Here is a 68,249-nt window from a genome sequence, read left to right as displayed (position 1 = left end):
TAATCCCAGCATTTTGGGAGGCCGAGGCAGGCAGATCTCGAAGTCAGGAGTTTGAGACCAGCCTGGCCAACATGGTGAAACCCTGTCTCTACTAAAAATAAAAAAACTAGCTGGGTGTGGTGGTGTGCACCTGTAGTCCTAGCTGCTCGGAAGGCTGAGGCAGGAGAATCGCTTGAATGTGGGAGGTGGAGGTTGCAGTGAGCTGAGATCATGCCGCTGCACTCCAGCCTGGTGATAGAGCTTAGCCGGGCCTGGTAGCATACACCTGTAATCCCAGCTGCTTGGGAGGCTGAGGCAGGAGAATCTTTTGAACTTGAGAGGCGGAGATTGCCATCAGTTGAAATTGCACCACCATACTCCAGCCTGGGCAACAGAGTGAGACTCTGTCTCAAAAAAAATTAATTTTAAAGAATTAATAAAAATAATAGTTGATATAATAAGAACTAACACTGAAGCAACACCATGTGCCAGGCACTGTTATAAATGCTTTGTGTGGATTCGTTTATGTCGTCCTCATAACAACCCTATGGATTAGGTCCTGTTATTATCCCAGTTTACAGGAAAAGAAAACACACATAGAGTAGTGAAGTGACTTGCCCAAAGTCTCACAGCTAATTATTTCAGAGCCAGCATTCAACTCTAGGCAGTCTGGGCCCCGGATCTCAATAAAGGTTTATATTCCTTCTCCGTCCTTCCACCCTTAACTTTCAAGCCCAGAGGAATCCCACCTTTGCTACTGAATCTTTCCTTACCTGCCCAGCCAGCCCAGTAGGAGCAGAAATCCCTCCCTGGGGGCATGGCTTCAGCGGGTAGGGTGTCTGTGCATGCTTTCAACATCATCTTCTGCGAAGTCTAGGTTTCCGGGAGGTGCCTGGTGGGTGGAGGGGAGAGGCCAAGGGTCCTTCCTGCCCCACCCCTACCTCAGAGTAAGCAGCCTCACTTTTATCTGCTTTGTATATTGAAGATTTGTGCCAGATTTTGTGTCTGTGTGTTGGTGGAGGGGATGGTGGAGGGGAGGGCCCTCTGGAGTGAAAAGGGTTTGGAAACTTCTGTTTCTATTCCTTTGTGCTCTAGAATATTATCAGCATTGTAGTTTTATGTATATGCTTTGTCTCCACCACTATATTATGAGCTGTTTTGGAGGGCCTGGCCTTCCCTGGCTTGGTGCTCTGGGAACAGTAAGGGCTTCATTTTTGATGAGTGAAATACACTCATCAAAAGATACACAGGGACTCTTGTCTAGAGAGGAAAATCTAAGACCCAGAGAAATGCAGCAGCTGACCGTGAGTCTGGCAAGTAAGCATTGCAACTCATTCTCATGGCTCTCTCTGTCATGGCTCCTGTTGCTAGAGGCTGTGGCAGCCTTGCCTGCTGCCCCTAGGGCTGGCCAACTGTGAAACTTCCAAAGAGCTCTCTGGCTTCTTTCTAAAACCACCTTCCTGTCACGAGGGCCTGCCCATCCTCTCTCTGCTTTCCAGATTCCACTCCCCAAAAAAGTACTTTTTTCCTTTTTGCCTCCCACAGACTTTCTTGGGGTCAGGTGGACAGGAGGCATAGATAGCCCTAGATTGGGTTGCTATATGTCTCCAGATCTTGCTTTTTATTCCTAGAATTCTGGACAGAGGGACCCACTGCCTGAAAGTCCTGTTTGTTTTCCCCTGTTGGCCAATGCTTTGGGCTCTTTGATCGCTTTACAACTTTGTAATTATGGGCTGTAATGGGCTGGAGTGTTTGAATGTCACGGTAATTGCCTTCCACTGTTCCTACCCCAATTCTTCAAAGAGAGAGGGGTGGGGAAGTAACAAAATCTCCAAAGAAGAAAGTCTTTGCCCTTACTCGTGCTCTTCCAGGCCAGGGTGGGTCCAAGGTCTTGTTCTAGGGATGTGAAAACTAAGGCCTGGGAATCTCAATTCTGTGACTACTGGGGTGACCTCTCCTGTCCCTTGGCCAAATCCTGGAATAGGAGATCACCAGTAGGGTTCCCCTACCAGGGATTCTATTTCCCCTGGTACTTCTCTCATACCCTGGCTAGGAGGGTTCTGAAGATTGGAGAGTCTCTGCCTGCCTGGAGAAGCTTAGATTGGGTGGACTTCCTGGGAGGAAGTGAGTAGGGAAGATGGAAGCCACAAACCTCTCAACTTCTTCAGCAGTTCCATTCTGGAATTGACTGGTCCTGTGAATTTCCAGTCAATTAGCTTGGTAAGGCTGGGCCCTAGGAAAATTACCTTCCTGATCAAAATGAAACCCCACCTGAGTGTTTCCTCTGCCGCTGTCTGGGGAGTGGAGAGCAGGAACCTGGAGCAAGGAGCTGCTCCCAGCCTGCCTGGCAGGAGACCTGCCCTGACAGGCTCTCCCTGGGAAGACAGGCAGAGATCAAAGTGCTGAGCCTGTGAGTTAAGTCCCAGCTGGCTCTTCTTGCTGCCACCACTACTAGCAGGAGGGTTAACTCCTTCACTGCCTGTGGGAAGACCCCAGAGACTTGGGGTAGGGTGGGGCTACCCAGGGATGTGAAATCACAGCCTGATGCCATTAGAAGATGAACCTTTGCCCTAGGAAAGAAGGCTGAGGGGTGGCTGTGCTGGGCCAGGAGGCCCCAGGCCAAGGCCAGGAGCAGCTCCTCACGGTGCCTGTTAGTTGTTTGCCGGTGTGCCTCCCCCCTCCCCCGACCTTTAGCTCTTATCTCCCTTTCTTACTCCCCTCTCCCCCACCACCCACCCTGGATTCCTGCTTTTTGTTCTCCTTCTCAGGCTGCTATCCATTTTGCCTGGTTGGCTAGATTGTGCTTTCTCAAGCTACTCTTGGAGCCCTTGGTGAACAGGCACATGTGCACATTCACCATGTGGGTTACTAGAGACCCTCCCCACTTTTGTCTCTAATGCCACCGTAAGGGAGAGGACGAAAGGATAAAACACTGGACAGAGACTCCTCTAAGTCCTTGAACTGGAGCCAGAGAAAGACTTGGCAAAGTAGAGTGTGGCAGGGAGAGGGAGCCCATGAGATGGGCTGAGACTGAGGCTTTGTGATGGTGGCCTTGGGTGAGAGCGCTGTCCCAGGCTCTTACACCTTTGCCTGAGCTGGGGAGATGCCCTGCAGGCAGGGCTGGGTCCTGAAAAGCCCAGCTCCATCCGAAGGAGAGCTCCCCAAAGCCCAGCTCTGTCTGAAGGAGAATTCTGCTTCTCTGCTTTCCCCTTCTTCCTCTTTCCTCCTCCTACAGGGTGCAGGTCACTCCTGCGCTTTGTGCTCACACCTCTTAGTGAAGGCAGGCTGATTGTACCCTAAGGGCAAGGGCTGTGTCTTACTTGTCTTTAGCCCTAGAGCCAGGGCCACCACCTCGGACCCAGTAAACCCTTCTTAAGGGTTTGTTCCATTACAAAAGGAAATGCTAGATATTATCCTCTGAAGGCAGTGGGGACCTGAGTGAGCTCAGGAGGCAGAATAGGAGATCCTAGACCCTCTGACCCCCTGCATACATAGATGTGAGCGTGCAGAGGTGCAGTGTGGGCAAAATCCTAGGAAGGGACAGATGTGTGAGGGTGAGGCTAGCCTGTGGGTGGGCTCTGTCCTTCCCCGAGCCTAGCCCAACCTCTGCTGTGTGCCTCTGCAGGCCCGGATGGCAGGTGAGCGAGGAGCCAGTGCTGTCCTCTTTGACATCACTGAGGATCGAGCTGCTGCTGAGCAGGTACTCAGGGACATTTGTGTGTTCAAGGAGGGGGCCGGATGGAGGAAGATAAAGCTCTCAGAGGGGAGAGAAGGGCAGGGAGAAGTCACAGCAGCCCTGTGGGCACCTTCCCCCTGTAGCTGCAGCAGCCACTGGGGCTGACCTGGCCAGTAGTGTTGATCTGGGGTAATGATGCTGAGAAGCTGATGGAGTTTGTGTACAAGAACCGAAAGGCCCATGTGAGGATCGAGCTGAAGGAGCCTCCGGCCTGGGTAAGTACACAAGACCTCCAGACCTTGCCCTGCATTCACCCCCACTTTGTCCTGTGGCAACTCCCACCAAAAGCCCTTAGACTCCTGGACCTGAGAGAGATCCTAGAAACCCTCTAGTTCAACTTCATCCATCAGCTGTGTGCCACTGGGCAAGTTTCTCCCCATCTTTGGGCCTCACCTGCAGAATGAACAGATCAAGACAGATGAGTTCTAAAGTTCTTTACAGCTCTGTGGCTTCATGGCATGGAATAGCAGAGACAGAATGAAACCCTGGTCTCCTGATCCCTAACGCACGACCCCTGGTTGGGGCTTCTCTACTGGCCAAGAACCTCAACCATCTGCTCACTGGCAAGGGACTCCCACCTTGCAGAGGGGTCCCTTTCTCTTTTTTCCCCAAGCACATGGGTTTTGAGATAGTACTTTTCCCAGCTGGCATCTGGACAACCCTCTCTGAGTGCCCTTGAGCAGCGAAGGCCCGCCTAATCCCACTTGCAGGTTCCTCCCCATCCCCTCAGATGGAGGACTTGAGGTAACCCCCAGTTAGCCATGTACCTCCTGAACCTCCTGTGTGTCCTCTAGAATTGACCCAGCTCCTCCCTGAAGTATGACCTTTCCCTCTCTGCTCACTCCCCAGCCAGACTATGATGTGTGGATCCTTCTGACAGTGGTGGGCACCATCTTTGTGGTCATCCTGGCTTCGGTGTTGCGCATCCGGTGTCGCCCCCGCCACAGCAGGCCGGTGAGCAGTGTGGGCTCTTTGCGGTGGTGAACGTGTGCACATGTGTGGGTGGGTGGGGAGCAGGAGGGAGAATGTGAAGAAGGAAGGCACCTGTATACCCATGAAACTGTTTACATCCAAATAGCCCAGCATCTGTCTTTGTTGATTTCCAGCAGCCTCTCCTCATATTATTCATTCAACAAATACACCAAGTTCTATTACATGTCGGGCACTGTTCTAGGTGCTGAGGGTAGTACAGTGAACAAAATGACAAAAACCGTCTATCCTCAAAGAGCTTTCATCCTAGAGGGAGAAAACAGACAATAAACAAGCTAAATAAATAAAATCTATAATGTTTTAGATGGTGGTATGTACTATGGAGAAAAAATAATAATGCTGATAGCCAAGTGGGGAGGGAATACAAGGGAACAGGGTTAATTTTTAAAAGCAAGTCCAAGAAAGGCCACATTGAGAAGATGGCTTTGCAGCAAAGACCCTAAATGGGTGAGGGAGTGATGTGTGCAGGTGTCTGAGGAGAAAGAAATCCAGGCAGAAAGAACAGTAAGTGCAAAGGCCTTGAGGCAGTGTCTGAGGAACAGCATGAAGGCTGGAATAGAGAGAGTGAGATGGCAGAGTAGCCGGTGGGGGCCCAGTTACGGGTCATTTGTTTTTTCCCGTGGGTGAAACAGGAGCCATTGGAGTGTTGTGAGAGAAGGGGCGTCACAATCTGACTTATGTTTTAACATGATCATTCTTGCTGTTGCAATGAGAATAGACTACAAGGAGGCAAGGCTGGAAACAGAAGCCAGCTAAAAGGCGATTGCAGGAATCCAGGTGACAGTAATGGTAGCTTGGATTAGGAAGGTGGCAGTTAAAACGGTGAGGAATAGTTAGGTTCTGGGTATATTTTGAAGACAAAGCCAACAGATTTAGTAATGGATTGTTTGTGGGGTGTGAGAGAGAGGACTCAAGGATGGCACCAAGATTTTTGGCCTGAGCAATTAAGAGAACGGAGTTACCATTTGCTGTAATGGGGAAGACTGGGGCAAGCCAGGCATGTGGTTAGAGATTAGCTTATGGTTAATAGGATGGGGCATATAAGTTTGAAATGCCTATTAGATATCCAAGTTGAAATGTCAAACAGCAGTGGGATAAAAAGTTTCCCTCATGGGTCATCCAAGGAAGAAAAGCTAATGGTATAAGCAAGTGGGTGGACTGGGAGGGCTTGGCGTGCTTGGCAGAGACACATATGAGCTCCAAGGAGATGAACTTCTGAGGATGTTCAATTGGCCATGTGATCTACCTGAGTGACTGCTAACTGAGTCCAAGCTGGGGTCCAGAGAGGAAGGGAAGGGGAGCCCATGCCCCACTCTGAACCCCATTCCTCTTCCCAGGATCCACTTCAGCAGAGAACAGCCTGGGCCATCAGCCAGCTGGCCACCAGGAGGTACAAGGCCAGCTGCAGGCGGGCTCGAGGTAAGAGGCCAGACTCGGGGAGCAGCTGCAGCTCAGCCCCTGTGTGTGCCATCTGCCTGGAGGAGTTCTCTGAGGGGGAGGTAAGGCAGATCTTATGGTTTACCTCCCTGACCAGTCTGGGGAGATTGAAGCTGGAGCAGGGGTGGACAGGCTTAGGGCTGGGATGAGTACCTTGGCTACATCTGTTTCCCATGTATCCTGCATGAGGCAGAGATCAGGGACCAGCCTGAGGTTTGGTCACTTTCTGGCCTTCCAGTGAAAGAGCACTATCGTTTGTTGAGAATGTACCACGTGCCAGGCTGCAGTGGTACTTTGGATGCATTATCTCATTTTAGACCCATGGCAGTGAAGGGTGGGGTTAGATATATTTTTTATCTTCATTTTACAGCAGAAAATTGTCTGTTAAGAAACTTGCCCAAAGTCATGCAGCTAAGTGCAAAATCCAGGTCTACGTGATACAAAAGCTCATACCGTTCCTATTCTACTGTGAGGTCTTTTGCAAGTAGATAATAGCAAGAAGGAGAGGCCTAAGGGAGTTGGGGGATATCCTGATTCCTGGCAGTTCCTATGGCTCCAGAAACCTTTGGTTTGGACTCCCCCTTTCTTTCCAGGAACTACGGGTCATTTCTTGCCTCCATGAGTTCCATCGTAACTGCGTGGACCCCTGGTTACATCAGCATCGGACTTGCCCCCTCTGCATGTTCAACATCATAGGTAGGAGGTGGGCCGAGGACTCCCCTGTGTGCAGGCGGATGGGTCTAGAATGTGACTCCCTTTGGGAAAGGGTTGAGCCTTGAAGCCGGGGAGAAAGCAGAACTGCCACCATAGTTGTATAGGCTGTGCACTGTACCAGAGTGCCTCACTTGAGGGGAAGGGTCATTCACAATGTAGATATTTTTATTATGGTAAAAATTATTTGTATTTCATGACAAGTTTGTTGATTCTAAATCTGGGTGATTTGTATGTTTATTATTCCAATTTTCTGGCAATAAAGCATCCTATTCTAACAAAATCAGTATGTTAAGATAATTTTCTAAAAGATGAAAGTGAAATGAATATCTTGAGGAAAGAGAACCTTTTTCCCAGGTACCCACAGGTGCCCTATGGGCTAGCAGTGGTCCTGGGTGAAAGAGCTCCAAATGGCTGATGGGAGAAGCAGGGATTGACACACATAGTGGGCCTCCCCGGGCAGACATCCTGACTGGAGGAAATGAGAAAGTCCCAGAGCACAGTCAGGTTAGGCACGTCCTTGGTCCCCCAAACTCTGAGCTCACAGGCTATGCAGGGTCAAATAGATTAGCTACAGCCATATCTTTCTGAATGCATTCTCTATAGGTTTGTAGCTTTAAACATCTGTGCTCTTGGTTCTTTTTTTCAGAGGGAGATTCATTTTCCCAGTCCCTATCACCCTCTCGATCTTACCAAGAACCAGGTCGAAGACTCCACCTCATTCGCCAGCATCCTGGCCATGCCCACTACCACCTCCCTGCTGCCTACCTGTTGGGCCCTTCCCAGAGTGCAGTGGCTCGGCCCCCACGACCGGGTCCCTTCCTGCCATCCCAGGAGCCAGGCATGGGCCCTCGGCATCACCGCCTCCCCAGAGCTGCACATCCCTGGGCTCCAGGAGAGCAGCAGCACCTGGCAGGGGCCCCACACTCCTATGCACAGGGCTGGGGACTGAGCCACCTCCAGTGCACCTCACAGCACCCTGCTGCTTGCCCAGTGCCCCTGCGCCGGGCCAGACCCCCCGACAGCAGTGGATCTGGAGAAAGCTATTGCACAGAACGCAGTGGGTACCTGGCAGATGGGCCAGCCAGTGACTCCAGCTCAGGGCCCTGTCATGGCTCTTCCAGTGACTCTGTGGTCAACTGCACGGACATCAGCCTACAGGGCATCCATGGCAGCAGCTCTACTTTCTGCAGCTCCCTGAGCAGTGACTTTGACCCCTTGGTGTACTGCAGCCCTGAAGGGGATCCCCAGCGGGTGGACATGCAGCCCAGCGTGACCTCTCGGCCTCGTTCCTTAGACTCAGTGGTGCCCACAGGGGAAACCCAGGTTTCCAGCCATGTCCACTACCACCGCCACCGGCACCACCACTACAAAAAGCGGTTCCAGTGGCATGGCAGGAAGCCTGGCCCAGAAACTGGGGTCCCCCAGTCCAGGCCTCCTATTCCTCAGACACAGCCCCAGCTGGAGCCACCTTCTGCTGATCAGCAAGTCACCAGATCCAACTCAGCAGCCCCTTCAGGGCAGCTCTCTAACCCACAGAGGCCCAGGGCCCTCCCTGAGCCAGCCCCTGGCCCAGTTGAAGCCTCCAGCATCTGCCCCAGTACCAGCAGTCTTTTCAACTTGCAAAAATCCAGCCTCTCTGCCCGACACCCACAGAGGAAACGGCGGGGGGGTCCCTCTGAGCCCACCCCTGCTTCTCGGCCCCAGGATGCAACTGTGCACCCAGCTTGCCAGATTTTTCCCCATTACAGCCCCAACCAGGCATATCCTTGGTCCCCAGAGGCATACCCCTTGATCTTTGGACCTTCAGGACTGGACAGGAGGCTGCTACCAGAAACCCCAGGCCCCTGTTACTCAAATTCACAGCCAGTGTGGTTGTGTCTGGCTCCTCGCCGGCCCCTGGAACCACATCCACCTGGGGAGGGGCCTTCTGAATGGAGTTCTGACACTGCAGAGGGCAGGCCGTGCCCTTATCCACACTGCCAGGTGCTTCTGGCCCAGCCTGGTGAGTTTTCAGGGGGAAGTGGGTGTGGTAGGAAGAGGAGACTAGAGCTGAATATTTCAGGACAGGTGAAGTCAGCCAACAAAGGGTTGATGGAAGCTGAGAAGGATACAGCAGAAGTGATTTGAAAATACTTAACCATTGGGACAGCATAGCATGCTGGCTAGAGTGCTGGAACACCCCAGCTCTAAAAGGTGCTACCCATTTAGTTGGCAGATCACAGGGAGGTCCTAGGGAGGTACCAGTGTGGCTGAGGCATCAGAAAGGCACTTGGAAGGCCGGGTGCGGTGGCTCATGCTTGTAATCCCAGCCACTTGGGAGGCTGAGGCAGGAGAATCACGTGAACCTGGGAGGCGGAGGTTGCAGTGAGCCAAGGTGGCACCACTGCATTCCAGCCTGGGTAACAAAGCGAGACTCCATCTCAAAAAATAAAAAAAGGTACTTGGAGTGGTCTGGGGCAGCAGCTCAAACTTAAATGTTTCTATATTTTAATAACTGGTTTAGTTCTACCAACGCTTACAGCTCAGTATTAGTTCTAAATACAAAGAAGGCCAAGAAGTGTTCCCTGGGGAGAACATGATCTTATAGAAATAATTACAGATAACCATAATACTGGACTATACAAGAAGAGATATGTGAGTAACGAGAAAAAAGGAGAGCGAGAGAGAGAAACCACAGATAGTTCCCAGCAGCACTGTGGGGCCTTAGGTTTTCTCTCTCCCGCTGTGGTAAAAGAACAAAGAGGACTCCCTTTCCATACACCATTATTAATAAGACCAACCTCAATTTCTTGGGGATTCAGTGCATCCCTATATTATAATAAGTGGTGCTCATGTAAGTTCTCAACTTTAACATGGTATTTACTTGCCCACATACTCCTCTTCCCCATCCAGGATCTTCCACCTTCCACTCTCCCATCTTCCCCCATTGTATGGATGACAGGACTCTGTCTACAGCCATCACTAGGAGAACCCTTCTGCCCTAGGAGGTGACCCAAAGGTCCTGAAATATTTCTCAGTGTAGGAATTCTTCATGTAGGACTAGAGCTGCTCTCATCCATTCATTCATTTATTCATTCACTTCCTCTCTCCTTCCCTCCTTTTTTTCCTTCTGACTATATGCTTGCTTTGCTCTAGGTTCCAAGCTAGGCTCTGAGGACATGGAACTTGCCATCCAGGAAATCCTGGTCCATGGGGAGAGAGCCACGTGCTGCAAGCTTTGGCTATGTGTTTGTGATTCCGTTCCAGCCCTATCGTGTGTACTCTCAGTGCTGCCAGTGCCAGACCACTACCTCCCTTTTCTTTCAAACTCACAACTACTTTCAGTGCCTCTCTTTTCCTTGCCTCTCACATCTAATCAGTGCCAGGTTCTGTTAACTGTATCTTGGCTAGCTTTGTCATGCATGTTCTCCTCAGGTCCGGTACTGGCCCTGCCAGTGTCTTTGGTATAGCCTAAAGATCGATGCAGGAGCCTCTTAGCTCTTCCCTTCCCTCTTACAGGGCCTTGAAGGCTGAGTGTTGCTCATCCAGTATGTCCCATAGAGTTGTGTGCCACTGCTCTCCTGCTCACCTACCCTCCCTATTGCTGCCAGCATCATCTGCATTACAAGCTGTCCAGAAATCTTCAGATGTTCTGTTTTGTCCACAGAGAGGAAAAATCCAGTCTGCTTTGGCCTCCAAGTTTCCCACACCAGCCAGCCCCCATCATCCTTCTCAACCTTATTTTCTACTTTCTTCTATCCCTTCTCCAGGCAATGCTTTAGCCAAGCATTCTGTAGCCCAGAATATTCTCCTACCTTCCCTATTCCCATAAATCTAATTCGTACCTATTCCTACAGAATCAGCTCATTTATCTCCACTTCCAGGAAGCCTTTCTGATTGCTGCACTTGGACCTGGTCTGTCTCCTTCCTTAATGGATCTCTCATGACTCCTGTCCTGTCTCACTAGCGTAAGGGCCATTTGCTTTCATACTTTCTCTCCAAAAACGTTACCAGGTCCCTGCTTATTCTTTTTGGTCTTCTATTTGGCATATGGTAGCAGACTAAATTCACAACTAATGCTTAATATTTATTGGGTGAATAATAGCAAGTATTAGTAACACATTGGTTGCTATATATATTTCCTTAGATTTGTTTTTCTCTCCCCTATGTTCCCTTAGCTTTCAATCTAACCACCCTTTCCAGACATAGTTTCTGCTCCTCCCTCCCTGTAGTCCCCTCCCAGCCACACTCTCTTGCAGGTGAGAGAAGCAGAAGCCTGGCCTGACCCTCAGTGACCTCCTTCCTCTCCTCTCTCTCTAACACAGGCTCAGAGGAGGAACTCGAGGAGCTGTGTGAACAGGCTGTGTGAGATGTTCAGGCCAAGCTCCAACTAAGAGTGTGCTCCAGATGAGTCTGGGCCCTGCCTGGCACAGAGTCCTGCTCCAGGGAGAAGAAAGGACCATAGCAAACACCAGTCTTTTTGCCATACTTCCTAGAAGCACTGGAAGAGGATTGGTGGTGGTGGAGGGCAGGAGGGTGCTGTTTCCTGCTCCAGCTCCAGACCTTGTCTGCAGAACACACCTGCAGTGCAGCAAGTCCGTGTCCAGCCAGGCAGCCAGCTCCTGCCTGTGGCGTGTGTGGGCTGGATCCCTTGAAGGCTGAGTTTTTTGAGGGCAGAAAGCTAGCTATGGGTAGCCAGGTGTTACAAAGGTGCTGCTCCTTCCCCGATCCCTACCAGATCTCCGTCACCCCAGGCCTCATGTTCACACCAGCCATTGGGTTCAGCAGAATACATGACGCCTTATCACCTCCCTTCTCAGGTGAGCTCTGCACACCAGCTTTGGCCCCTCCACAGTAAGGCTGCTACATCAGGGGCAACCTAGGCTCTATAATTCCTTTTTTGCCAAAAGGACCAGGAGCATAGGTAAGCCCTGAGCACTAAGAGGAGGGGTCCCTGAAGCTTTCCCATTCTAGTGTGTAGTTCTGTCCCCGAGCGGGGTACTGCAGAAGAACCCTTCTTGCTTCAGCAGCCTTAGCTCCTCTGGGGGTTTAGAGTAAGAATATTGGAGAGGGAAAAACTCCTCTTTGAAGATTTCCTGTCTCAGAATCCCAGAGCAGGTGGAAAGGAGAGAATTTCTGCTGCACTTGATCTGGGCAGAGGGAGGAAGGATGGAATGAAGGTAGAAAAGGCAGAATCACAGCTGAGCAGGGACAACAAAGAGTTCTCTGGGAGAAGTTTTGTCTCAGAGCAGGGATGGAGAATGGGGGAGAACAAAGGAAAAGCAAAGTGTGACCCTTAGGTTTGGAGGGCCCAGAAGCCCAGCTCCCCAGTATAAGCCATGCAGGCCAGGGACCCACAGGAGAGTGGATTAGAGCACAAGTCTGGCCTAGGCCACTTACACAGAGTGGACACGGGCTGAGGGGCCTCTGCAGGGTGACATTCACCCCAGGGCAGCCTGACCACTGTTGGCCCCTCAGGCATTATCCCATTTGGAACGTGAATGTGGGGACAAAGTGGGCACAGGACCCCACCTGGGAACCTTCTTCCCTGTTAGTGGGGAGACTAGCACCTAGGTACCCACATGGGTATTTATATCTGAAACAGACAGAAAGACGCTTGAATCAGGCACTACGTTGAGAAATGTATTTATTTGCTAATATATTTATCCACAAATGTGGTCTGGTCTTGTGGTTTTGTTCTGTCGTGACCGTCACTCGGTAACAACTTCATCTCTTTCTACATCAAAAGAAATAAATTATTTCTGTTATCAGAGGCTAGGCTCCGATTTATCAAAGAATAGGGGAGAGTAGAGGGCTTGGCAATAAGAAATGGTTTGTAAGCCCCTAAAAGTGTGGCTTAGTGAGATTAGGGAAAGAGAAAGCGTGACTGGATTCTCACTGTGATTCAGTCATATAATTACACTGTTCACTTCACACATTATGATGCTTCGGTGACTTGACTTTGTGACTTTGGGCAAATACTCTGTGCCTCGCTTTTTCAGTCCATAAAATGGGCCTACTTCATAGTTGCTGCAGGACTTAGGTGAGATAGCAGAGAGTAGAAAACATGTTCCAAAGTGGAAAGTTTTATTCAGTGATAGAAAACATCCAAACCTGTCACAGAGCCCATCTGAACACAGCATGGGACCGGCAACAAGAAGCAAGCCTACCCGGAAGCAGCTCAGTTTCAATCAGGAGGCTGGCCTGGAAGGACAGAGCAGCGGGGCCTGAAACTATTTATATCCCAAAGCTCCTTTCAGATAAATACAAATGACTGTGTTTTGCCTGCACTCGGGCCATTGCGAGGACGAAGAGAGCTGGTGCTCCGTTGGCCTGAAGTCTCCAGGAGCAGGAGGGGCCTCTGTCGCTTCCTCACACGGCACAAGTGCCCCTTCTGCTTCCCTGAGAAAGGTTTGGTAGGGGTGGTGGTGGTGTGGTGGCATAGAACAAGGCATTTTGCTTCCTATACGTGAAATGAAAGGGGAAAAAAGGACACTAATCTACAAATATTCTTTAGTAAAGGAACCGTTGTCTAAGTACTAAGAACTGCGCAAACTATAAATTATCAGCCGGAACGAGCAAACAGACATATAGTTTTAAAAGATAAATACGCATTTTTTTCCCCTGTAGCTACCCAGCCAGCATTCCTGCGGGAGGCACGTGGAAACCCTACAGCGCTCTCGCAGTTAGGAAGGAGGGGTGGGGCTGTCCCCGGATTTGTCCTGGGTCTCTGCAGAGATAATCCAGAGGGAGACACTGGATTCACTGCCCCAATGCTTCTAAAACGAGAAGACCAAAAAACAAAAACAACACTTCGGGCTACCCTCGGGGAACGCGACGGGAGCCCCATGCCAGCAGCACAGATCAAACGGCCCGCGTCGCGGCGCTGCGGCTCAGGCCGACGCACTCCCGCGCAGGCACGGCCGCCCGCGCCGCCCCCCGGGGACCCGCCGACTACCCTGCACCGCCTCCGCCTCACCCTCCGCGGGCCCAGGTGGCGAGGACGCGCCCCGGCCTAGGTGGCAGCCGGCCGCCCCGCCTCCCCGCTTGCAGGTGGGAGAAACCATCTCATCTGGCCGGGGGTAGGGGCGGAGCCGGCTCCCGCCCACGCCGGAAGAGGAAGTCTAAGCACCAGAAGTGGCCGGCATTCTGGGTAACGAGCTGTTTACTTCCTGCGGGTGTGTAGGCTGTGGCTGTCTTCATCTCTGTTGCTCTTCCCATCGGAGAAGATGGCCCTGGAGACCGTGCCAAAGGACCTGCGGCATCTGCGTGCCTGTTTGCTGTGTTCACTGGTCAAGGTGTCAGTCGGGGGCCTGGTTGTAGGGTCCATGGGGGACCAAGATGGGGGAATGAGGGCGGAACGGGGCTGTGGGACAGTAAAGAGAAAAGTAGGGTCCAGGACTCAGAGGTGGCAGCGGGAGGAGAAGCCGAAGGAGGCCATTGTTTACCTCGTAGGGTCGCGGGCAGGTCTTGCAGCTGGGGCTGCTTTGAATCCTCAGCTCTTAGACGTTCGGTGGACTTACGTTGGAGCCGAAAGACACTGGTGGTCAGAGGCCCGTGGGGATCTGCAGCTGAGTGAGTAGTTGGAAAGGGTGCCTGACCCTGAGGAGACTAGAGAAAGGAATAGATAAAACGGAATTGGGAACAAGAGAGGAAGGAGTGGAAGGGTGGGACCTAGGAATGGAGCTTCGGGAGTAGTAGGTGGGGAACCAGAGGAAACACAGTCAACATAGGGAAACAAGAAATTGAGCAGGTGAAGTATTGAGAAAGCAACTTTTTCTTTTGTCTTGTTTATGCTTATTTCTTCTTTTCCTTTATTTTTCTTCACTCCCAGACTATAGACCAGTTTGAATATGATGGTTGTGACAATTGTGATGCATATCTACAAATGAAGGGTAACCGGGAGATGGTATACGACTGCACCAGCTCTTCCTTTGATGGGTAAGCCGCTTCAGATTCTATCATTTCTTCGGCATTATCCCACCCTACCCAGAGAAGTAAATGCTGGGCAAGTATTAATCCTAGTTGGTCCCAACTGTTCGTTTTTTGTTTTGGAGGGTTATTTTGTGGGTTTTTGTTTTTTTTTTGAGACAGCGTTTCTCTCTATGGGTCAGGCTGGAGTGAAGTGGTATGATCATAGCTTACCACAGCCTTGAGCGATCCTGCCACTTCAGCCTCCCAAAGTGCTGGAATTATAGGTGTAAGCCACTGCGTCCAGCCTCAACAGTTATTTTGAGATACACTAGTGCTATGCATCTAATACAGTAACCACTAGCCACATGTAGCTACTGAGCACTTGAAATGTGTCTAGTCCAAATTAGGACGTGCTTTTAAGTATAAAATGTACCCCAGATTTCAAAGACTTAACATGAGAAGAAAGAATGTAATCTGTTTGTTGAATGCATGAAATTTTTTTTTTGAAAATGAAGGGAAGCGGGAAGGTACAGTAATGGTAGATCATTGCCCAAAAGCTGTTGCCTTTTTTTTTTCTTTTCTTGAGATGGAGTTTCACTATTGTTGCTCAGGCTGGAGGGCAATGGCGCGATCTTGGCTCACTGCGACCTCCACCTCCCAGGTTCAAGCGATTCTCCTACCTCAGGCTCCTGAGTAGCTGGGATTACAGGCGCTCACCACCATGCCCAGCTAATTTTTGTACTTTTTCAGCAGAGACTGGGTTTCACCATGTTGGCCAGCTGGTCTTGAACTCCTGACCTCAGGTGATCCACTCACCTTGGCCTCCCAAAGTGCTGGGATTACAGGCATGAGTCACCATGCCCAGCCAAAAGCTGTTGCTTTTTAGATATCCCTAAGAGGCCCTATAGGAATAGTTTACCTTGGCAAGATTGTACAGTGGGGAGAAGAAGAAAGGAGAGAAACTTAAGTAGTCAGGTCTCACTTCTTCCCTAACGTTGGAGCCAGAAGACTGTAGTCTTTAGGGGTTAAGGAGGTAATATTAAACTTCTTTTGGCCTCTAGGCCAATTAAGGGTTTTACACAAACTGGGCTCAAACCCAGTACTTGATAAAGTTCTTTCAAGATGGGCCAACACCATTCCTTCTATGATTTCCTTAAGGGAGGAATAAAAGACTGGGCAAAAGAGATGTTGGCTTGGAGCCTTTGCTTCTACACATGCATATGCATACTCAGATACTTAGGTCCCTTTGTTCATTTGTTAGCACAGTACCAATCAGCGCTAACAATTGAATGAAGGGACTCTGATCTATGGGTAAAGTAGTTGCTATGAGAGATGTCAAGAGTTACACAATGAGATAATTACTAGTAAGAGAGACACTGAAGTTTTCCATATTGAGGTTGGTTTTTTTTTTAATTGTGCTAAGATAAACATAAAAAGTTTACCATTTTAGCCATTTTATTTATTTATTTACTTTTATTATTTTTTTTTTTTTTTGAGATGGAGTCTCCCTCTGTTGCCCAGGCCGGAGTGCAGTGGCACAATCTCCGCTCATTGCAACCTCCGCCTCCCAGATTCAAGCAATTCTCTGCCTCAGCCTCCTGAGTAGCTGGGATTACAGGTGCCCGCCCCCACGCTGAGCTAATTTTTGTACTTTCTAGTAGAGACGAGTTTTCACCATGCTGGCCAGGCTGGTCTCGGACTCCTGACCGCAGGTGATCTGCCCGCCTCAGCCTCCCAAAGTGCTGGGATTACAGATGTGAGCCTCCATGCCCAGCACCATTTTAAAATATACAATTCAGTGGCATTAGTGCGTACCCATTGTTGTGCAGCCATCACCACTGTCCATCTCCAGAACTTTTTTCATCTGTCCCCATTAAACACTAGCTCCTCATTCTTTCCTCCCGCCTGTTCCTGACAACCACCATGCTTTGTCTCTATGAATTTGACCACTTTAGATACCTTTTCCTTAGGTGCCTGTGGGTTCGTTTAGTGGCATTTTGTGGCTGCTTTCACCTTGCGTAATGTCTTCAAGGTTCATTCATCTTGTAGCATGCAACAGAATTTCCCTCCTTTTTTGAGCTGAATAACATTCCTTTGTATGTGTGTATACCATGTTCTGTTGCCCATTCATCCATCAATGATATCTTGGGTTGCTTCTCCCTTTTGGCTATTTGTGAATAATGCTGCTGTGAACATTGGTATACAAGTATGTGTTCAAGTTCCTGCTTTTCATTATTTTCAGTACAGATGCTCCTCAACTTAGGGTTACAACCTAATAAGCCCATTATAAGTTGAAAATATAAGCCAGAAGTGCATTTACCACACCTAACCTACTGAACATAGCTTAGCCTACTTCAACTGTGCTCAGAACACTTATGTTACTGTGGCTGACCAGAAGCTGCGGCTCACTGCTGCTGTGCAGCATCATAATGGAATATTGTACTGAATTGCTAGCCTGGAAAAGAACAAAATTTAAAATTTGAAAATGATTTCTACTGAATGCATGTCACTCTGCACCATCATAAATTTGAAAAATCTTCAGTTGAATTATGGTAAGTCAGAGATCATCTGTATATCCAGAAGTGAAATTGCTAGATCATATGATAATTCAGTGTTTCGCTTTTTGAGGAACTGTCATGCTGTTTAGCAACTGCACCATTTTCTCCTCCCACCAACAGTGTCCAAAGGTTCTAATTTCTCCCCATCCTCACCAGCACTTGTTATTTACTAGTAATAGCTATCCTAATGGGTGTGACTCTGGTGTCCCATTTCGCCAGTGAATGGTGATGTTGAGCCTCTTCTCATGTGGTTATAGCCATTTGTATAGCTTTGGAGAAATGCCTATTCACAGCCTTTGCTCATTTTTGACTTCAGTTGTTTTTTGTTGTTTTTGTTGAGTTGTAGGAATTATTTGTATATTCTAGTGTATATTAGGCCTTAAAGAGTGGGCAAATTAAAGATCAGAGGAGGGCTATTTGACCTCAGCCAAAATTGGAAGAGGTAGTACTTTCCTCTTAAGAAGTTTGGGATTCTTTAGGAAGTTGAGGTGAGAGCGAGAACATTCCAAATAAAGGGAGTGACAAGAGCAAAGGCATAGGATGGGGAACACCAGCATATGTTTGGAGAACGGTGGGAATTCTGTTTAGGTTAAATCATAAGGTTGGGCTATAGGGACCCTAAGGCTAAAAAAAAAGATTGTGAAGGACAGAGAAGAATATACTTGTGGTCAGGAGGATGGCCTGCATACATGCCTATCTCAGATCAGTCTGCAGGGTTAGGGGCTAGTGTTCTGCTTGTCACCTCTGGAGGTAGGGTCCCTTCCATTTACAGTGCATGCCTGAGAATGTAGGATTTGGATGGGAAGGGAATCTTCTCAAATAAGAATCCAAGATTGTTACTGAGAGAAGAGGGTAGGTATATTGAGGAGGCAGCCATCAAATGTCAGCGCTTAGACAACACAATAGGCAATCAGTAATCATTTGGTTGAATGCATTGAATGACAAAAATGCTTACCCATCTTGCTCAATCAGCATCTTCTAGCCCTTGAAGAGCCCTACCATTCCTCTGGAATCAGCTACCAAGGAAGGACTATTAGGATAATGAGGAGAGCTAATGCTTATTTAGCGCCTACTCTGTGCTTGTCTTTGTGCTGGTGTTTTTCATGTATTATCTCAACCTTTGAGTCTCAGCTTACTGATGAGGTTCTGAGAAAGGTCCCCATATGTATAGATCATTAGAGGAAGAGCTTGGCCAAGTTGAACTCATTTCTGGTAGGAGGATCCATTGTTTCTCACCCTTCTCTTTGCACTAGGCCCTAGACCCCTTGTAGTTGTGTAGTTTTAACCAGTAGTATTAGCCCTCCAGTCCTAAAACTGTCTCATTTTCTAGGGAATCTGTAGGCTAATCGTGAGCCGAGTGAGATAATCTTTTGGGATGGAAACGGACCAGTGGCTGGCAGGCCAAGGACATGAGAACGAAGAACTTTTGTCAGTCCTAGCTTTGAGTCAGCCTCATAGCAGCATCAGAAAGCAGTTTTCCCTGCTTTCCAGTGGAGACTCAATACTTGGCTTTTTTCCTGGATTCCTATCCCAGAACTGAGCTCAGGCTCAGGGGAGGCTCAGGCTGACTCTCCCTTTCTTTTCCCGCCCTAGAATCATTGCGATGATGAGTCCAGAGGACAGCTGGGTCTCCAAGTGGCAGCGAGTCAGTAAGTGTCGCCCTTTGCCTTTGGCTTAGTTGTTGTGTTGTTACTGTTCCTCAGGTCCATTAGGGAGTCTGAAATCAGCGCTGGTGAGTGACCTCAGGGTGGGGAAGGTCAGGTTGTAGGAAAGATAAGGAAGCAGTGTCCTATGCCTTGTCACTTCACACTTGTAGCCAAAAGAAGGGAGAGCGCTTCTCTTGGAGTTGCATCACGTCTTTAATGTTTAGCTTAAGCTTCCATTTGGTCTTCATTTAACTCACTTCCCTATAATCTCGTATCTTTTTTTCTTCTCTCTCAGGTAACTTTAAGCCAGGTGTATATGCAGTGTCAGTCACTGGTCGCCTGCCCCAAGGTAATTATAATAATAATAGTCTATGTTCCTTTACTGTAAAGATCTGTGGAAGTTTTTTATCTGAATGAATGCCAATTCTTACAACTCTGTGAGGCTCAGCATTTTACAGATGAGGGAACCAGGCACAGAGAGGTTAAATCACTTCCCGGAGGTCACCCAGCTGGTAAATGAGGAGGCAGGATTGGAATCCAGGCATTGCGGCTCCAGAATTTTTGCTGTTTCAGGTTTTAAATTTTTTAGAGACAGGGTTTCACTGTGTTGCCCAGGCTGGACTCTTTTAACTCCTGGGCTCATGCGCTCCTCCCACCTCCGCCTCCTGAGTAGCTGGACTACAGGTCCCTGGCCTTTGCTTTTGATGACTACATGTATCCCTCTTTTTCTTCTCATTCTTACCAAACACTTGCCCAGGTCTTCACTGGTAACAAGCCAACTAAGCAGGACTTTTTTTTTTTTTTTTTTTTTGAGACAGGGTCTCACTCTGTTACCCAGGCTGAAGTATAGTGGCGTGATCGTAGCTCACTGCAGCCTTGAACTCATAGACTCAAGGGATCCTTCCACCTCAGCCTCCCAAATAGCTGGAACTACAGGTGCCAGCCACTATGCCTGGCTAATTTTTAAAAAAAGGCCGGGCGCAGTGACTCAAGCCTGTAATCCCAGCACTTTGGGAGGCCGAGGCGGGTGGATCACGAGGTCAAGAGATCGAGACCATCCTGGTCAACAAGGTGAAACCTCGTCTCTACTAAAAATACGAAAATTAGCTGGGTATGGTGGCGCGTGCCTGTAATCCCAGCTACTCGGGAGGCTGAGGCAGGAGAATTGCTTGAACCCAGGAGGCGGAGGTTGCGGTGAGCCGAGATCGCGCCATTGCACTCCAGTCTGGGTAACAAGAGTGAAACTCCGTTTCAAAAAAAAAAAAAAAAAAAAAAAAATTTTGTAGAGATGGTGCCTTGCTCTGTAGCCCAGGCTGGTCTTGAACTCCTGGCCTCAAGTGATCCTCCCACGGTGACCTCCCAAAGTGCTGAGATTACAGGTATGAGCCATCATGCCTGGCCAAGCAGGACTATTGATAAGTAGTCTAGGAACTTCAGTTTGCTTATAGTACCCCCTCAGGATGGCAGCTAAGTGGCCTATCTTATCCTTCTGAATCTTCCCTTACAGAGCTGTTTATTTTCCTGCCACAGGAATCGTGCGGGAGCTGAAAAGTCGAGGAGTGGCCTACAAATCCAGAGACACAGCTATAAAGACCTAGCAAGATGCAGGGCCGCCAGCGTCTTCGCTCTCCACCTCCTGCCTCTCCTTATTTTTTGTTCTGGAACTAAGTGGGCAGAACTTCAAATACTTCCTACCCTCCAATTCAGACTCAGCCGACTGTTGAGAAAGCAGCACATCGTTCTATCATTTTTTCTTCCTTGGACTACAGGTGGGGGTGGGAGGGATTTAGGTTGGTGGATTAACAGATGGAATTGAGGAGAGAGTAGGATGCTGATTTTCCTACCCATGGCCCAGGGCTGCACCTTGCCCATGCTGAGGACTGTAGGTTAAATATCAATAAATATGAACCTCTAGAAAGTTCTTAAGGACATGACAACTGCCTTGCCTCCCTCTTCTGTTCCGTTAGGCACAGTAAGAGCTTATTTGCCCTGTAAGAACCTTCCCAGAGCAGCAGAGGCCTTTCTACTCCCACTTGACTGTCTCAGCCCAGGATTGCAGCCTTTCTAGTGTGCTTCCTTGCCTCCTATCAGAAGGTGCTGTCCAGAGGCTCGGTAACCCCATCAGCTTGGTGGCCCTGGTGTCTCGTGCCTGTATCGTCCTGCCCTTGAGACCTGGCACAGCAGTATTCCTTGAAGAAATCCTGAGGCTTCATGTTTAATAATTCTTTTCCCTCACTGCTCATCTGTTTTATTCTCTTTACTGCTCTTCGTATACCTTAGGCCAGTCTCATGTACTCACATTTTACATTTTCCTAACTGGAGGCCCTTGGGCCTTGGGTGACTGCTGGGTCCTAGTCTGTCTTGTTTGTGCCCCTCTAGGAGGTAGTCCTTTTCTCCTCCAGCCAAGTGAGGGACCTTGGGTAATACCCCATTTTTTGGGCCAGGGGGAGTTACTTGTTTTAGGATAAAAAAAACTTACCACAAATTCTCATTTACTTAAATTTCCACAGAAGTCCTGTCAGTGTCCCTATTTTTATTTCCCTGAGTTCCTTGTTCTCCCTCTGTAAGAAGAGAATGATTACACCCTGCCTGTTTACCTCAGGATTGTTGTGATTGTAGAAACGAAGCTATGTGAAAATTATTCACATAATTTTCACGTAAGTATTAGAAAGGTGAAATCCTTTTGTTCTCCTTTTTGGGCCATTTTTCAATACATGGAATATGTGCACGATCTGCCAAAACAGCAGGGGAAATGCCGAGAACCATAACTGCAGGGTGAGCCGTGAGTGAGCAGAGCTGCCTGTGCTAGGGCTTTGTGTCTCAGCCACCTGGTGTTGCTCTTGAGTTGATTTTGCTTGTTACCTGTGGCCTGGAGTGTGTGGGAAGGAGCAGAGTGCTGACCTGCCCCTTCCTTGTCCTCACATAGGCCTATGGGAGGGAAACTGGGACTGGCTGGGCTCTTCAAACCAAAACCATTTTCTCTGGTGCCTTCAAGCTCTGAGGGAATGGTTGGATAACCCCAACTCCAAACTGAGTTTCTCAAGGATTTCCCCAGCCCAGCAAACTGCGAAAGGTCCCTGGGTGGTGATTTCTGTTCACCTTCAACTTGAAAGCAACCCTGCCAGGCTAGAGCTTACATCCTGCAGGAAAGAAGTGGGTTTCGGCAAGAAAGCCTAGGCTGTGCAGCCAACACCCAACTTTCACTAGCTTCTCAAAAAGTCCCTTGGAAAGTCCCAGCTGCTGTCCTGGGTGTCTGACCCGGACGTGGCTGCTTGGTGAGAATGGAAACAGTTGTGGGGAGGGGAGGCAAGAGCAGCTTGCACAAATAACCACACTCGGGCTGCCTCAGCCCCACACTGAACTGGGTCCTAACTGACAGTCTCACAGGAAGCAAAAGACATAGCATAGGCATTGATGCTTGTGGGGGAAGGGTGGCCTGTTTTCCTTCCTGGATTCTACAGACTGTGCCAAGTGGGCTCTGCCCGGGAGCTGCTGCTGAATTGGCTTTTTTGCTTTCTCTGGTACTTGAACATGCAGGTGGTGCTACTCAGCAACCCAGACAGGCAGAAATGTACTGGAGTCCCATCCCCTACTGGGAGCCCAAAGAAACTAACCCAAGGACTTGGTTCAGAGCTCCCTGGGAGTGGGCGGTACAGGTACCCCTGCCTTGCGTTCCGTTCCGTGGCCATGAGAGTTATGTCCTGCCCATTGGCCCATTGTGTCTGTCAGAGTTTCAGCCCCATTCTGCTGCCGAAGTTCTCTGCACAGCGTCTTAAGCTCTCTCCTTGTCTTGCTCAGTAGTTTGGCTTCTCTCCATCAGAAAAAGCAAGCCTCCTCCCTAGCTCAACAAGGACAGACACGAGTCAGACAGAGACTGGGAATAGTAGCCACACTGCCTTCCCCTTGCCTGCCCGGGCCTCACTCTCTGCTCCCTCCTCACCACATGCTACGGAGTTAGGGTCTCCCGGAACACTGAGGAGCTCAGTGGCAGTGCACTGATAATGCAGCCTCCAGCCCTAGAAAGAACTGGTAGCTGATAGAGCAAGGGTCTGGATGGTCTGATCTTGGAGGGGAGCAGTTTCACCAGGGTTGGGAACTGAGGCTTTGCTCTTGGTGTGGCTCCTGCCTTGTTATTCCTAGCCTGTCTGCAGCCTGCTACTACTTGATCCTCAGGTCTCCTCCCTGACACCTGGTCTCTATCAAAGAAGCAGGTAGTTCTTGTTTAAAAGTAGAGTAATAGCCAGGTGCGGCGGCTCACACCTGTAATCCCAGCACTTTGGGAGGCCAAGGTGGGTGGATCACCTGAGGTCAGAAGTGGAGACTAGCCTGACCAACATGGTGAAACCCCGTCTGTACTAAAAAAAAATACAAAATTAGCTGGGCATGGTGGTGGGTGCCTGTAATCCCAGCTACTTGGAGAATCCCTTGAACCTGGGAGGCGGAGGTTGCGGTGAGCTAAGATCACACCATTGCATTCCAGCCTGGGCAACAAGAGTGAAACTCTGTCTCAAAAACAAAACAAAACAAAACAAAACAGACTGATAACTTTGTCGGGAAGTCTGGTTCATGTTTAGTGTCAGTAAAGTCTTTCATGTAAATAGCATTTTACTCTTGACAAAGGTGATGGGTGCTGTGGCTCACACCTGTAATCCCAGCACTTTGGGACGTTAAAGCGGGCAGATCACTGTCAACTCAGGATGTGAGACCAGCCTGAGCAACATGGCAAAAGCCCATCTCTATAAAAAATTAGCCAGGCATGGTGGCATACACCTATAGTTCCAGCTACTCAGGAGGCTGAGGTGGGAGGATTGCATGAGCCTGGGAGTTTGAGGCTGCAGTGAGCCGTGATTGTGCCACTGTACTCCAGCTTGGGTGACAGAGCAAGACTGTGTCAAAAAACAAACCCAAATACAGTTGACAGAGGGCTTTCAAGTCCACTACCTCATTTGATCCTCACAAAAGCCTTGGTACTAGTTAACATTCTTATTTGGTGATGAGACTGAGGCTCAAAGAGTTAAAAGTATCTTGACCAGCCACAGTGGCTCATGCCTGTAATCCCAACACTTTGTGAGGCCAAGGCAGCTGGTTCACAAGGTCAGGAGTTCAAGACCAGCCTAGCCAACATGCTGAAACCCTGTCTCTACTAAAAATACAAAAACTAGCCGGTGTGGTGGGGTGAACCTGTAATCCCAGCTACATGGGAGGCTGAGGCAGGAGAATTGCTTGAACCTGGGAGGCAGAAGTTGCAGTGAGCCAAGATCACTCCACTGCACTCCAGCCTGGGCAACAGAGCAAGACTGTCTTGGTGTTGGGGGAGGAGTTAAAAGTGTCTCAGCCATAATCAAGTAGTAGAGCCTCAGCTCAAGAAATAAAATGCCCACACCAAGTTTAGGGCTACTGACTGTGACATAGTTATCCACAAACAAAGCAAGTTTTGTTCCCCCTGTGAGTGTCCACAGAGCCAGTGTAAGGCATTGGCTTCTGAGTGAAGTTATTACAACACGTTGTCCCTACACATTGGGCGTACCAACCACTCTAATCCCATCGCTCTAGTCCCTAAATCTAAAATTAGCCAAAGAGACGGTGGCAGTGGGGCGATGGGCCAGGGAGGAGATCCTTGGGATTTACTCCAGGATCCCTGTGCAGAGCGTTGGGAAACCAGTCTAGTACTTCACAAGTTCCCCTGGCTGCATCTTCTGTTCCCCTCCTGCTAACCTGTGCCCCACACCTCCCAACCTCTATTTTTCCTCCTCACTTTCCTCCATCTGCAGATGGATGATGGCGCCATCACACCCCACTGGAACACTGAGACTTCTGTGATGAAAACACATGTATCCAACTAAAGGCAGAGTCCCAGCCCTGCTGCCTCCACCAGCCACCAACCCTGTGACTTTTCTGTCACCTTCTCTAAAATGAAGTTTCTTGCATATGAAGTCCAGGTGACAAAACTATGATGTTAAGTGGCAGGATCGTGGTTAGCTATGATGATAGGGTGGAGGAGATCATAAGAAGCACCTACGGTGATGGTTATATATTTTTTTCTTTTTCTCTTTTTTTGAGACAGGGTCTTACTCTGTCACCCAGGCCGCAATGCAGCCTCAACCTCCTGGGCTCAGTTGATCCTTCCACTTCAGTGCCCCAAGTAGCTGGGTCTACAGGCATGCACCACCACATCCAGCTAATTTTTGTATTTTGGTAGAGATGGGGTTTCATCATGTTGCTCAGGCTGGTCTTGAACTCCTAGGCTCAGCCTCCCAAAGTTCTGGGACTACAGACATGAGCCAGCATGCCGGGCCTTTTATCTTGACCTTCTTGATGCTAGTTATATAGATTAGTTCACTTTCTGAAAACTTGTTATATACTTAGGATTTGTTTACTTTTCTGTTTGTATGTTATACTTCAAATGAAAAGTTTGCTTTGGCTGGGTGTGGTGGCTCACGCCTGTAATCCTAGCACTTTGGGAGGCTGAAGCGGGTGGATTGCTTGAGCTCAGGAGTTTGAGATCAGCCTGGGCAACATGGTGAGACTCTGTCTCTACTAAAACAAATTTAAAAATTAGCTGGGTGCGGTGGCACGCACCTGTAGTCCCAGCTACCTGGGAGACTGAGGCAGGAGGATCCCTTGAGCCCAGGAGGTCAAGGATGCAGTGAGTCCTGATTGTGCCACTGCATTCTAGCCTGGGCAACAGAGCAAGACCCTGTCTCAACGAAAATCAAATACAGTAATTTAGGCAAAAGCAACTTGAGTTACAAACTAAGGAATTGTCATTATCCAAGGCTGTCTATCTCTAGGTAAGTTCTAGGTAGATGTGACAAGAATTTCATCCTTCAAGCATTGTTGGGTAATAGGTGTTCCACCACATCTGTCATACATAAATACATCAAAACTGAATCAAAACAGAAACATTTTCCTTTATGCACCAGGGCCTTTTTTTTTTTTTTTTTTTTTAAGATAGGGTCTTGTTCTGTTGTCCAGGCAGGAGTGCAGTGGCAAGATCATAGTTCATTGCAGCCTCAAACTCCTGGGCTCAATCAATCCTCTCACTTCAGTCCCCAGAGTATCTTAAGAATATAGGTGTGCACCACTCCACCCAGCTAATTTGGGGGTTTTGTATTTTTTGTAGAGACAGGGCTTCAAATTTCTGGCCTCAAGTGTTCCTTTGGCCTCAGACTCCAAAGGTGCTGGGATTATATGCATGAGCCACTGTGCCTGGCCAAGGTTTTCTTTAATTTTTTTTTTTTTTTTTTTTTTTTTTTTTTTTGAGATAGTCTTGCTCTGTCACCCAGGATAGAGTGCAGTGGTGCAATCTTGGCTCACTGCAACCTCCACCTCCTGGGTTTAAGCAATTCTTTCTGCTTCAGCCTCCTGAGTAGCTGGGATTACAGGCTTCCGCCACCGTCTAGGCCAGGCTGGTCTTGAACTCCTGACCTCGTGATCCACCCGCCTCTGCCTCCCAACGTGCTGGGAATTCAGGTGTGAGCCACCGAGCCCAGCCTAATTTTAATCTTTATGTTCTTGTTTTTTAATAAGATAAAGTTTTGTTTTGTTTTTTTTTGGTGGTTCTTTTTTAGACAGGGTCTCACTGTGTGGCCCAGGCTGGCCTTGAATTCCTGGGCTCAAGAGATTCTCCAGCCTCAGCCTCCTAGGTAGCTGGGACTACAGGCATGTGCCACCACACCCAGCTTAAATTTTTAAAAATGTGTTGTACTTCCTTGCTATTTGGATACAAGATTCTCAATGTGATTTAACCTAACTTGGCTCGAAGTCATTGTTGCAAACCCATTTTTGTATTATCGCTCTGGGACTGACTCTTTCTACCTCCTGGATTCATATCAACGTGTCAGCTGTCACTTCTGTTGCTCATGTGTGGCTGTCCCCCTTCCAGTCTTGTTTGAGCTAGGAGAACGGGCAGCCACACTTGGTAAAACTTGCCATAGGGTATGCCAGTAAGGCTGAGACTGGGGAGAAGGGCACATGGCTGCCTGCCTCAGTCTTGGGATTTCGAGGCCTTCACCAGTGGGAAGCAAGATGCAGAGGACTGAGGCTATAGAAGAGGGAAGGCAGACCACAGAACACCAGGACTGGGGGTGTCATGACTTAGGCCAGCCCCTCACTTTACAGGGGAGAGGACTGAGCCCCAGAGACTGGTCAGCTTGCCTTCAGGAGTGGGTCACTGCTACTGTGCATGTTGCCTAGCTCAGTGCTTCTTGTTTAAAGATACTGTTTCTCTGTCATAAGATCTCAGGAAGTGGGAGCTGAGTGCAGAGAACACTCTGCCTTGCTACTGGTACCAGGATACCAGATCCTCTGAGGAATAGGATGGAAAACATTTCCCCTCTATGGCTTGGCACGCCCCACCCCAACCTGTTCCCAACCCTCTGCCTTCCAGGGAGAGGGTAGACATTATGGTGTCCTGGATAGGGAACTTCAAGTCCAAGGAACTTTCCTTGGGGGTCTATCTATGGCTGATAGGGGCCTGGGCCTCTAAGATGTCAGGGAGCTGGCTGGTCCATTTTGAAAGCTCCTATGTGCTGCTTCCGGTCAAGGCACTCTCCTTCCTGCAAACTGAGCTCTTGTGCTGCGGAAAGTGCAGGAGCAGCTTCAGACAGCAGGGTAGGGGGACCTCAGCTTCTCTCCAGAATGGATCCCTCATCCCTTCTCCAAACCCAGCAACTACCACCCTTTCAGCAGCTCCCCCATCCCAGAAAATACCTGGAAGGAAGTGAGTGCTCTGGTGCCACTAGCCAGAAGTGGGAGTTTAACTGTCACCTTATCCCTGGGGGCATGAGTAGCAGAAGGCAGAGGGGGAAATGCAAATCCGTGCTTAGGAGGGAGAAGAAATCCTGAGAGGAAGCAAGTGGCAGCCAGAGCCCAGCCTTCCTCCTGGGCCAGTGGTCCCAGCAGGGGCTGAGGAGGCCTGAGGCAAGGGAGTGATCACAGGCCTGGACAAGCAGCAGTCCACCACCCTGTGCAGTTAGCTGCAGCACTTTCTCTGGTCAGCCAAACAGACTCACTTCCTCTGCCCTGCACCCCAGAGCCTGAAGATGGAGGGCGGGGTCTCAGGAGGAGGGGTGGGGCATGGTCTGGAGTCTCAGGAAGGTGAGGAGATGCAGGAGAAATGAAGTGGGGTATGTCCCTGGGGAATCAGCTGGAGGCAGCAGGCATCAGTCTCTTCTGCTTTTGCGGTAAGGTGGACTAAGCTTAGATTCAGGAATCCCTCAGGCCTCTGCGCCTCCCCCTACCTTGTTCTAGACACCAGGGGCCAAAGTTGAGAACCACACGGTGTCCTTGCAAAGGGATCTTTTCCAGCAACTGGAAACAAGAATCTGAGAAGCAGCCTTTGGCCTTGTGCCTCCACACTAATGATCTACTACATCCATATGACAATTTCCAGGGTCAAAATGGGCCACCTTTATTACTGCATTTGACCCTTAGTGCCATCCCACGAGGCAATATTATTCCCCTTTCACAGATGAGAAAACTGAGTTTCCATTACATCTCTTGCCACAGTCAGTGGCCTGTGGAAGCCTTTTCCCTTTGCACAACGCTGCTGTCCCTATGGCCTCCCTTCAGTTCTGCCTGGCAGATGGGGATCAATGGGCTATAACTGGGGCAGTGGCATGGGGGTCCTCCTGGTTTTCCTTTTTCTCCCTTGAGCCCCAGCCTGCAGGCGAGACTCTGGGGTTGCAGGTACACTGACCTTAGTAATAAAACCTCCTTGGGGGTCAGGGCTTCCATGCCTCCTGTGCTCACCCACCGTGGGACCCCTCGAGGAGGGACTGGGGCCCCTGACGCCCGCCCCCGTTTTGCCCCAAGCTTCTCACCTCCCCCTCCCCCGAGCCACAGCCCCAGGACGCAGCCGCTGGTGCCCCATTGGCCCGCCCTAGTGCATTTGCCCTTATTTGGCCAGGCGGGCTCCAGGCTGGGTCTCCACCCCCGGCCCAGCCCCCGCGGGCCTGTCTCTCTCACTTCGTCTTTTTGAGGTTTGGCTCTGGGGCTCTGGGGCCCTGGCGGGCGTCACTTCAAACGCACTTTCTGGTTGAGTCACTTTTTAACGGCTCTAGTGCTGTGAGCTGCTGCTGCTGCTGGGCCCTTGGCCTTGGGGGCCAACCCTCCCCCATCTGACTGCTTACTAGGTTCTGAAGGAAAGGGCTGGGGAGGCCATCTGCTGCCGGAGAGACTGCGGACCACCTGGCTACCCCGTTAGGCCCCTCTGCTTCCCCACTCACAAGCCTGGGGCAGAGGGTCTGTCCTGGGTCCCTCCCATTGCTTTTTCCAATGGGGTGGTGAGGGGAGAACAGGCCCTCACAGAAGACTTGTTCCTTTGGGGGCTCTGAATTGAGCTCCCTTGGGGGAACAGAAACGGATGCCCGATTTTCAGGAAGGTGAAACTTAACCTCGCTGAGTTTCCGGTTCCTCATCTCTGAGATGGGGGGATAACATCACTTACCTCACTGGGTCAGCATGCCGATCAAACGAGATTCAGATTGAGTGTGTTTTATCAAGTTCTCTAGCTGCCTGGGCTGCCTCCCTTCCCCCGGCCCTGTGTGCAGAATGTGGAGGTGAACGGTGAACGGGATGAATCCAGGCTGGTTAACGGGGCCGGGGCCGGGGCCGTCTGCACTGAGCAATCTCTTTCCACCTCTCAACGCCTCTTCCAGCTGGGCCTGGGATGTGAGGAATCCCATTGGGGGCAGGAGGCTGCCAGGAGGAAATAACCCTTTGCCCCTTGTTTCCAGACCAGGGGAGAATGGTACTAGAGCCCTTCCTAGCCCCCACTGCCTTCTCTGCATTTTGGAAGGTGTGCCCTGGACCCAGCTGGGAAGATTCCATGGCTGCCCAGGGGTGGGGGTGGGGAGGGGTTGGGCAGGATTTGGAACACACATACTGACTGCTGCTTCCTCTTGCGAGGTCCCTGGGCTCCTGTGCTCCTGGGGACTTCCTAGAGCACAAACTGGTCCTTTGGTCAACTCCCTTCCCATTTTTATAGATGAAGTAACAGGCTGGGGCAGATTCAGTGACTGGTCCAGAATCGTACCATAAATCATCACAGGGTGAGGACTAGACCCCTAGTCTCTTGACACAGAGTTTTATCCTCTGCTTGTTGGTCCTGATGTTGGGACAGGGAGTTGGGCTGATGAGGGATCATAGTGGGTTCCAGGCAGAAAACCAGCTCTTGGACCTTCCCCCCGCCCCCACCACACACACACAGTTTATTTGCAGCAGTTGGAACTGGAGCAGGTGCAGCTATGCAAGTTAAGCCGGCACCTGTGTGTGGAGAGTCCAGAGGGAGTTTTCTGTCATTTCTCCACTTGTGTCCCTAGGAGATCCCAGAGGAGAAAGCTTCTGGTTTCATGGCCACTGCCCCAGCAGTGGTCAGGGTGGTCTTCTTCCTCACACACACCCCTTTTCCACCCAGCCCATCCTGCCTTTTCCCAGATGTTGTGGAAAACATCCTGAACTTGGCCCTACCTTGTTTTGTGACCTCGGGCTGCCTTCTGCCTCTCTCTGGACTTGCAGCTCTGTTTCCTGACTCGGGACCAGTTGCTGCCTAACCTTGCTGCTTAAAAGTCCTTGGATTGCTGGGCGCAATGGCTCATTCCTGTAATCCCAGTACTTTGGGAGGCCGAGGTGGGCAGATCTTGAGGCCAGGAGATTGAGACCATCCTCGCTAACATGGTGAAACCCTGTCTTTACTAAAAATACACAAAATAGCTGGGCATGGTTGTGCATGCCTGTAGTCCCAGCTTCTCCGAAGGCTGAGGCAGGAGAATCGCTTGAACCTGGGAGACGGAGGTTGCAGTGACTGAGATTGTGCCATTGCATTCCAGCCTGTTGAGACAGCAAGACTCCGTCTCAAAAAAAAAAAAAAAAATGTCATTGGATCTTATGATCCCAGCAGAGCTGAGCCGGAACCCTGCCCCAGTGCAAAGTGACCTCCTATTGGGTGGGCCACCGTGCACTGGAGCTGCCCCTTGCCAGACAGTAGAGCAGGAGAGTGTGAAGTAAAACCTAGAAGAGTCTGGGCCGAGCCAGCAGGGGCTGAGGGGCAGCCAGCTTTCCTGCCCTCCTTGCCTGGAGGCCCTTCAGCACTCCTTGTGCTCCCACGGCTCTGAGATGAGGCAGAAACCTTCCTAGGTACTGAGATGACCTCTGTAGGGGACATGGGCTATCTTAGGTTCTTTTTTTTTTTTTTTTTTTTTTTTTTGAGACGGAGTTTCACTCTTGTTACCCAGGCTGGAGTGCAATGGCGCGATCTCGGCTCACCGCAACCTCCGCCTCCTGGGTTCAGGCAATTCTCCTGCCTCAGCCTCCTGAGTAGCTGGGATTACAGGCACGCACCACCATGCCCAGCTAATTTTTTGTAGTTTTAGTAGAGACGGGGTTTCACCATGTTGACCAGGATGGTCTCGATCTCTTGACCTTGTGATCCACCCGCCTCAGCCTCCCAAAATGCTGGGATTACAGGCTTGAGCCACCGCGCCCGGCCTATCTTAGGTTCTTAAGTCATTTCCCTCTCTTGGCACCTGCTTCCCTTGGCTGCCCCTCCAGGGAGATGCAGAAAGGGTCTCAAAATTTGGGACTATTGACTCCAGTTGGCTTTAGCCCCATTTTGCAATGCTAGGGGCTCAGTTTCCCTCCTTTGTGGCCAGGCCTGTCCCCAACCGTAGCTCACTGGAGGGTGGGCCTGCTCTGCCTTCTGGACTTCCTGTTTGTGAGTGGTTAGGTCTGTGGCTTCTCTCTTGTTGTCTCTTCACAAGGCAGGTTATCTGGGCTGCCATCTCGGCCTGCCTGCTTGCCTGCCTGTGAGTGAGGGCCCCAGGCCCATGCAGATGGCGGGGAAGGCTTGGTTTTCTTTTCTACCTGCATATGCGGACAGTGAGCTCATGTCATTTCTTCCACCTCTGGGCCTGCTCTCCTTACAGGCGTTAGGCCTTCAAAAGACCATTTTCTCCCTATTGCTCCGCCTTGCCCAATCTCTCCTTCTAAACCGTTCTCCACCTGTACTCATGTTCTCCAGGAAGCCTTCTCTGATGGGACTCCTGTGACTCTGAGGTTGCCACTGCTGCATCCAACATCCCAGCCCCCTGGGCCCTGACAGCCCTCACCTGGGACGGCCTTGTGCCTGCTGCTGTTATTCTGTAAGATGCAGATGTGTGTGTCTCCTTCACCCTCAGATTCAGTGCTCACTGGAAGTAGGAGCCAAGTGTCCCCATCAGACCTGAAGCTCTGCCCTTGCTTTTGTCACTTACACTGACACACACACTCTTACATACTGCCTATTAGGCTGGGAGTGCCCAAGGACGAGTCCTGTGTCCGTTTCTCCTCTCCATGGCTCACCTTTGCCTACCCACTGCCTCAACTTGGCACACAGAGATAGCTGTTCCCAAGGTCGGTAAGGTGGGGGTGAGGGCCGAAGGGGACATCTGACAGTGAATCCAGGTGAGCCGAGGCTGCCCAGTGACAGCCTGCTTGAACCTGGACCGGGCACCAATGAGGCAGAGTTTGAAGTATCAACCTGAACTCCTCTCTCCTCCACAAAGACATCAAGGGTTTGGTTGACCTCATCCTGGAGAACTCAGGCCACAGGTGACTTTGGGGGCAGGTATAGGAGCCAGGCCGCTCTCACAGAGGTGCCTGTGTTTTGAATCCACCCCCAACTCCTTCCAATCACCCTGCCAGGCACTAGCCCCAGAATCCCTGGTGAGCCTCCCTGTGTCTTTTGGGGAGGAGGCTGGTGTGTCCAGCAGTGTTGTTAGGCCTTGCTCTAGGTGTGTGTGCAGGCCTGAGGGCTGTGTTGGCGACAGTGTGTCTGTGTCTGAATGTTTGGGGCTCTCTGGGCAGCCATGTGTGTGCATGTGTGTTTCCATGCAGGCACTGGCTGCCCTTTCCTCAGGCACACGGGCCACGCATCTGGGTGGTGGCGGCCTCCATCAGGCCCCAGTCCAGCAGCCTTGTTCCACTCACAGGTGTACGACCCATTCCATGTATTCTGGCCATTCTCACAAACTTTCTTATTGTCTCTGTATACTTTTTTTTTTTTTTTTTGAGATGGAATCTGTCTCTGTCACCCAGGCTGGAGTGCAGTGTTGTGATCTCGGCTCACTGCAACCTCTGCCTCCCGTGTTCAAGCAGTTCTTCTCCCTCAGCCTCCTGAGTAGCTGGGATTACAGGCGTGTGCCACTATGCTCAGCTAATTTTTTTGTATTTTTAGTAGAGATGGCGTTTCGCCATGTTGGCCATGCTGGTCTCAAACTCCTGGCCTCAGGTGATCCGCCCTCCTTGGCCTCCCAAAGTGAACGATTACAGGCACGAGCCACCTCGCCCAGCCCTCTGTATTCTTCTTTTAGCCCCTGACCCTTCCCCTGTCCTTGATTTTGTCTCTGGCCCTGTCTCATTTCTGTTTTGAGGCCCAGCAGAGCTGGGAGTCATCGCTGGGCTGGGGAAAAGTCCCAGTGCAGGGACCCGAACCTTTCCTCGTTCCCTCCTTCTTCTGCCCCAGCCTCAGGATGGGAACCAGCAGAGGGTTCAGCCTCTCCAGAAACCCCCTGACTCCAGAAGTTCTGTCAACAGAGAAGCTGGACCCCAAGCTCTCTTCTCAAAAAAAGAAAATAGATAAATAGAAATAAAAATGATTGGTGGTCTTTGGGCATTGAGGTTGCATAGAGGAAATCAGCCTCTGTTGTCACAGGGCGGCAGGCATCGGGGCACCTCGCCCTGCTTAGGACAGGAGAGGGGCTGGACTGGAGACTGTGGGGCAACATGTGCCCCTTGGAACCTCAGCTCTGACTCGCCCCAGCTCCCATTCTGTGACTGTTTTGCTGGGACATGAGGCCTCTGAAGTGAGGGCGGTGGAGACACCCTAAGCAGGAGTAGGGGGTGAGATGCTCTCAGGGGAGGAGCCCTGAAGAATGGGGGTCCAGGAACCAGGTTACTGCACCACTTCGATATTCTTATCCTCTTATCGCCCGGGGCAGCCACTTCCCCTCCACCCAGGTCGGAGGCCGCGGTGGTCTCTTAAAGGAGTATCGCTCCATTTCTGGCCAGCTGGCCCTACATGGCAGCCCTCCTCACCACTTTCTCTTTAGACTCAAGCGGGTGAAAGGCCGTTCCCCCTTTCTCTGTCCCATTTTAGGGGCCTGGGAATGGGGCAACTTTCCAGGTTGAAGGACCCCCTTCCTGAGGGGAAGGATGTGGGTCCATCTCCTGCCCTGCTGCCCCCATGCCAATCCTCTACTAGGCCCTGAATCTGACAGCTCCCTGAGGTCTGTGTAGGCCTAAATGGAGGACGCAGAGAAGAGGTCCCCAGCCTTACTGGAAGGAGTCACTGGGTGGTTTTCTCTCTATCACTCCTGCCTCCCCAAACCCATTCTCTTGCTTCCAGAGCCAGGCCCACGGAGAGGCTTGGAGAATGCTCCAGGGAAGATGCCTGGGCCGAGTTCAGCCCACCCTGCCCCCTGCCTAGCCCACCCTGCCCCCTGCCTAGCCCCACACCCTGCCCCCTGCCTAGCCCCACACCCTGCTCCCCTCCCCCAGCCAGGGGCCCTGGGCTGGGCAGCTTCCTGCCTTCCCCATGGGGAAAGCGGGGGTGGCATGCAGGTGGGTGGGCCCCATGCCCACATCCGGTGGCCGCCAGAACCTTCCCTCGAGCCTCTTTCCCTCCACTCCTCCAAGTCCCCTTCTCTCCCCGTAGCACCTGTGCCCTGCCTTAGGACCTGGTCCTCACGGCAACTCTGCCCTGCCCTCCTGTCCCCACAGGCCTCGAGGAGAACGTGAACACCTAGCCTAGTGCCAGCAGGCCCACTGAGCCTGAGTGTGCCCCCTGCACTGTGTCCTGCGGGCTGAGGCTGGAGGAGGGGTGGCTCTGCAGGGTGCTGAGGACAACTTCCTCCATGGAGAGCGTGCTGGCCCTGAAACGCAGAAGCGCCAGGGCTGGCCTGAGTTCGGGGAAGGGAAGGGAGTTTTCTGGGCTGGGATCAACACCAGTGGGGCTCAGAGTGAAGGCGCTTTTCTTGTGCTGGAATTCTGGACTCCCTGTTTTGGGCACTCACCAAACGCCCTGTTGGGGAGCCCTGGCCTTCTGGGGTCACCCCAATGCTCTGAGTCAGTCCCAGGCTTTTGAGTCATCCCTTGGAGCTGGTGCTTTGGGGGGAAGGGCAGCTGGGGCCGGAAGCCACCTGCCCAGGGCATGAGAGAGGGTCCCCAGCCCTCCCTCGGGCCCACCCCCCTCTGTTTCCTGTCAGTCTGTCCTCCCCAGGGAGGGAGGAAGGGAGGAAGGGCGCTCATCCCCTGCAGGGCGGGGGCGGGGCGGGCTCTGGACCGTTGGGCGCCCTGAGCTCTGGCCCACGTGGCCTCGCCTTGCCTCGGGGTTATAAGCCCTGCCCTCCCTGAAGGGAACCCCACTTCAGAGCCTGGAGCACAGGGGCACTCTCCTCCGCCCTGCAGCCTCAGGTAAGGGCCCGACCTTCACTGCTGCCCCAACTGGGGCTCCTGGACTCGGGGCCTCAAGGGGCTTGGGCTGCTGGTCTGGGTGGAGATGCGTGGGGGTTGGCAAGGAGCTTGGGTGCGAGGCTCATGCAGGAAGCTCAGGGCACAATGCCTCGATACTCTCTATAGTCAAGGAAGATAAAATGGCTCCTGGACCCCAGAGGGGAAAGAGGTGTCCAAGGAGGAAGGCTGGAGACTAGGGTGGGGACGGCAGGGGGTGGGCAGAGGCTGGGAAGTGGGACCGGTGTCTCAAGGGGCGCCAAGCTCTTCCTCCGCCCAACATGGCCGCCATTTTTGTCAGGATAGCCTTGGGCTCCTGCCAGGGGAGCATCAAGGCAGTGAGAAGATCAGGGCTTTGGGCTGGTGGGGAGGCTGGGAATCAAGGCTCTGGGGGGTCAGGACCTTGGGGCTGGTGGGGAGTCCGGGGACTGAGGCCTGGGGAGTTAGGACCTTGGGCTGCTATGGAGGCCAGGACTGAGGCCCTGGCTGGGGGGCAAGTGGGTGGGCAGGACCTGGGCTGGTGAGGAGGCTGGGATTTGAGGCCCTGGGGTGTTCAAGACTTTGGGTTGTTGGGGAGGCTGGGACCTCGGCCCTGGGGGTCAGGACCTTGGGCTGGTGGGAAAGGTGGAGGGTGGGGACCGAGGCTTTGGGCAGTCAGGACCTCAGGGTGGTGGGGAGGCTGGAGACCAAGACCTTAGCGGGGCAGTTGTGGCTGCCTCATTTGGACCCTGGAGGGTGGGTAAAGTGGCTGGGAGTGGCCAGCCAGGGGGCTGAAGAGCTGGAGGTGAGGTCTCCAGAGGCCCTGGTCTCTACCTGAGTGTCCCTGAAACTGGGGGGATGGGGTGGAGCCTTCAAGGGGAAGGGAAGAGGGAACCAAAGAGGAAGTGGGGGAGGGAGGTAGAGGAGGCAAGTCTGGCGCCATGCTGAGTCACCGCCCACAAGGCCCAGGGCGGGCCCTCGGGGGGGCCCTGGCAGGGTAGGGGGGTCTTAGGAAGCCACAAGGAGGGCTGGGGGGCTCTTGGAGCAGGAGTCAGGAGGCCCGGGTGGCCTGAAGAGTATACACCGTCGGACAGACAGACAGTGCAGTCACCCATAAAGTAGAAAGCACTACTAACAGCACTGGAGGGTGTAGTGTTTCCTACTTTATGGATGAGTGTACTGTGGGCTTCGGAGATCACGCTGCTGCTGTCGCCCGCCACCATCCTCCTCTGCGCTTGGGGACCACGTGTGACAGGTGAGCACCTCACGCCCCCTCCCTACCCTGCCTAGACGCCTGAAAGGCCTCCATGGCTCTCTCGCCCTTCCTGGCTCTGAACAACTGGGGAAAGGCCCCAGCAGCTCCTCTGCTGCCACCCTGCAGTCTTGGGGGGCGGGGAGGGCTGGACAGCTGGAGCCCTGACGCAGCCACAGCCGCGAGGACGAGGAAGGGGTGGGAAGAGAGGGTGCATGGAGGGGAATGGGCGGCGGTGCCAGGGACCCAATGCTAATAAAGACTGGACTGTGCTTCTCTTTTGTCTGAGACTCTGTTGTTGGGGTGGGGAGCTGAATGTGGGTGGTGGGCACATGGACAGTGTGGGCTCATGGAAGGGCTGGAGGCAGAACCTCTCTCGCTCCTCTGAGAGATATGGTTTGGCCCTGCCTGTGAGATCAGAAGACGGCTCTGGGCCTGGCCAGGCCACAGCCGGAGGAAAGAAGGGCCTGGGGTCATCTGCAGAGAGGGGGAGGGATGTCAGGCATCCTCTCACCCTCTACCCAAGCTCTGGCCCTATCCTGCCCGCACTCACTCTCTATACCCTCAAACCGAACGCTGCCTACATCCAGTTTTAATCTACAAAAGTCTATGGGGTCCCGGGTAATATAAGAATTGGAGAAAATCCACTGTGGCACGTACGCAGCATCTTTTTTTTCCTTTTTGAGACAGGGTCTCACTCTATTGCCCAGGCTGGAGTGCAGTGTTGCAATCCTGGCTCACTGAAACCTCCACTTCCTGGGTTCAAGTGATTCTTCTGTCTCAGCCTCCCGAGTAGCTGGGATTACAGGCATGAGCCGCCACACCTGGCTAATTTTGTATTTTTAGTAGAGGCAGGGTTTCTCCATGTTGGTCAGGCTGGTCTTGCACTCCTGACCTCAGGTGATCTACCCACCTTGGCCTCTCAAAGTGCCGGGATTACAGGCATGAGCCACCGCACCCGGCCACAGCATCTTAGACATAGACAAGGGCACGGGCACTCATATACAAAGCACACACTGAGATGCAAATGCATCTACACAGTGGCCCCATGCAGTGTGCCAGTGGCACACACATACACAGACACATGAGACATGACTGGCACGACACACCCAAGGCACATACATATTCAATAATACACACATGCAATGATAGAAACATATGATGTGTCTTCCATATAGAAGCACGCACATACAGTGACAGTCACATAATAAACCCAGTGGCTACATACACAGACATAGAGACACATTCCTATATGATGATATAGAATACATAAATAGAAACATGGTGATATATATAAAGAAAACCATGTCATTATGCATATTTACATGACTATATGAACATATCATGTATTGTGTAATCGATTACTATATTGTGCCATATAGTAACTTCCATATCTATACATATCGTGATGTGTTGTAATTTACAAAGTCACACAATGATAGCCTCACATGCACGCAAATGGCACATACATAGACACAGTGGCAAATAGACATATATGCAATGACATAGAAACACGCATATATGTACGCCCAATGTGTTTTTGTTATGTTTTATTATGTGACTCATAGGCACATAATAGCACACACATATATACACACAATGGCCCCTCCACAGATACAGAAATAGATCTACATCTAATGTATATATGCTCCTCCTATACACATGCATGTGCATAATGGCGTGCATTTATACTCTGACTGAACCATCAGCAACACATCATGCAGTGGCGTGCGTGTTGAGCTACACACTGTTTTGGGGAAGTGAAGATGTCCACTCCTCCCCATGCACCCCCTACCTCCAGTCCCATTGGCTGTTGCCTGGGTGGAGCCCACAGTCGGGCTCCATGGTTCAGTATCACTACTGCTATTCTGCGGGGGTGCCACACGAGGGCCCCTGACCTGGGCTGAAACTGGCTTGTCGAATGAGTCCCAGGTTCAGAGGGGAGAGGGGCTGCCTCTTGGGGCCTCTCCCAATACCCCTGTCTCTGGGGACTCCATCTAGAGCCCTGTCCCTTCCTATAGGCTGACTCCTGGCTAGGGGGCTTCTCACGTCCTTGTCCCCCCAAACCATTTTTTCATAGCAACAAGGTCTAAGGCTAGACAGAAGATGAACTTCCACACAATTTGAGGCAAAGCCAGCCCAACAGGCCATGTGGGCTTCCCTGGTGGCCTGGGAGAGCCAGATTGCCCCCCACCCCCAGTACAATCTGCCAGGAGGAAGCGGAAGCAATTCTCTCAGTCTATTTCTACCTATCTTTGTTTCTGTCTTCCAGTTTTCGTTCTCTTCATTTCTGTCTTTCTCTTTGTTTCATCTCCAGTCCCATCTTTTCTAGTTCTGCCCTTCTCTGTGGCTGGATCTCTGTCATACCCTCCCCCGTTCTGTCTCTACCAGCCTCACCCGGTGTGAGGAGGACCATCTGCACCCGGCTCGCCTCTGTGCTCCGGAAGGTGTGAGAATGTGTGAAGACAAGGGTGGGAGGCCACATGTGGGAGCCCTGGGCTGACATCCCGTGAGAAACCTGCTCTTCCTTCTGTCCCCGACCCTGTCAGCCGGTCCAACCCACCAGTCCAGCGCCATCACCATGGAAACCAGCAGCCGACTTCCTATTGGTGGGTGGGAGGGGAGGAGGAGGGGGAGGGGAGGGCTGGCTCTCCCTGGCTTGCCCCCCCCAATTCTGAGGCTCAGCCCTCCTCGGAGCCCACCATCTCGAGGCTCCCAGACTGTAAGGGACCCCTGCAGTCCCCAGAGCTGAGGCCGGCAGGGGCTGAGACTATGAGGCAAGCAGCCCATCGACCCAGGCCTCCTTAGGACCAGCCCAGCCACCCAGCAAGCGAGACAGCAGCAGCAGAGAGCGGAGCCGGAGATAAAGGACCACAGCGGACCACTGGGGATCCCCAGCAGCTCCTGAAGCCCCTGGCCAGGCTGAGGGGTTTCGACGGATGGCCAGACACACAGACACTGACAGACACACAACAACACCGATGCACACAGCTGCACGACACTGACACACTCAGATACAACCAGTGACAGCATCACATACTGCCACAGCCCTGCAATACAGACACCCACACACAGAGAAACAACTGGCAACTCTGAAATGGGCAGACAGTGACACACAGCACCACCCCCCTCAACACGTAGAAGTGGGGGCACCCATCTTCCCAACGCACAAGGCAGCATTGAGCTGCACGGACAGACCTGGAGACACACACGCACACCCTCACCCAGGCGCAGCTGTCGGTGGCCTCTGCACATCCTCCCCACCCCCACGGGGGACACCCTCGCTTCTCCACATACTGGCGCACACACATAGCCACCAGCAAACATAGCTCACATATCCCTGGCTCCAGCTCTGGCAGCCCTGGCACCTTCTGCAGCCTCCTTTGTGGGTGGGGAAGAGCTCAGCCAACCTTGGATGGAGCATCGGTGAAGCAAGAGCTCAGAGGGGAGAGGAGCTGGCCTGGCATGACCCTCGCCAGTCCCCTCAGCTGGCTGGGTGATGTCCCCCGGCCCGGGTTCTGGAGCCCCTTGGCAGTACTATGGAGCAACTGACAACCCTCCCACGGCCTGCGGACCCTGGAACCATGGAGCCATGGGCACTGCCCACCTGGCAGAGCTGGACTCCAGGTCGAGGGGGTGAACCTGGCAGTGCAGCCCCAAGGGTTGCCGATATTCCTCCGGGAGCTCTGCAGCTCCGAGAACTGAGGTCTGAGGAGAGTTCCGAGCCCAAAGGCACCCAGAGCTCCAGGCCCGTGGGGTGCACTGACTCTGAAGGAGCAGAGGCTGGTCTACCACGCCTGGGCCAGCAAGCATCAAGCTCTGGACCCACCTGCCTGAGGCCAGAGGATGAGGAAGTAGAGGCTTTCCCAAAGGTAAGGGATCTGTGGGGGGCTGGGGTCTGCAGGGTGGGGGTCTCTTACCATGTCCTCCAGCCTGGCTGGGAGGTGAGGCCAGGCATGCATCCCCACTGCCTACCTCTCCTCTCTTGGCCTGTCTGTGGGTCTGACTCTGTGGCTATCTGTCCTCTCTTCATCAAGCAGAAATCTTGGGGGCTCCATTTCTTTCGGCATTTGTCTGTCCTTCTGACTCTTTCTGTCTGTCTGTCTGTATCTGGCCCTGCTGCTGCCCTGTCCCTCTCCCTGACAGTGTGTCTCTCTGTCTGTGTCACTTCCTCCATGAGTCTATCTGTCCCCGGGGGCTGGGAGTACTGGGGGAGTGTGGAGGTGTACGGTAGAATCAGTAGAGGAAGCAGTTTGAGGGGAGGGGGCTTTGGGCAGGGCTGAGCCAGGGTTCAGGTGGAGCAGGCTTCTGTAGCAGAGGGAGGGAACAGGACTTTGGGGGAGGGCAGGGGAGTCTGGATGGATGGGAGTGGGAGCTCGAGCTGGCATTTCCCTGGAGGAGAAGACGGATAGGAGAGGGAAGGATCAGGGGAGAGCAGGAAGGTCCCAGGGCTGGGGGTGCCTCTGTGGATGGAGGACACGACAGCTCCTTCACCTGTCTCCTCTGGCCCACTCTGAAGGCCTGAGACCTGGGGGGAAACCATTTCATCTCCATGTCTCCTCGGACCATGGGTGAGGGGTGCTTCCACATGGAAGGCTCTGCTGGGTGACTGGGTTTCTGAGGTGCTGTCCTCGGTCCTTTCCCACGCCAGGCCAAGCTGAACATGGGCTTCGGGGACAGGCCCAATCTGGAGCTGCTGAGGGCCCTGGGGGAGCTGCAGCAGCGCTGTGCCATCCTTAAGGAGGAAAACCAGATGCTGGTGAGGCTTGGAGACTGGGGTCCTGCGTTCTGGCTGGAGCCAGGCCCTCAGTGCCCTCCTCACCCCATGACCATCTCTCCAGGTGGGGGCTCCATGGAGGTGACAAAACCCAAAACCCAGAGAGAGTAAACCCCTGCCTAGAGTTGCCAAGGACCCCACTGTGAGCCTAGGGCTCTAGCCCAAGACCTGGGCAATTAGGACTGGGTCTGTGGGATGTTCCCTACATGTCCCAATTCTGCCTGACTCCTTGTCAGAGAAAGAGCAGCTTCCCTGAGACAGAAGAGAAGGTGCGGAGGCTGAAGAGGAAGAATGCCGAGCTGGCGGTCATTGCCAAGCGCCTGGAGGAGAGGGCCCGAAAGCTGCAGGAAACGAACCTGAGGGTGGTGAGGACAGGAGGCTGCTGGCTGGAGGCTGGGCGACCAGGGGAGAGGGGAGCCAGGGCTGGGCCTAGGGGCTGTCTGAAGCTTGGGAGTCACAGACTCAGCACCTAGGAAAGCAAGAATCTAGGGGCTCAGGTGCAGGAAGGGCAGAAGCTGGCCAGGCCAGGAGGCCAAAGGTTTCTGGAGCTGCAGTGGGGAGAGGAGAGCTGGATGGGGAGGTTCCTGAGCAGGCAGGGAGCAGGATTCTGGATTACCATGCGCTGGTGCTGGCGGCAGCCTCCTGCTGAGCTCATCTCAGGGTATACAGCTGAAGTGGGGGCAGGGATGAGACCCATCACAGTGGCAACCCCAAATTAGCAGCATCCTTTGGTCCTAGAATTGGAAGTAAAGTTAATCCTTTCCAACTGCTGGGATCGGGTAAAGTGAGGCTGCTGGTTTTCTGAGACTCCAGACAGGGTGGAAGCAGGTGGTCACCTCCTAGGTTTTCATGCTAACTCCTCCTTTGGGAGGAGATGAGGAGTGGGAGAAGTGCCCCAGCCCTCAGGTGACCACTGGCCTTGCCCCTCCTCTGGCTAGGTGAGTGCCCCCTTTCCCCGGCCGGGGGCCAGCTTGGAGTTGTGTCGGAAGGCCCTAGCCCGCCAGCGAGCCCGGGACCTCAGTGAGACAGCCAGTGCACTGCTGGCCAAGGACAAGCAGATTGCTGCCTTGCAGCGGGAGTGCAGGGAGCTGCAGGCCAGGCTCACCCTGGTGGGCAAGGTGCGAGAAGGCCCTGCTCACCTCTTCCAGCTCGGCCCTGCGCAAGGCCATCTGCCTGTCGTGGGATGCGGACAAGATGTTAATGAGATGCAAATGAAACGGGAGGGTGGAGGTTGCTGGGAGTAGGTTCCCCTGGCAACGGCCCAGGTGGGAGAGGGGAGAAGGGGGTGGAGCCATGAGTCCCAGACCTGGGCATTTCTGTGCCCCAGGCTTAAGGTTGTGTGCCGGTGGGTCTGGCTGTATGCATCCACACACGCGTTGCGTGAACGGATATTCACAGGGCATTTAGCACAGTGCTGGGCACACATTGAGAGCACCCAGGAAATAAGTTACTAAGAATGTCCGCATACGGGCTCGCGGGAGCACGTGGGCACACACGCATGCACAGGTACCCAGGCATGTATGCATGGGAGGGTGTGCACATTCCGGCGCATCCGAGCCCCTCCAGCAAAGCAAAGGGCTCTGCCGGGGATGGATGGGGCGGGCAAGGGTTAGGCCTGACTCCCTCTCTGTCCCTGTGCCCTAAACTCAGGAGGGTCCCCAGTGGCTCCACGTGCGGGACTTCGATCGGCTGCTGCGCGAGTCCCAGAGGGAGGTGCTGCGGCTGCAGAGGCAGATCGCGCTGCGCAACCAGAGGGAGACGCCCCCACGCCCGCCGTCCCGGCCCCAGGGTCCTGCTCCCCAGGCCAGAGCAGGGGCGCCGGCTCCCGGGGCCCCGGGAGAGGTGAGCGCCGGCGCAAGGGCAGGTGTGTGGGTGCTTGCAGATGAGGGGTGGGGAGTGACCACCGGGATCTCCCCTCACTGTGCTCAGAACCCTAAGGACCCGGTGGTGGCGTGCGCATTCCCAGGGCCTGGGGAGCTTTCCCGTCCTGGGCAGGGTCCACCTCCAAGCCTCCCACGCTCGTACCTGCGCCGTGCCCTCCCCCGGGGGCTCCAGGGTTCCGCCCTCCGTAGGCCTGCGCCCAGCGGGGCCCGGCCGGCCGCCCCTGCCGCGCTGCCAGTGGTACAGCCCGGCCGCAAATCCCTGGTTGCCCTGGCAGCCGCCCGGGGCCCAGCCCTCACTGCCTCCTCCCGCTGCCGCCGTAGAGCGGGGACGCCCCAGTTAGCGCCCGCCTGGCTGGCCAGGCCTGGCCCCGGCTACCCGGGGGCGGCGGTACGTCCGCCCCAGCTCCAGGTACAGACGACCCTCACTGAGCGCGGGGCTTAGACAGCCCCTGTCTCGAGGGCCAGGGACGTACTCCGGACCCCCAGAACTTAGGGGTCTGGCTTCTCTCCATCATCCTAGGTGGGCAGCAAGTAGGTCCTCCTCTTCCTGGGAAGAGGGCTGGGAGGAGGGACCCGGTAGTGATCTGACAGTGACCAAGACCTCCGGGTAGGGGGGATGCTTCTTGCTCAGATTTTGTCTCTCTAGCTGGCCCTGGAAGGGAGAGGCACCTCCCATCAAGACCTGTCCTCCCCCAAACTTTGCATGGATAAATGGAAGGTGTGGTAGGGTGGGCTTGGGGGAAGCCAGGAGGAGGGTCTGGATGGGCCTGTGCTGCTCTAGGCCAAGCCCAGGTTTGGATGATACAGAACCCCTATCTTGGGGAGCACTACATCCCTGGGGGCCCAAGCAGCCTCCTAATTCTCTGCCAGTCGCTGAAGGACACCCAGGACAGTTATTGAGTGCAGAGCAGGGCTGCTGCTGGAAGCTAAAAAGGGAAAGCTTTGGCCTGGATAAAGGACCCATCTCCCAGGGCACACGTGGGTCCCAGGATCTCAAAGCACTTATGGCTCCAGGACACAGGGGTGCAGCCTTTGTACTTCTACATCAGCTGGAGGGGATGGGAGGGGGTGAGCAGACAGTACCCCTCTTTGCTCTTCCTAGGCAGGGACCTCTTGCTGGTGGCTGGGTGATGGGGTGGGAACCAGCCCTGGGCAGGCTGGGCTGGGGCAGGCTGCCCTGGGGCCCTGTTCTCAGGTGTCTGCCCCTTGTCTCTGGGCATTTCTAGGCCACGCCCCAGGAGGATGTGGACAACCTACCGGTGGTTCTAGGGGAGCCAGAGAAACAGCAGAGGGTGCAGCAGCTGGTAAGTCCTAGGTCAAGGGTTGGAGGCAGCCTGCTGAGGGCAGATGTACCTTCCCACATGAGGAGTCCTCGGTTCTGACCCCACAGGAATCAGAGCTCAGCAAGAAGCGGAAGAAATGCGAGAGCCTGGAGCAGGAAGCCCGGAAAAAGCAGAGGCGATGTGAGGAGCTGGTGAGCTCTTGAGGGCAGCTCAGAGGCGGCTCCTCCCTTCGCCCAGGCCAGCCAGGTGGTGGGCTCCCTCTCAGCTCCGCTTCCGCCCCTCCTGCCCTCAAGCACACCTGTTCCCCCCTGCTCCTCAGTGCTTTCCTTTCCTGGCTGGCGGAGGAAGGCCTGGCCTGGGAGGAGGGCAGGGTCCTGTGTGGGGAGAGGGGATGTGAGTGCTGGGCCTCCTCCTGAGAGCTCCTCTGCCCTGCTCAGGAACTGCAGCTGAGAGAAGTGCAGAATGAGAATGCCCGCCTGGTGGAGGAGAACTCCCGGCTCAGTGGGAGAGCCACAGAGAAGGAGCAGGTACCAGTTCTGACCAGGGGCCGTGGAGACTTGTGCTCCCCTCAGGGCCCCAGTCCCCAGCCAAGGGGCTTTCTTCTCCACCCCTGAGTCGGGGTAGGGGACTGTTCCCGCTGCAAGGGCACTCGTGGGTCAAGGCTCACCCACCCAGCTCCCTGCCACTGTCCCCTTGCCAGGTGGAGTGGGAGAATGTGGAGCTAAGGGGCCAGCTCCTGGGGGTGACACAGGAGAGGGACTCAGCCCTTCGCAAGAGCCAGGGCCTGCAGAGCAAGCTGGAGAGCCTGGAGCAGGTGCTGAAGGTGAGGGGATGGGGCAGGTCCATTCAGCAGGAGCTGAAGGGGAGGGTGCTGGGCCCTGGTGCGGGGAGCAAGTGGGACAGTAGAATGTGCTTAGGGAGGGACACTAGCTCTGAGGCCGAGGCCTGGAGCTGCCAGCTGCTCGCCTTCTCCAGACTCAGTTTCCTTTATACTAGGGGGATCTGCAGCAGATGGTGTTGGAAGCGTCCTCATCTTAGATCTTCTCTAGAAACGGCCAAGTGTGGGCTCTGGCCTTGACTTGGATCTTGTGTTTCAGCACATGCGGGAGGTGGCCCAGAGGCGGCAGCAGCTGGAGGTGGAGCATGAGCAGGCTCGTCTCAGCCTGCGGGAGAAGCAGGAGGAGGTCCGGAGGCTGCAGCAGGTGGGGCCGCCGTGAGGAAAGCTGGCGGGCTGCGGGACGGCAGCTTTGCCACTCACTCATTCAACAAACATTCACAGTGTGCCTGGCACTGTGCTAGACAGTAGGGAGACTGTGGAGAACAAAGACCAGGTCCCTGACCATCAGCAAATTCGCAGATCCATGAGTGAGCTGATTTCAGACACTGATGAGCACAGTGGTGGCGCAGAACAGGGTGATGTGACAGAGTGACTTGGGATGGGGCAAGGAGCCACTTCAGGTGACATCAGGGTGACAATTGAGCTTGCCAGGTGGGAGGAGTAGATGCACATGCTCTGTGGATGGAAGAGCTGGGGGAGTCTGAGCCCAGCGTGGCTGGAGGACAGCAAGCGATGGGCAGTGTGCGGGGAGTGGGCAAGAACTCCATCCTGCCGGGCCTTAAAGGCCATGGGAAGAGTTTGGGCATTCTGCTCTGTGAGTGGTTAGAAGCTCTTGAAAGATCCTAAGTGGGGGAGTGACATGATCTGAGTCATAATTTTATAGGATCACGTGGGTAGTATTGCGGAGGGTGGACTGTGGGAGCAGGCATGGAGCGGGGCCTGGGCGGGAGATGGCGGCTTTCTGGAGAGGGGTGCAGGCAGTGGAGGTGGAGAGAATTGACAAGGTTCCGGCCGGGCGAGGTGGCTCACACCAGGTCACTTGAGGTCTGGAGTTTGAGACCAGCCTGGTCAACATGGTGAATCCCCGTCTCTACCAAAAGTACAAAAATTAGCCAGACATGGTGGTGTGTGCTTGTAATCCCAGCTACTCGGGAGGCTGAGGCAGGAGAATCGCTTGAACCCGAGAGGCGGAGGTTGTGGTGAGCTGAGATGGTGCCACTGCACTCCAGCCTGGGTGACAGAACAAAACTCCATCTTAAAAAAAAAAAAAGTATTGACCGGGCTCCCTGTGGGATTCCAGTTGAATCCCTTCTCTGTCAGCCATTTGCTGTATAAACCCTGGTGGAGGGTGGGGCTTTTCACACCAGGAAAGGTGAAGGATGAAGGGGCAGCAGATCTGAGAGGTCGGGAATCCTGAGTGCTGAGTTCCGTTTTGGTCATGTTTGGGCTGCGTGTTAAACGTTCAAAGGGAGCTGTCCATGGGCACTTGGATGCATGAGCCTGGGGTTATGGGCAGGTTGGTCTTGGAGCTATTTGGAGCCATCAGTGTGCTCAGTTGTAGGAGTCGATGGGAGCCCTAGGGAGAGATTAGACAGTATAAACTGGGCCCAGCACTGGCTCCAGAGACACCCTAACATTGAAAATGGGGGGCAGGAAGCAGGCAAAAGGGACTGAGATGGAGCATCCAGAGAGGTAGGAGGGAAACCGGGAGGATGGTTGCCCAGGAAAGAGGGGAGCAGAGGTAGGTCACGCCTCTCCTGGACCCCTTTGCCTTCTGGTCTAAGGCATGGTTGAGGGTGGGTGTTGAGGAGGGAGAAACCCTTCAGCCTCCCGCTTCCCTGCCCCTCCCTCCTCTCTCCCTGCCCTTTTCTCTCTCCCAGCCTCTTCCTCCCCTGCCTCAGTCCTTTCCCCCTCCCTCCCTCGCATCCCTCTTCGCTCCACCCTGTTCCTTATCCTTCCCTCCAGCATTTTGGTTCCTCCCACCTGTAGGCCCAGGCAGAAGCCAAGAGGGAACATGAAGGGGCCGTGCAGCTGCTGGAGGTAGGACCCCTGAAAGTGGCCCCTGTTCCACCTTCTTGCAAGGAAGGCAGGGGAGCGCCAGATAGAGCTGGGATGGACTATGGCGGTGGGGAGAGGGGTTGCAGGAGGGACTCTTAAATGCTCCAAGGCCTGGGGGAGCTCCATCCACCATTGGTCTAGTTCTCAAGGTGGGCATGGCTGACAGGGGGCTCCTAAGCCTGGTGGCAGCAGCCTCCCATTGCTGCCACTCCCAGAGGCTGCCTTCACCCCGAGGTAGCCTTCCGTTTAGGGACGGCTAGTCAGTCCAGGGAGCGGACTGGATGGCGTCCACTTAGGCCCTCTTCTCCCCCGCCCTCTCTGGTTAGCGACCCACAGGCTCAGGGGTCTAACCTGTTCTCTGCTTCCTTTCCTGCCTCAGTCTACCCTGGATTCCATGCAGGTAGCGCCCCGCTCTCCCCTTCCCCACACCTCTCTAGGCTGGCTGAGCTGCAGCTCCTCCCTCAGGGCCCAAGCAGTCCTCCTCTCTCCTCCAGCAGAGCGGGTGTCACGGGGAGCAGACCTGAGAATCCATAGGGGGTGGGGTTCCTACAGGACAAGTGCCGCTGTCCCCTCCTCCCAGGCCTGCCACAGTGTCTGGCAGACACAGGGCCTCCGCTCTCTAGCCGCCCTGAGCTTGAGGAAGTTCATCCCCAGTCTAACTCAGGAGCTCTCCCTATTGGCCAGAGAGAGACCCTGCTTTTGGGACTCTCCTCAGGCCTGAGAAAACTTCCCGGGGCGTTGGCCCATTCCCATCACGAAGACATCTCTGCTCCCCTGTGGCACTTCCTGGCCCCTCCTCTGAGGGAAGGGGTTTGGGTTGCTGACTGTGGAAGGGTGATGGGTGGCGGGGCTGAGAAAACTCCCGTTGGTGATGATGGGGTGGGAATGATCACTGATGGCCCAGAAGGTAGCCAGAGGCAGAAGTGCCATTGCCTCCAGCCCGAGGGTTGGCGAGTGCGTGGCAGCCCCAGCCTTTGCTCTGGAGGGGCCTGGGGTGAAGGTGCCTCAGGACACGGCCAGGAACTTCCCCCTCAGCTCTGATGCGTTCGGGGCAGCGGCAAGGCTGGTGCTGAGGCCTGGGGCTGGGTGAATGGGTGTGACCCGAAACCCAGAGTAGGGCTGTGTGGAGAGGGCATGGGCTGGCACTGGGCAGCTTTGTGGGGCCTGGTGGCTCATGGTGGGTCTTGGCCAGGCCCGGGTGCGAGAGCTCGAGGAACAGTGCCGCAGTCAGACCGAGCGCTTCAGCCTCCTGGCTCAGGAACTCCAGGCCTTCCGCCTGCACCCGGGCCCCTTGGATCTGCTCACCTCTGCCCTGGACTGCAGGACGCTTGGAGACCGCCCACCACCCCCGTGCTGCTGCTCCACCCCCCAGCCTTGCCGGGGATCTGGCCCCAAAGGTACGGGGGACACCAGTGGTATTGGCCTGGAATCTCCAGGCCTGGGCTTTTGTATAGAGCAGGGAGTTCAGGATCAGAGAAGGCCAACAACTTATCCAAAGTCACACAGCAGGTTAGAGTCGTGCCTGGCTAGAACCACGTTCTTCTGGGGAAAAATAAAGCCCAGGAGAGTGACTGTCCAGAGTCTAGCCCAGGCATCTTGGGTCATTGTTCTTCTCCTTCCAAAAAGACCTGAATGGTCAGGGCTAGGAGGCGGCGCAAGCAGTCAGTAGCAGGTAGTGTGGTCTTGTGGAGTAGGGGCTTGGGAGTCAGTTGGATCTGGTGGTCCCAGCTCCACTCATCTGACAGTCACTTTGATTTGAGAATGCGGCTTAACCTCTCTGGGCCATAGTTTCTTAAGCTGAAAGACAGGAATAATTAAATGCATCTCATCGAGCTGCTTTGATGATCATGTGAAATAATATATGTAAATCAGCTATACCTCTATTTAGTAAGTTTCTTGCTAAATATTTCCCTTTTTGTAAGGAAGTCCGGCTGTGGAGGGCCTGGCCCCCATATCCAAGAAGCACCACCCTATCTCCCTGGTCCCTCCTCAGGCCACAGACCCCAAGCCCACGTGCCATCTTCTCTTTAGACCTTGACCTCCCGCCGGGCTCCCCCGGGCGCTGCACCACAAAGTCTTCTGAGCCTGCCCTTGCCACCCTCACTGGGGTCCCTCGAAGGACAACCAAGAAGGCAGAGTCTCTCTCCAACTCCTCCCGCTCCGAGTCCGTCCACAACAGCCCCAAGTCATGCCCTACACCTGAGGTTAGTGCTGGGGTGGGTCCTGAAGTTCCGGCTTTGGCTTGGGGAAGGGGGCAGGACAGGTGGCCCTGACCTCTTCTGGGATCCCCAGGAGTTGGGTGGCAACTTCTGGGGTCTCAAGTTGGGAGGTAGGAGGCCTGTGGATTCCTCCTGCGGGCGAGGGGCTCAGGTGGAGCCATCCCTGCTCTCCATGGCCTGCCTGCAAGCCCCACCCGGGGCCATCCCACCTGGGACCACCCTGGGATGCCCAGGGAGGCTCTGGAGTGCTGGGCTGGATGGAGGTGACACTTGGGCACCAGGATCTGCACAATGAGACTATTCCCAAGAGCGTCTGTAGTGAAAGCAGGTGGTTGTGTGAGAAAGAGCACATGCTCCAGGATTCCAATCCCAGCTTTGCCTTAGGCAAGTCACTGAGCCTTTCTGGGCTTCGGTTTCCTTATCTGAATCTTGGAGCTAATAAAACCTGCCTTCTAAGGTTGTAGTGAGGGTTAAATAAGTAAGGAACGTGCCTGTCTCGGTGCTGGGCACACAGTAGATGCTCAACAGGGGGCAGCTGTTATTATTACTAAGCTCCTGGGCATTACTCATAGCTCATCTCATCAACTCATCCTTCTTTCTACCCAAAAACCCCAGAAGGTGGAGGGGGCAGGTCAGGAGCAGCTCTGCGAGCCAAACATTCAGGAAGTGTTAGAATGCAGCCCTGGGCCTCTACTGCCCCCTCGTGGGATAGAAGGGTAGTGCCAGCTTCAGATGTGGCCGTGGAGGGGCTGCCTGCTTGTTCTCCTTCTCCCAGGCATTGGCAGAGAAGAGAAGACAGCCTATTCCCCAGGCCACTGCAGCAATCGCAACAGTGTTCTCAATCAGGGTGCCCCAAGGCTGGGGTGCCTTGGGATGTGGGAAGTAGACAGCAAGTTCTGAGTTCCAGAGCTGAACGGCAGAACACTGTCACTTGGCTAGACGCAGGGACCTCTCAGGCTCCTTCAGCCTCCTTGCTTCCAGCGATTTACAGTTGGGGTGCTTTGCCAAGGTTTTTTTTTTAGTTTTTTTTTTTTGGAATTTTTAAATTTTTTAAAAATTTGAGACAGGGTCTCGCTCTATGGCCCAGGCTGCAGTGCAGTGGTGCGCTCTCGGCTCACTGCAACCTCTGCCTCCAGGTTCAAGTGACCCTCCCACCTCTGTCTCCCAAGTAGCTGGGACCACAGGCATGCACCACCATACCCAGCTAATTTTTGTATTTTTAGTAGAGATGGGGTTTTGTTATGCTTCCCAGGCTAATCTCAAACTCCTAGCTCAAGGGATCCACCTGCCTCAGCTTGCCAAAGTGGTGGGATTATACGCATGAGCCACTGCATCTGGCAACATTGCTAAGTTTTTACCTTAAGGAGCCACACTGCTGTTGACATCCACTCCCCACGCCAGCATGGCCTGTGCCCCTCTGAGAGGAGGGAAGTGGCCTTATTCCCTGGAGGGTGCATAGAGGCCCAGGGAAGGGTTAGAGTTATCACCACCGCCTCTGCCCAGGCCTGCCTCAGGTACTGAGAGGGCAGCAGGGGACCCTTCCCACTGGCCTTGTGCAGCACAGATGTACTCACTTTCCATCCTCAAAGCAATAGGTCCTCTGGCTCAGCCTGGAAACCTGCATGGTTGGCGTTGGGCCCCAGGCCCTGAAGAGGAATCAGCCCTTTCTCTTTGCCCCCAGGTGGACACAGCCAGTGAGGTAGAGGAGCTGGAGGCGGACAGTGTCTCCCTGCTCCCAGCCGCACCAGAAGGCAGCCGGGGAGGAGCCAGGATCCAGGTCTTCCTAGCGCGTTATAGGTGGGTCCCTCACCCTCACCGCCCCGAACTCGCCCCCAGCATTTGGGGTGTATGCAAGGAGGGGGCCGGGTGGAGATAGAGGCCTCTGGAAGTGGTGGGGGTGGTGCAGGACCCAGTGGCCCTATTCATATAACCTAGTTAAGCCAGAGTGGGCGCAGTGAGGGTTGTGATTTGCTAGCAGTGGGCAACCACAACCAAGTCTCCATAAAGGCTCAGTGCAGTGGGGGAGAGAAGACACGACATGGGAGTGGAAAGTAGGTCACTCTCCTCCTCCTCTGTGCCTCCAACAGCTACAACCCCTTCGAGGGCCCCAATGAGAATCCAGAAGCAGAGCTTCCGCTGACAGCTGGCGAGTACATCTACATCTATGGCAACATGGATGAGGATGGCTTTTTTGAAGGTAGGAAGGTAGTGGGGGTCATTCTGTCCATTCCCCTGCCTTTGAGCCCATGTTCCCAAAGACCTCCATCTGTCCGTTCGTCCATCCATCCATCCACCCATCCATCCATTCTCTCATCCTCTCTGTCCAGCGTGCTCAGCCCACCTTAACACTTTGGACTCAGCTAAAAGGCATACAGAGACCTGGTGGCCACTGAGGAAAGAGAAAGAAGGGGGTCTGGCTCCAAGCAGGGCAGGACAGCATAGTCCATAGTCCATAGATGGTGGGGAGAGTGTCTCAGGAGATGTTGGCTAGATTCATTTTTGTGTGGATAGTCAGGGCATGGCAGTATTTCACCCTAGTGGCACCTGAGGTCAGGTTTGCAGCATAGATTTGATGCTGGACTCCAGTCAGGTATGAGAAGGAGGAATCAGGGTAAAGATCCCAAGGGAAGGTGTTTGTGAGCAGTTAGTGGCTGTCAGGACCCAGGCAGGGAATGAGCTTCAGGGCAGTTCTGCAGCTCCTGTGGGGAGTCAGAAGACTGATGAGGAAACTAAGGCAGAGGCCTCATTGAGACTGGGCACCATGGGCCTGTGGAAGACATGCCCTTGGGAGACTCTCTTGGGGTGGCTGTGGCCTGGGTACCACCAGGCTGAGTCTATCAGCAGCAGAGAGGATGACACAGTGTAGAGAATTGGAGCTGGTATGGACAGGGCAGGGTGAGAGCCACAGCTGTGTGCAGAGATTTAGGAACAGGCTTCGCTCTGAATCTGTAACCCTGGAAGCTTGGGAGCCCACTCAGCTTCTTTTCCCTGGGTCCTCTGCTTTGTCATTTGAGGAGCTGCTGGGACTCACGGCACCCGGCTTTGTGCACTTAAACTCCCCACAAGGGTAGATTACGAAGATCAAGGTTAATAAAAAGCTTTCAGGAAAACTATACTTTACAAATGAAGAAAAAAAAAAAACAACCCCAAATCAAAAACCAAAACCCAAACACCTTTTTTTTTTGGAGGGGGGCTGCAAAGGCGTAAGTATTAACTAATCACAAATGACTAGAATTTGAACTCTGCGATCTGGGATAAACTGGGATAGATGTAAAGGCCGGTAGACCACTGGGCGTGAGATGCCATATTCCCTGTCCAGCCTTAGCTGAAGGACTTCTTCCTCTATGTCCGGGCCACCTAGGCTGTTCTCAGCCGTGTGGGCTTCTGGAGCCCATGCCTGCCTCTGGCCCAGGCTCCAGCTTCAGCCCTGCAGGCTGGAGATCCTCTTAGTGTGAAGACCCTGCCTTTCATCTTCACTCCACAGTGCTAGCGCTTATGATCACCTCCTAGGGCTGCAGGAACATACTTCCATGGAGCGGCTTCAACAATAGACATTGATTCTCTCACTGGCCTCTTCTGGCGGCCAGGAATCTGAAATGAAGGCATTGGCAGAAGTGCGTGCCCTGTGGGGGCTCTTGGGGAGGTTCCGTTCCTTGTCTCTTTCAGCTTCTGGTGGCTCCAGTTGTTCCTTGGCTGATGGCCACCTCACTTCAGTCTCTGTGTCTGTGGTCACCATCGCCTTCTCCTCTCCGTGTGTCAGGGTTTCTCCTCTGTGTGTCTGTTATAAGAACGCTTGTCATTAGATTTAGGATCCACCCAGATAATCTAGGATGATCTCATCTCAAGATCCTTCACTTAATTACATCTGCAAAGACGCTTTTTCCTATCAGGCCATGTTCACAAGTTCCAGGGATTAGAACATGGACATGTTTTTGGGTGGCCACCATTCAACCCTCTACAGTGTTAATTGCATCATCGAATTTATTTGTCCCTATTGTTTCTTCAGATTTCCTTACTTTTTATTTTTTTTATTTTTATTTTTTTTCTAGCATAGGCAGAGAGAGAGGGTGGAGGTGGAGGGCACAAATGACTGTTGGGGAAACTCCAGGCCCCCCTGCAGCTCAGACCTGCCTACACTCTCCCCTCTGCCCTAAGCCCTGGCTCGTGCTCCCCCTTCCTCCCAATAAGACACACCAGCTACCAGCTGTCTGTTCCCTCAGAATTTTTTTTCTTCTTTAAATTGGCCGTGACATGACATGCTGGGTGCCCAACTTCCTTGATATCCCTCAATCAAACAACAACAGCAAATGTTTTAAAACAGGAGAACTGACACAGGTAACAAAACGTAATCATTGGTGGCTGCCTGGATTGACTGCTGTCAGTCATGCTCCTAGATGCAAGCCTGCTGGCGTCCTGGTCCTTCCGGAACCTACAAGTGACTCTTTTCGCTAGCACTTACTTCCTTTATCTCTAAAGATTCCTCCCCTTACCCTGCTGAGTTGGTTCCCTCTCTCTCCCTCTGTGGATGTCTGCTGTTCACAAAGGGAAATTGAGGGACACCCCAGCCCCTACTCCTCAGGCCCAGGTAAAACTCAATCAGCAGAATTTTTTTTTTTTTTTTTTTTTGGAGACAGCATCTTGCCCAGGCTGGAGTGTAGTGGCTCAATTACGGCTCACTTGTAGCCTCTGCCTCCTGGGTTCAAGAGATTCTCCCACCTCAGGCTCCTGAGTAGCTGCAACTACAGGTGTGCTACCACTCCCAGTTAATTTTTGCATTTTTTATAGAGATGGGGTTTTGCCATGTTGCCCAGGCTGGTCGCAAACTCCTAGGCTCAAGTGATCTGCTCGCCTCTGCCTCCTGAAGTTCTGGGATTATGGGCATAAACCACCAAGTCCAGCCAGTTTTCTCATCTTAACCTGCTTATTTTTAAAAACTTTAATATGCAATTATTATTATTGCAATTTTTAACACAAAAGTTTTTTCAAACGTATAGAATAGCACAATGACCACTTACATATACCCACCACTTAGATTCAACAATTGTTAACATTTTCACGTATTTGCCTTATCTATATGTAAGTTAAAAATTATTATAAGGCCAGGCGTGGTGGCTCACGGCTGTAATCCCAGCACTTTGGGAGGCCGAGGCGGGTGGATCACCTAAGGTCAGGAATTTGAGGCCAGCTTGGTTAACATGGTGAAACCATGTCTACTAAAAATACAAAAAATAGCTGGGCATGATGGTGCACGCCTGTAATTCCAGCTACTTGGAAGGCTGAGGCAGGAGAATCACTTGAGTCCAGGATGGGGAGGTTGCAGTCAGCTGAGATTGTGCCATTGCACTCCAGCCTGGGCAGCAAGAGCGAAACTCTGTCTCAAAAAAAAAAAAAAAGGATTTAAAAAACATTATGACATTTTACCTTGAAATACTCAACATGCTTACTTAGAACATGATATTCTCCTCCATCCTTGCAGCCCCAGCATCACCTGGGAGCTTATTAAAACCAAGAATCTCAGCCCCATCCAGACCCAACTGAGTTAGAATCTGTATTTTAAAAAATCTCCAGGTGATTCATGTGGATATTAAAATTGAAGGAGCACTGTCCTAAACAACCACAATGCTATTATATCAGACCTACCTCTATCCAGGTCTTTACGGCTCTTGCCTTTTAAAAGAATTGACAGTAAAATGTTGATTTGAATAAAATGCTTAAGATCACCTGCTAGCAGTTGCTAAAATGCATTTATTATACCGTTTTTTCTTTATCCCGTCTCTGTCTTTCCCTGTTCTGTCTGTTCCTGTCCTCCTCCTGCCAGGCGAGCTCATGGATGGCCGAAGGGGCCTGGTCCCTTCCAATTTTGTAGAGCGTGTGTCGGACGATGACCTCCTGACCTCCCTCCCTCCAGAGCTGGCTGACTTGTCCCACAGCTCAGGGCCTGAACTCAGTTTCCTGAGTGTGGGTGGGGGTGGCAGCAGCAGCGGGGGCCAAAGCAGCGGGGGACGGAGCCAGCCCAGACCCGAGGAGGAGGATGCAGGGGACGAGCTCAGTCTGAGCCCATCACCGGAGGGCCTGGGCGAGCCTCCTGCTGTGCCTTACCCCCGCCGTCTGGTGGTCCTCAAGCAGCTGGCCCACAGCGTGGTGCTGGCCTGGGAGCTGCCTCCAGAGCGAGTGGAGCTACACGGCTTCCATATCTCTGTGAATGGGGAGCTGCGACAGGCCCTGGGGCCCGGGGCGCCACCCAAGGCTGTGCTGGAGAACCTGGACCTGGGGGCCGGGCCCCTTCACATTTCTGTCCAGGCCCTGACCAGCCAGGGCAGCTCCGACCCACTGCGCTGTTGCTTGGCGGTGGGTGCCCGGGCCGGAGTGGTACCCAGCCAGCTGCGGGTCCATCGGTTGACAGCCACATCTGCTGAGATCACCTGGGTGCCCGGCAATAGCAACTTGGCCCATGCCATCTACCTCAATGGGGAAGAGTGCCCACCTGCCCGCCCCAGTACCTACTGGGCCACCTTCTGCCACTTACGGCCTGGCACACCCTATCAGGCCCGAGTGGAGGCTCAGCTCCCACCCCAAGGGCCCTGGGAACCAGGCTGGGAGAGGCCGGAGCAGCGGGCTGCCACCCTGCAGTTCACCACACTCCCAGCAGGTATGTGGGCTTGGGCCCTGAGGTCCAGAACACCCAGGAGACCAGGCCACAGTGATGGAAGAAGGGGACCCTGGTCTTGTTTGCGTTATCAAGGAAATGGCAAATTGGGCAGATATCTCTGATGGGGAGCATCCTGCATCACTGGGTCTTGTGACTCCCTGCCCCCAGGCCCGCCTGATGCCCCCCTGGATGTGCAGATTGAGCCTGGGCCCTCCCCTGGGATCTTGATCATCAGTTGGCTCCCAGTCACCATTGATGCTGCTGGCACATCCAACGGTGTCCGGGTCACAGGCTATGCCATCTATGCTGATGGGCAGAAGGTATGGCTCTGCCTGCTGTACTCTGGGAGTACAGGTGGGTCCCTCCTTGCTATGCCCAGAGGCCTAGGCTCTCTGGCCTGGCACAGAGATGCCCAGCCCCTGGCATTTGGGCACCAGGAAGCAGATGAGTTAAGAGCATGGGCTTTGGCAGCACATGATGGATTTTAGAACTGTTCCACCATTGAAGCCATGGGCCAGGAGGATGCAATGAGATGGGTCATTCAGGGGGGCTTAGCGCCTGCCTGGCCTAACACTAGTTGCCGCTGCTGGCAGTGTGTCCTCAGGCTTGGCTGTCTCAGCCTCTGCTTGTCGTCTCCTGTCCCTCCGCCCTGCAGATCATGGAGGTGGCCTCGCCCACGGCAGGCAGTGTGCTGGTGGAGCTGTCCCAGCTGCAGCTGCTGCAGGTGTGCCGCGAGGTGGTCGTGCGCACCATGTCGCCCCACGCTGAGTCGGCAGACTCCATCCCCGCTCCCATCACTCCTGCCCTGGCTCCGGCCAGCCTGCCAGCTCGAGTCTCCTGCCCCTCACCACGACCAGGCCCAGAGGCCAGAGCACCCCTTGCTTCAGCCTCCCCAGGGCCTGGAGACCCCAGCTCTCCTCTCCAGCACTCTGGTCCCCTTGGAACTCAAGAGCCCCCAGGAGCACCCCCTGCAAGCCCTTCCAGAGAGCTGCCAAAAGGGGTCCACGAGGACCCTCCAGCACCTTGCTCCCAGGTACCCTGTCCAGGGAGAGGGGAGCAGGTGCTGGCTGGGAGAGGGGCCTGGGCTTGGGCCCTTCCTCAGTGCCCTCTGTTCCAGGGGGAGGCTGGGGCAGCGGTGCTGGGCACCTCAGAGGAGAGGACAGCCACCACGTCCGCTCTGGATGAGAAGGACCCTGGCCCCGCAGTTCCCTCACTGGCTGAGCAGGAGGCCGAGTGGACTGCAGGAGAGGCCTGCCCAGCCCCCAGCTCCGCTCAGGGAGCACTGGCCCCACAGGGGCTGAACACAGAGATGTGCCAAGGAGGAGACCCAGGGTCTGGGCTGAGGCCCAGGGCTGAGGTAGGGGTTCAGGGACACACTGTGTCACTTCAGAGGGCCTGCCTGCCTACCTTCTGCCAGCCCACATTCCGCTTTCTCTGCCTGTCCTCTGCTCTGGTGCTGCTCCGATGCCTTTGCTGGGCCGTGTGTCTGTTTTTCTTCTCGGATTTCTCTGTCCCATGTGGCTCCCATCTCCCTTCTCCCACCCTGCCCACGACCCATTGTGTATGTCCCCCATTTAGGACGTGGCTCTTTCTCCCTCTGCCAAAGGACCCCTGTTATTGTGGCTGGAGCTGACCCTACCTAGAGCCCCCTTTGCCCACTCACTGCCCTCCCTGTCTCTCCTGCCTTGCCTTGCTTGCAGAAGGAGGACACGGCAGAGCTTGGGGTTCATCTGGTGAACTCCCTGGTGGACCACAGCCGAAACTCAGACCTGTCAGACATCCAGGAGGAAGAGGAGGAGGAGGAGGAGGAGGAGGAGGAAGAAGAGCTGGGTTCCAGGACTTGCTCCTTCCAGAAGCAGGCTGCTGGCAACAGCACCAGGGAGAATGGGGCCAAGGTAACGGGGTAGGGATGGGGTGCTGGGCCCCAGGCCTCAGACTCTGGGGCCTCCACCCTGTGCATCAGCAGCTGCTCTGACCACCACTGAGTGCCAGCAACATTGTAGGTCTGTGGCCTGGGCGCTGTCCTAAGCAGGAGATGGGAAGAGGCCCAGGATCAGCCTCTGCCCTCCTGGAAAGAAAGGGGAAGAGGAGGAGCTCATTTCAGCACCTTCCCTCCAGCCCACCAGATGCAGCTCCCTGGCCAGGGGAGACTGGTGCCACCTAAGATCCTTGTGCTGGGAGCTTCTGGAGAGGGGATGGGGAGGCCTCCTCCTCAACGCTCCTGTCCCACGGGGGCCAGTGGCCGTTCCTCGGGTGTGTTCCCTGATTCTTCCTTTGGCTCTCTCTGGATATGTGTGCAACTTTGGGCCAGCCACTGTCCCTCTGGTTCTTTCCTCTTGGAGGACGCTGTGGGAGGGCTGTGGTGTCGTCCGTAACCCCTGCCTCTCTCCTCTTCCCCACACATCTCTCTTCCCTGTTGCTTTCTGCTCGCACCCCCTCACCTCCACCAGTCCCAGCCCGAACCCCTTTGTGAGACTGACAGCGATGAGGAGATCTTGGAGCAGATCCTGGAGCTGCCCCTCCAGCAGTTCTGCAGGAAGAAGCTATTTAGCATCCCCGAGGAGGAGGAGGAAGAGGAGGAGGAGGAGGAAGAGGAGGATGAGGAGGAGAAGCCAGGGGCAGGCTGTTCTTCCCAAGACCCTGGCCAGCCTGAATCTGCGTTGCTGGGGCTGGGCTGTGACAGTGGTCAGCCCCGAGGACCTGGCCAGTGTCCCTTGTCTCCTGAGCCCTCCAGGGCTGGAGACTGCCTGGAGGACATGCCTGGAGGAAGCAGCCGGAGGAGAGGAGGGGGGTCCCCTGAGAAGCCCCCAAGCCGCAGGCGGCCTCCAGATCCCCGTGAACACTGCAGCCGACTTCTCAGCAACAATGGGCCCCAGGCCTCTGGACGACCAGGCCCCACAAGGGAGAGGGGTGGCCTCCCTGTAATTGAGGGCCCCAGGACTGGACTAGAGGCTAGTGGGAGAGGGCGGCTGGGCCCTTCCCGGAGGTGCTCCCGTGGCTGGGCCCTGGAACCTGGCCTGGCCAGCTGCCTTTCCCCTAAGTGCTTGGAAATCAGCATTGAATATGATTCGGAGGACGAACAGGAGGCGGGCAGCGGGGGCATCAGCATCACCAGCTCCTGCTACCCCGGAGATGGGGAGGCCTGGGGCACAGCAACCGTAGGAAGGCCCAGGGGGTCTCCGAAGGCCAATTCAGGCCCCAAACCCTACCCACGCCTCCCGGCCTGGGAGAAAGGGGAGCCAGAGCGGAGAGGCCGCAGTGCGACGGGCAGAGCCAAGGAGCCACTCTCCCGGGTCCGTGCTCACTCCCCGCCCTGGGCAGCCCCTGCCTGCTGCCGCCTGGTGGCCCTGCTTGCTGCCCACCAGCAGCTCCCATTCCACGCTGCCACCTCCATCAGCAGAGGTGGGCGGGGCCTCCGGGTTCCCCCAGCTGCCTCCTCCCACCCACATTCCACTGCTTTGCTGCTTCTGCTGATCAGAACTGGGGTGCACACTACTCATTCTGTCACTGGTCACCAGTTGCGGCCTTTGGGCAGGGTTGCCCTTTTCCTCTGCATAGCTAGTTATGGCTTCAGGATGCTGACGTGATGCCAGGGCAGGGTCACCTGCCTCGATGCTGACGGGAGGCCCTCCTCTCGCAGGCTCCTCAGCCAACTCAAGTCCCCTCTACTCCACTCATCTGCTTGGGGGTTGGGGCTGGGGCCTCCCCTCCACCCTCCCTCCCACTGTGGGGGTGTCCGAGTTCTCCAGCAGGCCCGGCCGGCCAAGGCTCCAGGAGAGGAATGCTGTGCTGCTTACGCTGCTGGGGCAGAGCTGGGGAACACGGGCCTTCCAGAGGGATGGTGTGTTACTCCTGCCATCTCTTACCCTCTTTCTGCAGGCGACAGAGACTGGAGAGTCCAGAGGGCAGGACGGCTCTGGGCGGAGGGGCCCCCAGAAGAGAGGTGCCCGAGTCCCCAGGCCAAGCATTGCAGAGCTGGGTGAGCACCTGATGGGGGTTGGGCTAGGGCCCGTGGGCCAGAGCTCACTGTCTCCACTGTCTCCACAGTCCCTGTGAGGAGCCCCTCGGAAGCACTGGCTTACCAGCACCTACCCATCAGGATCTTTGTGGCTCTATTTGACTATGACCCTGTGTCAATGTCGCCTAATCCCGATGCTGGAGAAGAAGAGCTTCCCTTCCGAGAGGGTCAGATCCTGAAGGTGACTGATTCGCCATCAGGGTTCGAAGCGCCAAACGCCAGCTAGGTTTTCCTTCCGCTCTCCTTTCCTCCACTGGAGGTATCACTGAATCATGGTGGAGAACATGGCTTCTAGAGCAGATGATGTGGGTTTGGACCCTGACTCTGCTCCTTCCAGCTGTGTAACCTTGTGTATATTACCTAGACCCTCTGGGTCTGTTTTCTTGTTGGTAAAATGGGGTTAATATTAGTGTCTACCTCACAGGGTGGTTTTTGGATTAAATGATTCAATGTACATAAAGTGCTTAAACTACCAGGCACACAGACGGCACAATCTATCATTACTGTTTTATTATTCCTCCAGTATTGGTTGAAGGCATGTTGCTATCGCTCTGAGGTTAAGGAGATCCAGTCTGGGGTGGGTGAATGGCATGGCGGTGTAGACAGTGGATGGGATGATACAGAAAGGGCTGTTTCCTCCTGTCCCCCAGATTGTGTTCTTTGCTGTTTTCCCTGTTTCCCATTCCATAGTCTACAAAGGGAGAGCACTCGTCTGCAGTTCCAAATGGGGTGCTGCTGGGCTCGGGGCCTGGGGGCACAGGGAGCAACAGAATTGGCTGAGACCACTGGCCTTTGCCTCCAGGTGTTTGGGGACAAGGATGCCGACGGCTTCTACCGGGGCGAAGGTGGGGGCCGGACAGGCTACATTCCCTGCAACATGGTGGCTGAGGTGGCTGTGGACAGCCCTGCCGGGAGACAGCAGCTGCTCCAGCGGGGTTACTTGTCCCCAGATATTCTCCTCGAGGGCTCAGGTATGGCCAGCTGCTGTCCCTCACCCGCCTCCCACCAGCCCCCTTCCAACTCCACCTGACCCTGAGCAGTCAGTGTGTCTGGGGTGCCCCGCTTACCCAGACTCTAACAGAGCCCTGGAGCCTTGAGAACCCTGCGGCAAGGCAGTCAGTCGGCACGTGGGCTGGCGGCGGGGGGTGGGTGTCTGCTGCTGCGGGGAACTCGGCCTTGCAGCCAGGAATTTTGGCTCCTGTAGGTCAGGTGGGGCTCTTGTCAGGGATGGGAGATGAATGCCCTTGCAAAACAAGCTCAGTAACCCAGCACAGCCCTGAGAGGAAACTACAGACTACCGATCCTGTCTCCCCACACCTCCCCTGCCTCACTTTCTCTCCTATTTCTACCTGCTTTTCTGGATCAGGGAATGGTCCCTTTGTGTACTCCACAGCCCGCACAGCTGGGCCTCCTCCCAAGCCCCGCCGCTCCAAAAAGGGTGAGTAAGACTCCATTCTGTCTCACGTGCTGGGAGGGTGTGTGTGCGGGTGGGTGGCACCGCTTGGCTGTCTGGGGAGGTGCCTGTGGGGTTTTGAGCAGGTAAAGGGAATCAGGGCAGACGGCTCACATCCCCTGCCTCCCCCGGTGGGGTCTTTGTTCTGGTGGGGATGAGGGATGGCTTGTGGAGCTCTATGTCCCCACAGGAACCTGACTGTAAAAATCTGTGAACCCTAGAGCTTGCCATTTTCCCTTTCTGGGTGTTAGTTCACCACCACACTGAGGGGTTGTGCAGATATGCCCCCAGCAACCTTCCCTGCCCGCCTCCTTGCTTGTGGGCGAGCGTCCAGCCTGCTCTGCAGCTTCTGCAGCCTGGGCGAGGAGGTGGGATGGGGCTCACAGTCTTGTTCTTTCCACAGCTGAGTCTGAAGGCCCTGGCCAGCCCTGTCCAGGTGAAGGAGTATCCCCGGTGGGCCCGGGAGGCTGGGGAAGGAGATAGGGTGGGTGGTCCCTCTGACCTGGCCCCAGGGGCTACAACTAGTGGGGATGTGGTGACAGGGCGTCAGCAGGAGTCCCATGCGGAGGACAGGGTGGGGTATAGGGCTCTCCAGTGAGTCCGGTGTCTTCTCCTCCTCCCCCTGCAGGCCCCCCCAAGCTGATCCCCTCTGCTGACCTGAAAGCTCCCCGCTCCATGGTGGCTGCATTTGACTACAACCCCCGGGAGAGTTCCCCCAATATGGACGTGGAGGTGAGGACCCTTAGATAGAGCCCAGCGAAGAGGGTGGTGGCGGAGCCTTCCTGGGCCTGATGCCACCTCTCGTTTACCACAGGCAGAGCTGCCCTTCCGGGCAGGGGACGTCATTACTGTGTTCGGAGGCATGGACGATGACGGTTTCTACTATGTGAGAACATTGTTGGGGAGGAGTGTACCACACCCCAGTCCCCCGGCCTTCCCGAGGGGGCTCTCCCAGAGCCAGGGAGGGAGATGGGCAAGGGAGCCTCAGGAAGCCTGGAGGAATGGAACAGGTCACGTCCCTGGACAGTGGTTTTGGCTCCAGCTGTTCCCCAGGGGCATCAGGGTCGAGGGGCAGGGCTAAGCCTCTTTCCTGATCTCAGTCTCACCAGCCTCTCCCCTCCAGGGGGAATTGAATGGACAAAGGGGCCTGGTTCCATCCAACTTCCTGGAGGGCCCTGGGCCTGAGGCAGGCAGCCTGGACAGGGAGCCCAGAACATCCCAGGCTGAGAGTCAGGTCAGTGGGGAGCTGGGCTCCCAGCTCGGCAGGATGGTGTACCCTGCTGGTGGGGTGGTGGGGCCAGGGAGTGTTGCCACAGGAGTGCAGCTGGGGTGATCATGCAGGTAAGCACTATGTCCCGAGAGGAGCCCCTGAGTGATCACCAGAGGGGAGCCCCACCTGGCAGCTGCCCCCCCGTATGTACCCTCTGCAGAGGGGTGATAGCTGTGACCCTGACCCCCAGGCCATCTGACCTGGCTGCCAACACCTGCTGACACAGGTGAGGGGGCCCTGAGGAAAAGGACCCCTCTGGCCAATCAAAGCTCTTGTTTCAGGCACTCCCACCCTGTGGGGTCTCCCTGCCTCCCAGGTGCCTTTGGAAGCCAGTTGTCCAGCCAGGCCCAGCTTCCTGGGTTCTCATTCCTAGAGCTTGCCTCTCCTTGGGGTGGGTGGAATACAACTAAGCTTCCACCCTCAGAGGGCAGGGAGAGAGAGTGAGGAGGCCAAGCCACAGCCAGAAAACTCAGGGCTTCTGTGTGCAATCGATCTAAACATAAAGGCCTTGGAGAGCAGGGCCACCCCTGCGCAGGGCCACCTGGCGGCCGGGCGGAGACGATGCGGATTTGTTGGTAACCCATCTCCTCTCTTTGTTCCCTGTCCTCAGAGAACGAGGAGGAGAAGAGTCCAGTGCTAGATGGAGATAGATATATGTAGAGAGAAAGCAACATGTAAGTGGGGGGACTGTCCCCCTGTGTGACTCCCCCACCCCCACTTGACCATAATCAGACAGTGCTCCTTTGTCTCAAATACTGGAGCTGACCCAGCTTTCCCACTGTCGTCCAGGGAATGGCAAGGGAGATCTTGCCATGTGCCAGATTTGCATAAAGAGTAATCCCTCCCCGCCCTGCTCCTCTTGGCTTGCCTTTACACATGGCAGAGCCAGCTGTCATAGGATTACATGTCATCTTAGTGTGTGATGTCCCATATTAGCTGATGCCTCCTATTCTATAATACATGTGGCTTATAGAACATGGTGTGCCATCCACATTATGCTTCCTCAGTGGTATTATGATGCTGTGTAACTATGGCATTATAATATCGTAATTATTACTGGTGCCGGGGTGACACTGTGATGCCACCAGTAATAATAGGCTTCCCACCCTTGTCCTCTGCATTGTGACCTGTTAGGGTGACCAGAAGCATGACTTACCACCAACTCTCAGTTTTCTCAGCTTGGGGGATAAAAGGGGAAGGAAGTTTGGCCAGGCGCAGGGGCTCATGCCTGTAACCCTAGCTACTTGGGAGGCTGAGGCGGGAGGATCATTTGAACCCAGGAGGTCGAGGTTGCAGTGGGCAGTGATCATGCCACTGCACTCCAGCCTGGGTGACAGAGCAAGACTCTGTCTCAAAAATAAAAAAAATAAAAGGGAAGTTTGAGTAGTTCAAATCCATAAATAACCCCAAGCCATTATTCTCCGGGCTCAGAAAACTCCTTTTGTTTCCACAACAACCTCTCCCTCCTGGATGATGTGGAAGGAGCCCTAAGGGGGAGTGGGAAGGGCCTGGGGCTCCCCAGTGGCCATCAGCTCTGGCTGGTTGGCAGTAGATGCTTTGGCCACATTGAGGAGGGGGGCGGGGCCTCGGCTGTGCACGCACTTTCCTTGCCCCTGGCCTGGGCTCTAGGGTTGGCTCTGGCTGGGAGCCTGCCAGGCTCTGGGCAGCGAGTGGGAGTTGAGGAAGGGAAGACTTGCAGGCTGGTAAGAGCTGACAGGACTGTGCCAGGTACAGGAGGTGAAGGTGGGGATGTGGGAACATAGGTGTGGGGGCTTTCTGGTAGCTTCTCTGTTCACCCAGCTCCCTGGCCTTAATCTCTAAGGAGTGCTGTCCGGGTGGACTTGAGGCAGAGAGAGTGGCTTGGGGATGCAAGTGCAGTTAGGAGGAGATTCGGCAAGGGAGAAGATGCTAAAGCCGGTGTAGCCTCCACAGCCTGTGGCGGGGGCTGAGTCCTGGGTCCTGGCCTCCCTGCAGTCCTCTTAGGGTCCCTTAATGGAGAGTCTCAATCTTCCTCCCCATGGAGTGGGCACTGGCTCCACTCCCTGAAGCCCTGCGGGGGCCACACCTGCTGGGTTTGGGGAGACGCTCCTTCTGTCTATGAGGGGCTGTGGAAGCTACCTTCTTTGCCAGTGACAGCTGCTTCTAAGCAGTCCTTGCCCTTGCACTCCTTGTTTTTGGGAGGGAGATGACATGGAGAAGTTGGAGGCACTCATCCTGAGGGGCAGGTTCTGAGAACTCTTGGGCTCTGCCAGCCCTGCACCCTGTAGGGAGAAGGGAATGGGCCTGCCCAGGGTCACAGCGAACAATCCAGAACTGAGACTGCATCCCATGGGACTCCCAACTCAGTGCTCCCTCGGCACCACCCTCCCCATTCGCTGCCTGTGCTGTGTGTGTCTGGCAGTGGAGGGAGGTGAGGCCCTGGTTTTCGCTTATGGTTCTGTGACATGGGAGGCTGCAGGCCCCTGAGGCTGTGGATAAAGGGGTCAGGGGATCAGGAGGGAGTCAGACACTGACCTTGCTCCTTCTGTCTCACATTCCAGGACTGGGTCTGTGCCACACAAGGGCCCCTGGGCCCCCCAGGTGGGCCTTGTGCCCCCAACCCTGGCAGCTCCCCCAGGATTGAACGTGGGGAGCCCCCGGGCAGAAGCGAGAAGGTGTGGGGTCTCTTCTTCAAGGGGAAGCAGCTCCTCAGGAGGCTGGGCTCTGGGAAGAAGGAGTGAAGCTGTGGCCCATCCTGCAGGAGGAAGAGGCGGAGAGGCCCCCAGATCACCATCTCTGCTGAGTAGGGAAGGCTCAGACTGGGCCCAGAGCCCCTGTTCTTCTGCATTAACACTGTGGCACTCAGAGGGGACCAAAGAGCCTTGGTGAAGGTCAGGGCTCCTTAAGGACGAACTCTCTAGAGAAGCACCTTCCTCCTCCAGGAGGGGAAACTGAGCCCACAGTGAGTATGTAACTTGAGCCAGGACTGGACCCAGGACCCTCGTGTCCTGGTCCACCCACCTCGTCTACTAGTGTCCTACCATGCTGGGCTAGTCCCTTCTGACACCCTCCCCAGTCCCAGACGGGCCCTTGGGGGAGAAAGGAGCCTGTGACCCCCATGGCTCTGGCTGTCCTGATCATGTCTTCCCTCCCCTGAAGGAAAGTTTGCACTGGATTCTCTTGGAGCCCCACCTCCCCAGCGGGCAGGTGGGCGGAGCCGTGTATATATGTACATACTCAGTGCCTCCGTTCAGCTTCCTCCACCTCGCTTCCACCGCACAGGCCCGGGAAGGAGAAAGCCCAAACCAAAGTGGGCCCCACCCCGCCCCCATCGTGCTGCACCCCTCCCTGTCGGGGCCTCCTGGCTCCTGTGTGGTCTCACCCGCAAAGACCCTGGGGCCAGCGAGCCAAAAGCAGGAGTTGGGTTTGCCTTATTTTGCTCATTGGATTCAACTTCTCTTTTGCATAGTTTTCTTCTCACCCCTGTTGGAGTCCAGGGGCTGGAGAAAAGGACAGATTTATGCAGCTATTTTCATACATTCCCTGTTCAGAGCGGGGTAGGGGTTCTCCACCCTTACCCTACCCACTCCATCCCCCATCCTCTACTGGGTGAGGGTCTCTTTGCATGTTCCCTTTGCTGTGGTGGGAGATTGACTGAACCCCCACCCCCACTTTGGTCTTCAGGGGTGTGGAATGGTGGGGGAATTTGTTTAAAAAGACATTTTATTATAATAAAGTCTATTTTCACAAAATCTATGCTGGACTCTACCTGGGCAAAAGACCCCTTGGAGGGGTGGGGCATGCTAGGCTTTGGACTCTCGACTTCAGACCCCAGAAGTTATATCCAAAGGGTAACGGGCAGAAACTAATCAACACCAAGAGCTTTTCAATCCTTTTCCTAAGAAGAAGGTTTGGTAGCTTCCTGAGCCCGTGGTCAAAGGGCCAGGTATTTGCTACTGGGATGGGGCTGTGGAAGGAGAGGGGACAGGGGAGACACAAAGAGGTAGGGCATCAGTTTCAAGATGGTGGTGGCCGAGCACAGTGGCTCATGCCTGTAATCCCAGCACTTTGGGAGGCCGAGGGGGGTGGATCACCTGAGGTTGGGAGTTCAAGACCAGCCTGACCAACATAGAGAAACCCCGTCTCTACTAAAAATACAAAATTAGCTAGGCGTGGTGGTGCTTACCTGTAATCGCAGCTATTTGGGAAGCTGAGGTAGGAGAATCGCTTGAACCTGGGAGGCGGAGGTTGTGGTGAGTTGAGATTGTGCCATTGCACTCCAGCTTGGGCGACAAGAGCAAAACTCCATCTCAAAAAAAAAAAAAAAAAGATGGTGGACTGAACACACACTGCAGTCTTTCTCCCCTATACCAAATGCATAGAAATAATAGACATGAGAGAACTAGAACAAACGAACACTATACACAGTTCCATTTGAAAGCAAGAAAGGGGACTCTCAGTCCACTAGAAACCACAGGATTCTGGAAAAGACAGAACAGATGGCAGATCATACTGAGAAACTTTAGAGGAGGGTATATGTGGGAGAGCTCCGCACATTGCCTCAGGACTAGAGGCGGTGCAAACAGGGCAGAAGAGACCCTTGGGGCTACCCATGGTGTGGTTTGTTGGGGTGTTCAGTGGGGAGCAGCCAGGTTGATTGATTGTTGCACATTCTCCTCCCGTGGGCCAAGGGCAAAGGTGAAGACCGTGTGCCTTTAGATGAGAACAGTAGGGTTGCAGCTTGGATCAGAGAGCAGGTGGTACTTTAGGTGGCTGGCCACACCTGGCAGAAACAAGATGTATCACTACTCAGGTGAGAAACCAACAAACTGCAGCGTACTGTGACGCCCTCAAACAAAACCCTCAAAATTATGGCAGCAGTTCCCACCCAGCGGTCCAGCAGAGACTCCCAATCACGATGGCAAGGACACAGTAAAGACAAAGAATATTTGAGGAAAGCCAACTCCACTAAGAGAGATAACAAATGGAAATGGAAAAATATACAGGAGTCAATACAGCATTAGGAGAAAACTTTAAAAAGTGTATAGTTGGCCAGACACAATGGCTCACACCTGTAATCTCAGCACTTTGGGAGGCTGAGGTGGACAGATCACGAGGTCAGGAGCTTGAGGCCAGTGTGACCAACATGG

General features: G+C 54.0%; 3 protein-coding genes and 1 long non-coding RNA gene across 14 annotated transcripts in view; 3 read left to right on the top strand and 1 right to left on the bottom strand.

Annotated features, from left to right (window-relative positions):
• RNF43 (ring finger protein 43) overlaps positions 1-12,513 on the top strand; it is a 64,619-nt gene extending 52,106 nt beyond the window's left edge. For all 4 annotated transcript variants that reach the window (XM_017539750.2, XM_017539749.2, XM_037742452.1 and 1 more), the window contains 7 exons: positions 3,605-3,679; positions 3,799-3,930; positions 4,565-4,669; positions 6,043-6,204; positions 6,736-6,838; positions 7,503-8,858; positions 11,161-12,513. In XM_017539750.2, coding sequence (XP_017395239.1) covers positions 3,605-3,679; positions 3,799-3,930; positions 4,565-4,669; positions 6,043-6,204; positions 6,736-6,838; positions 7,503-8,858; positions 11,161-11,204 — 1,977 coding nt within the window. In that variant the 3' untranslated portion in view covers positions 11,205-12,513. The remainder of the gene's footprint in view (positions 1-3,604; positions 3,680-3,798; positions 3,931-4,564; positions 4,670-6,042; positions 6,205-6,735; positions 6,839-7,502; positions 8,859-11,160) is intronic.
• On the bottom strand, positions 12,465-14,441 carry LOC108312050. The gene is made up of 3 exons (XR_005202026.1): positions 14,284-14,441; positions 13,815-14,201; positions 12,465-13,614 (listed from the first exon to the last, which is right to left on the bottom strand). It is a non-coding gene; the product is annotated as an uncharacterized LOC108312050 (long non-coding RNA).
• On the top strand, positions 13,962-21,594 carry SUPT4H1 (SPT4 homolog, DSIF elongation factor subunit). Its single transcript, XM_017539751.2, has 5 exons — positions 13,962-14,133; positions 14,670-14,776; positions 18,901-18,956; positions 19,249-19,302; positions 20,484-21,594. Exons 1-5 carry the CDS (start codon positions 14,065-14,067, stop codon positions 20,549-20,551), a joined length of 354 nt encoding a protein of 117 aa, XP_017395240.1. The 5' UTR covers positions 13,962-14,064; the 3' UTR covers positions 20,552-21,594.
• Positions 21,595-39,347: 17,753 nt separating this feature from the next.
• TSPOAP1 (TSPO associated protein 1) lies at positions 39,348-66,855 on the top strand. Of its 8 annotated transcripts, none has more exons than XM_017539744.1 (32): positions 39,348-40,544; positions 41,324-41,431; positions 41,686-41,814; positions 42,388-42,567; positions 43,100-43,291; positions 44,559-44,636; positions 44,723-44,806; positions 45,053-45,142; positions 45,316-45,438; positions 45,713-45,817; positions 47,443-47,493; positions 47,891-47,911; positions 48,704-48,908; positions 49,543-49,715; positions 51,412-51,527; positions 51,818-51,927; positions 55,549-56,379; positions 56,548-56,699; positions 57,035-57,412; positions 57,497-57,736; positions 58,080-58,274; positions 58,830-59,672; positions 60,259-60,358; positions 60,427-60,578; positions 61,200-61,368; positions 61,764-61,835; positions 62,254-62,286; positions 62,479-62,582; positions 62,665-62,736; positions 62,974-63,084; positions 63,731-63,794; positions 65,661-66,855. In XM_017539744.1, the coding sequence occupies exons 1-31, from the start codon at positions 40,212-40,214 to the stop codon at positions 63,758-63,760; spliced, it is 5,580 nt and encodes a 1,859-aa protein (XP_017395233.1). In that variant the 5' UTR covers positions 39,348-40,211; the 3' UTR covers positions 63,761-63,794; positions 65,661-66,855. The 8 variants fall into 8 exon arrangements, with proteins under 8 accessions (XP_017395233.1, XP_017395232.1, XP_017395234.1 ...); XM_017539743.2 differs by lacking the exon at positions 65,661-66,855 and adding an exon at positions 63,192-63,346 and having other exon boundaries at positions 63,731-63,789; XM_017539745.1 differs by lacking the exon at positions 42,388-42,567.
• Positions 66,856-68,249: the final 1,394 nt, after the last annotated feature.

This window comes from Cebus imitator, unplaced genomic scaffold, assembly GCF_001604975.1.
Source record: "Cebus imitator isolate Cc_AM_T3 unplaced genomic scaffold, Cebus_imitator-1.0 Scaffold121, whole genome shotgun sequence".
NCBI lineage: Eukaryota > Metazoa > Chordata > Mammalia > Primates > Cebidae > Cebus > Cebus imitator.
Note: the sequence above shows the minus strand (reverse complement) of the source record. Positions and strands in the feature narration are given on the sequence as shown.

Excerpts from the sequence above, each read along its gene's own strand:
- SUPT4H1 (XM_017539751.2), top strand. The coding sequence starts at position 14,065 with ATGGCCCTGGAGACCGTGCCAAAGGACCTGCGGCATCTGCGTGCCTGT. Across the intron at positions 14,134-14,669 it reads TGCTGTGTTCACTGGTCAAG|ACTATAGACCAGTTTGAATA; the intron begins GTGTCAGTCGGG and ends CTTCACTCCCAG. Across the intron at positions 18,957-19,248 it reads CTCCAAGTGGCAGCGAGTCA|GTAACTTTAAGCCAGGTGTA; the intron begins GTAAGTGTCGCC and ends CTTCTCTCTCAG.
- TSPOAP1 (XM_017539743.2), top strand. The coding sequence starts at position 40,212 with ATGGAGCAACTGACAACCCTCCCACGGCCTGCGGACCCTGGAACCATG. Across the intron at positions 47,912-48,703 it reads CTACCCTGGATTCCATGCAG|GCCCGGGTGCGAGAGCTCGA; the intron begins GTAGCGCCCCGC and ends GGTCTTGGCCAG. Across the intron at positions 57,413-57,496 it reads CTCCAGCACCTTGCTCCCAG|GGGGAGGCTGGGGCAGCGGT; the intron begins GTACCCTGTCCA and ends CCTCTGTTCCAG.